This window comes from Lactuca sativa, chromosome 5 (genome assembly GCF_002870075.4).
Source record: "Lactuca sativa cultivar Salinas chromosome 5, Lsat_Salinas_v11, whole genome shotgun sequence".
Lineage (NCBI taxonomy): Eukaryota > Viridiplantae > Streptophyta > Magnoliopsida > Asterales > Asteraceae > Lactuca > Lactuca sativa.
The window spans coordinates 259376772-259448860 of record NC_056627.2 but is presented as its reverse complement, the minus strand read 5'-3'; the positions used below and the strand labels follow the sequence as shown (position 1 = coordinate 259448860).

Below are 72089 nucleotides of genomic sequence, written 5' to 3'. Positions count from 1 at the left end.
TAATAAAGATTCACTTATACTCTTGAAATTTAAATTATTTATAAAAAACTATTATCTTTTTATAAAATAGAACCTATAACGTAAGATATAGTAAGATTATAAGTTACCATGTGCAATTTACGTGTTATAAATTCCAAATGTATATGAAAGTTTTATGGGTATAGAACAAATCTACATCATTTAACTCATCCTACATTTTCTGTTTGAACATTACACATTTGAATTGAGGAAGTGTGTTCGACTTGTAGAATTATCACTTGAACATAATAAGTTACTCCTCCCTCATTTGAACATAACTAAATACCATACCCCACCCCACAAAGACGTATCTTTTCTAATCTCATTTTTCACGTCGTACCACCATCGAAGCCACCGGACCTCCATCGAAGCATCTTGTTTCTGATTTCACCCCGACGAGGAGCTCATCGTTAGCAATCTCTTCCGCAGTCCCAATTGACAACGATGTTGATCTCTACAAACACGATCGATACGAGCTTCCAGGTAGGGTTTTTTTTCGAGTCTATACACTTGCGTTTTTCAACCTAAATTGACATGATTTATCACGAAATTTATGAAATTAAGCTTATAATGAATGAAGAATCGAGTGTCTAATACTTGATCTCACATCATTGAAGACATTCTATCTACAAAATTCCTAAATTATTTCCTATTGTTGGTGAATTTAGAACTTGCTTGCTTTTGCGATGAATTATGCATATAATTGGATCATTTTTGTTGATCATGTAATTAATTGTAGTGTAGCATTTACTTGGTGGATGATTAAATCAACAAACAAAGAAGGAAATTGATACTAATATCAACAAGAAAGTAGCAATAAAAAATATAAATGATATATTTGAATGTGCTTCTATTGTTGTTAGTATCATTCGTTAGATTAAGCTTCTTAGGCTCCTTCTTCACCCATCCATTATGGAAATCAAACACATCTTATTACCACCTTCTAGAAGAAATTTCGAGATATATACTTAGATTTTGAGCTTACGGAATTTGATCTGTATGAGATTATTAAAGCAAACGAATGTGAATCAGATTCACATTCTTGGTGATTTTCTTGGATTTTGAGCTTACACATCTTATTATTAGTTTTGAATGACGTCAAATACATACTTGTTGGATGATTAGTGATTCTTGTTGTTATTGTTTCTTCATTACTCTTTCATTTGGGGTAATTAACTTCTATTTTGTTTCAAACAATCTCATAGACATTGTGACAACTTACATATTTTTTATGAACACCAAGTGTTCGATGAAATGCCTCAATGAAAAAACTTCTACAAATAAATCAAGAATAAGGTGGTGTATTTATTGTTGCAGTATGTAGGTGCTTGTTGATGGTTTTTTTTTGCTGAAACAACATCATTTTCAAGTCTCTGTTTAATTTGCCTCTGTGTTTTTTAATGGACTTCATTTCCCCAAAGTGACATTTTATTTGAAAATCCCTAACTTTGAACCCTCATTAAGCCAAACATTAAGGCCCTTAGGTTAAATTGAATTTCACATCTCTATAGCCTAATAATTAACCAACAATCATTTTAAAAGTGATAAACTTAAGGCATAACCATTAAATCCTTAATAGAACACCAAAAATGATTTAGAAGATATTATGATCAATTTTCTCACATCTGTCCACCAATCATATCCCAGTTATCATAACTATATACTATCATATAGACATAATAATAACATATGTATAATATCTAGCATGCGTTTTCCCCCGAAATATTAGAAAGTAGGGCCGTGAAACTCACCCTAGTAGCGTGATTTTATGTTATCTAAGCAAAAACGGTCAGCGTACGAGGTCGTCGGGGCTCGGGATGCAAGATGGCTTCAGCAAAGGAGAGAAAGAGAAGAAGTTTAGGTGTAAGAATGGCTGAAGTCGGACCTGCTATTTATAGTAAGGTTTTTAGAAACTCACGTCGTGAGTTTCATAAGGCTCACGTCGTGAGCCTTGCATGTTCATCCCATAGACTTGCCATTTGCGTCCCTAGCTTTGGAAGGTGGCCATGTGAGTCCTCATGTCGTGAAAAACTCCTTGTTCACGTCGTGAGTTTGGATTTTATCCCCTCGCAGCCTCGTCACACCTTCTAGATTCCGAAATGTGGCAAAATTGATGGGTTTTGGTCATAAGACATCCTATGTGCTCATACAAACCCTAAAGCTTGGATCTAGGTTTCTCTATTGTACATACTTTGAATCCAAGACTATAAACCCTAATTCTAGCATATGGAAATCAGAATTCACATGTAATTAGGTTTAAGAACATACCTTGATTGTTATATAGCAATAACAATCCAATTCCTCCTTGAATTGACCTTGGAAAGCTGAGAGTCACAAGTGTCACTCCTCTAATGGCTTACAAACACCATAAGCAAGTGGAGAAGGTATATAGAGAGAGGAGGGAGGTAGGAATTCGTCCTTAGATGCTCTAGGGATCAAGTACACGAATTCTAAGGCCTTAGGGGTCTTTATATAGGGTTGGGATTAGGGTTTCAGTCCTTAACCTTATCTAGTTACTTGCCCATCAAGCAACCATAAGATAAGTCTTAGAAAACCCTTATCTCTTGGCCTTGAACGATTTCAAGGATATCCTTATCCTTGAATTCTTCCATCCTTTAACAAGGATAACCATTGCCCTATTTTGCAACTATCACATAATTACAATTCAGCCCCTCTAGTTTAATTAATTACATTTGATCACAAAATTAATTCTTAATTAATTATTGACCAATATTAATTAAACAAATATGATTTCCTCTTTAATATATTATTCTTATAACATATTAATAAATCATAATAACCTCTCTCTCTTTATTTATTTCTCCAATCAAGTTGCTTTGGTGAAGGCAACCCAAAAGGACCATGCACCATCGGGTCAAGTACATACCAAAATAGTTATGGACTTAGACACTAATCCAACAGTCTCCCACTTGGATAACTCTAACCACTATTCTTCGTATGACTTCAGATCCTGATCTGCAATTGTAGCTTTCCAAAGCCGCTGTCAACTCTGATCCTATCAGATACGCGTGTCCTTAGATAAGGGATCATATATTCCTCCATTCTAGATATCATATGAGATATGATTTCAAATCATTCTCTTTGTACTGCTTCTCGATTTCTGATTTATGACGACTGACTAATTGAACAAATCAAATTAGCCCTAGCTCGGCCGAGCATTTACGTTTGTCATCACTAAACCATCGAGGGGCCCAAAGATATCGCTTTTATCCTACTTTGAATAAAAGGAACGGATAAACTTTGATACAATGCTTGCTTGCACTCACTCACCGAATCACACACAACAATATGTTTTATAACACCAAGTTACTAGTGCGTTTACATATTATCAATGTGCCACCGATTCGCAAGATACAACTCACGCATCTCGGTTTCAAGAATATAAGATGTATCGTCTCACCAATCACTCGTGATACAATTCATGGAGTGATCCAAGTGAGCATGGGTTTAATCCAATGCTCAAATCATATTCATAAGCACTCATGAACGTTGCAGCAAACATTTGCTTATGTCTAATACCTTATAGACAATCCACACACCAATTCATGACAGTCTTCATTCATATCTACTTCCAACAAATGAACGACTGTGGCCCGTTCGAATAATTCAATTATTCTTAATAAACTCAATTATTCTGGAAGTCAAAACATGCAAAGGTGAAACACATGAATAATACTAATCTCATATGGCCTCAAACCTTTGAGCATAAATAAAACGCCTTTTATTTATCACCATATTGATTACTCATTATTTGTCGTTTCGGGTAATCAACTTCTTACTTGAATTCCAACACTTGTCCCATGCTCTTAGGATGCACACAATGTTTACCTATGGTTCTTACTTTGTGAAATAGATCAAATTGAACACATTTCCAATCCTTCTCATTTCACAACTCCAAATCCGTTTTTCATAAGTTAAAGAATATCAAATTCTTGTTACTTATAGAATATGCTAGATTCTAACATTCTATGCAACTATCCTTTTGTAATGTCACTGCACCAAAGACACAAAGACTATTGCCAATGATGTTACAAAGTCCTCTATCGGAGATTGTTACAAGACAATTCCTTAGATATGATGTCTCTCTCTCAAAGTACATTCCTTTGAACATCCTTTTAAAAGTTTCTAAGGCTAGGACCCAACACAATATTCTACAACTCGGGAGAGGGATGCCGTAACCCTAATTGCAGAATATTTGAAGGTAAGTGAATGACGATTCACTAATTTCCACCACGAAAAACGAAAAGGAAATTTAAGTTTTAAATCTATGAAAACTCCTAGATCCTTTGAGATTCATTGAACTTTCAATGGCATGTTCAAATCTCAATATGCCCCTCTCGTTTGTGACTGGGATGCCGAGGATCACAAAGCGGGTGTGAATAACCATGCAAACTTACATGGTTCCCTCACATGTTACAGTCACCTATTCGATGTGCCGGTAAACCACACACGCTCCACCGAACTATGACAAACATTGAGTCACCCTTTGCTACCATTGCTTAGAACCATTTAGTGTGCCGGTAAACCACACACGCTCCACTAACGTCTTTGCAAGGGCACAAAGTGTAATTTCATGGAATTGCATCAATTCACTTTTACCTAAGTAACTAAGATTGGGAATTTTATGAAAACATTTAGTTACTTTGATAATTCATTATACTTATAATGGAAGGTTTCGTCCTATCCTACCCGTTCGGCTAACGACCCTCCACTAGTCAAGAGTGCGGTGGGTAAGAGTGGATACCCATTCAATCGTCATTTTATAGGCAATTTCCTTAAACACCCCTTATAGACCAGCTTCGTGAATGAGGCCTAGTAACGGTAAGACTGACTTTTACTCATACATATATATAATGTTAGACTTTTAATGTTATATATAGTATAGGGTGTATTTTATACTTTTAAAATACTAGGTGATCTAATTTAACAATCATACTTTTAATTCAATTAAATTGTAATCCTAAACTTTTATGGATTTATTAAACTTCTTTTAATTATACACCTTAATTAATTAATAAAACCATAAGGGTGTGATTTGAACCTTTTCAAAACTACTTAGAGTTTTAGAATTTAACATTCTAAATTAAACTTTTAATCAACTTTTAAATTCCAAAACTTGAGGGCAAGTTTTGAAACATTTCAACACATTAGGGTTTAGAATTTAAATATGCATCAAAATTAAACTATTTAATCAAAATTTAAATTCCAAAACTTGAGGGCAAGTTTTGAAACCTTTTTCAAAACATTAGGGTCTCAACTATTTAAATTTCAAAACAATAAAACTTTTGGGGTTCAAATTTAAACTATAAAACCTAAAGGGCCAAATATTAAACTTTTCACAACAACAAGGATCAAATAACAAATAATTCAAATTAACATTTAGTCACATAATTATCCATATTTGATGATTTCTTGCAAAATAATTTATCAATTTACTTAAAATAATTAATCAATTATCTTATAAGGAAACAATTATCTTATTAATTGATAAATATCTTCAATTAGATTAAAAATATAGTCAACTATATCATATAATCGGATTAATATTAATCTAACATGATAAGGTAATTATCCCAATGCAAAAACAGCAAGAAATCCCGAGATAAGCACTATCTGACGCACCGACTCGCCGAGTCACCCTCTGGAACTCGCCGAGTAGGGCTGACGCGCCGAGTCCAAGAGTGACTCGCCGAGTCAGGTCGAACAGTGAGGCCAAAACATGATTTTCAGTTACATCAAGCATCAATACAATAGAAACCAATCATGGCTCTGATACCACTGATGGGTTTTGGTCATAAGACATCCAATGATATAAAGTTTTTCAAAATTGGATTTGTATAGCCGAGTTACAATGCTGGAAAGATATGGACTAATTATAAGAAATTGTTCGGAATTTTATCAAATTCGACCAGGTCAAAAATAAAAATCAGATTTCAATTGTTTTTTGTGGGCTCGATCAAATGGTACAAAAAGGGAGAATCAAGTGTGTGTGTGTATGTTTTATCAGATGCAAAGAAATAGAAAAGAAAAGAACATCCTCCATAAATTTAAGGGTAAAATTTATAATTATGACCTTGGATATCCATCATGTCACCCAGTGAATTCAACAACTTCTTTGTTATTTTAGGAAGACTATAGGAATCACTATAAGAACCTAAAGAATCAATAAGACTATGTTACTCCAAAGAAAAAGAATGAAAAATAGTAAAGATTTTAACTTTATTAAAATGGTGTCTGTAAAAAATACATAAACCCCCTGATGTATAAGAAAGATACAGTTTAACTAGGAACAGAAGTCCTACATTTGGATAATCAAGAAGATATGGAGCCTGGCAACGTCCACCACCTAGAACAAAATGTATATGTTTGGTTGCTTAGAAAAGGGGCATATATGTCAATTTATGTTTAATTAGTACAAACATGGGGATGAAATGTTAGTGCTTCTAACCCAAAGCATGAGGATTGCCCATATTTGTGAAGATTGTCTATAAGGGAAGAGTTAAGCTGGTCAGCCATAACAAATGTTAGATGAGGGGCATTTATGTCAATCTTGTTTATGTATGGGTTCCATTCAACTCTTTTTCTATATCTTATTTGGTGTCATGGGTTGCTTTATCACACATTAAACAATAACACACACTTCATATAAAGTATATATCTCGTTCAAAATTCTAAATCCAAATTGATTTAAGGGTTTATATTTTTCTTTTCTTTCCACATCATTTACCACAATGCATGCATATAATAGTCATGTTAGTTTGTCATTATCTATAACATCTTATTGTTTATTTTGATACAGTCCCACATGTGATGTAATAAAGATTCACTTATACTCTTGAAATTTAAATTATTTATAAAAAACTATTATCTTTTTATAAAATAGAACCTATAACGTAAGATATAGTAAGATTATAAGTTACCATGTGCAATTTACGTGTTATAAATTCCAAATGTATATGAAAGTTTTATGGGTATAGAACAAATCTACATCATTTAACTCATCCTACATTTTCTGTTTGAACATTACACATTTGAATTGAGGAAGTGTGTTCGACTTGTAGAATTATCACTTGAACATAATAAGTTACTCCTCCCTCATTTGAACATAACTAAATACCATACCCCACCCCACAAAGACGTATCTTTTCTAATCTCATTTTTCACGTCGTACCACCATCGAAGCCACCGGACCTCCATCGAAGCATCTTGTTTCTGATTTCACCCCGACGAGGAGCTCATCGTTAGCAATCTCTTCCGCAGTCCCAATTGACAACGATGTTGATCTCTACAAACACGATCGATACGAGCTTCCAGGTAGGGTTTTTTTTCGAGTCTATACACTTGCGTTTTTCAACCTAAATTGACATGATTTATCACGAAATTTATGAAATTAAGCTTATAATGAATGAAGAATCGAGTGTCTAATACTTGATCTCACATCATTGAAGACATTCTATCTACAAAATTCCTAAATTATTTCCTATTGTTGGTGAATTTAGAACTTGCTTGCTTTTGCGATGAATTATGCATATAATTGGATCATTTTTGTTGATCATGTAATTAATTGTAGTGTAGCATTTACTTGGTGGATGATTAAATCAACAAACAAAGAAGGAAATTGATACTAATATCAACAAGAAAGTAGCAATAAAAAATATAAATGATATATTTGAATGTGCTTCTATTGTTGTTAGTATCATTCGTTAGATTAAGCTTCTTAGGCTCCTTCTTCACCCATCCATTATGGAAATCAAACACATCTTATTACCACCTTCTAGAAGAAATTTCGAGATATATACTTAGATTTTGAGCTTACGGAATTTGATCTGTATGAGATTATTAAAGCAAACGAATGTGAATCAGATTCACATTCTTGGTGATTTTCTTGGATTTTGAGCTTACACATCTTATTATTAGTTTTGAATGACGTCAAATACATACTTGTTGGATGATTAGTGATTCTTGTTGTTATTGTTTCTTCATTACTCTTTCATTTGGGGTAATTAACTTCTATTTTGTTTCAAACAATCTCATAGACATTGTGACAACTTACATATTTTTTATGAACACCAAGTGTTCGATGAAATGCCTCAATGAAAAAACTTCTACAAATAAATCAAGAATAAGGTGGTGTATTTATTGTTGCAGTATGTAGGTGCTTGTTGATGGTTTTTTTTTGCTGAAACAACATCATTTTCAAGTCTCTGTTTAATTTGCCTCTGTGTTTTTTAATGGACTTCATTTCCCCAAAGTGACATTTTATTTGAAAATCCCTAACTTTGAACCCTCATTAAGCCAAACATTAAGGCCCTTAGGTTAAATTGAATTTCACATCTCTATAGCCTAATAATTAACCAACAATCATTTTAAAAGTGATAAACTTAAGGCATAACCATTAAATCCTTAATAGAACACCAAAAATGATTTAGAAGATATTATGATCAATTTTCTCACATCTGTCCACCAATCATATCCCAGTTATCATAACTATATACTATCATATAGACATAATAATAACATATGTATAATATCTAGCATGCGTTTTCCCCCGAAATATTAGAAAGTAGGGCCGTGAAACTCACCCTAGTAGCGTGATTTTATGTTATCTAAGCAAAAACGGTCAGCGTACGAGGTCGTCGGGGCTCGGGATGCAAGATGGCTTCAGCAAAGGAGAGAAAGAGAAGAAGTTTAGGTGTAAGAATGGCTGAAGTCGGACCTGCTATTTATAGTAAGGTTTTTAGAAACTCACGTCGTGAGTTTCATAAGGCTCACGTCGTGAGCCTTGCATGTTCATCCCATAGACTTGCCATTTGCGTCCCTAGCTTTGGAAGGTGGCCATGTGAGTCCTCATGTCGTGAAAAACTCCTTGTTCACGTCGTGAGTTTGGATTTTATCCCCTCGCAGCCTCGTCACACCTTCTAGATTCCGAAATGTGGCAAAATTGATGGGTTTTGGTCATAAGACATCCTATGTGCTCATACAAACCCTAAAGCTTGGATCTAGGTTTCTCTATTGTACATACTTTGAATCCAAGACTATAAACCCTAATTCTAGCATATGGAAATCAGAATTCACATGTAATTAGGTTTAAGAACATACCTTGATTGTTATATAGCAATAACAATCCAATTCCTCCTTGAATTGACCTTGGAAAGCTGAGAGTCACAAGTGTCACTCCTCTAATGGCTTACAAACACCATAAGCAAGTGGAGAAGGTATATAGAGAGAGGAGGGAGGTAGGAATTCGTCCTTAGATGCTCTAGGGATCAAGTACACGAATTCTAAGGCCTTAGGGGTCTTTATATAGGGTTGGGATTAGGGTTTCAGTCCTTAACCTTATCTAGTTACTTGCCCATCAAGCAACCATAAGATAAGTCTTAGAAAACCCTTATCTCTTGGCCTTGAACGATTTCAAGGATATCCTTATCCTTGAATTCTTCCATCCTTTAACAAGGATAACCATTGCCCTATTTTGCAACTATCACATAATTACAATTCAGCCCCTCTAGTTTAATTAATTACATTTGATCACAAAATTAATTCTTAATTAATTATTGACCAATATTAATTAAACAAATATGATTTCCTCTTTAATATATTATTCTTATAACATATTAATAAATCATAATAACCTCTCTCTCTTTATTTATTTCTCCAATCAAGTTGCTTTGGTGAAGGCAACCCAAAAGGACCATGCACCATCGGGTCAAGTACATACCAAAATAGTTATGGACTTAGACACTAATCCAACAGTCTCCCACTTGGATAACTCTAACCACTATTCTTCGTATGACTTCAGATCCTGATCTGCAATTGTAGCTTTCCAAAGCCGCTGTCAACTCTGATCCTATCAGATACGCGTGTCCTTAGATAAGGGATCATATATTCCTCCATTCTAGATATCATATGAGATATGATTTCAAATCATTCTCTTTGTACTGCTTCTCGATTTCTGATTTATGACGACTGACTAATTGAACAAATCAAATTAGCCCTAGCTCGGCCGAGCATTTACGTTTGTCATCACTAAACCATCGAGGGGCCCAAAGATATCGCTTTTATCCTACTTTGAATAAAAGGAACGGATAAACTTTGATACAATGCTTGCTTGCACTCACTCACCGAATCACACACAACAATATGTTTTATAACACCAAGTTACTAGTGCGTTTACATATTATCAATGTGCCACCGATTCGCAAGATACAACTCACGCATCTCGGTTTCAAGAATATAAGATGTATCGTCTCACCAATCACTCGTGATACAATTCATGGAGTGATCCAAGTGAGCATGGGTTTAATCCAATGCTCAAATCATATTCATAAGCACTCATGAACGTTGCAGCAAACATTTGCTTATGTCTAATACCTTATAGACAATCCACACACCAATTCATGACAGTCTTCATTCATATCTACTTCCAACAAATGAACGACTGTGGCCCGTTCGAATAATTCAATTATTCTTAATAAACTCAATTATTCTGGAAGTCAAAACATGCAAAGGTGAAACACATGAATAATACTAATCTCATATGGCCTCAAACCTTTGAGCATAAATAAAACGCCTTTTATTTATCACCATATTGATTACTCATTATTTGTCGTTTCGGGTAATCAACTTCTTACTTGAATTCCAACACTTGTCCCATGCTCTTAGGATGCACACAATGTTTACCTATGGTTCTTACTTTGTGAAATAGATCAAATTGAACACATTTCCAATCCTTCTCATTTCACAACTCCAAATCCGTTTTTCATAAGTTAAAGAATATCAAATTCTTGTTACTTATAGAATATGCTAGATTCTAACATTCTATGCAACTATCCTTTTGTAATGTCACTGCACCAAAGACACAAAGACTATTGCCAATGATGTTACAAAGTCCTCTATCGGAGATTGTTACAAGACAATTCCTTAGATATGATGTCTCTCTCTCAAAGTACATTCCTTTGAACATCCTTTTAAAAGTTTCTAAGGCTAGGACCCAACACAATATTCTACAACTCGGGAGAGGGATGCCGTAACCCTAATTGCAGAATATTTGAAGGTAAGTGAATGACGATTCACTAATTTCCACCACGAAAAACGAAAAGGAAATTTAAGTTTTAAATCTATGAAAACTCCTAGATCCTTTGAGATTCATTGAACTTTCAATGGCATGTTCAAATCTCAATATGCCCCTCTCGTTTGTGACTGGGATGCCGAGGATCACAAAGCGGGTGTGAATAACCATGCAAACTTACATGGTTCCCTCACATGTTACAGTCACCTATTCGATGTGCCGGTAAACCACACACGCTCCACCGAACTATGACAAACATTGAGTCACCCTTTGCTACCATTGCTTAGAACCATTTAGTGTGCCGGTAAACCACACACGCTCCACTAACGTCTTTGCAAGGGCACAAAGTGTAATTTCATGGAATTGCATCAATTCACTTTTACCTAAGTAACTAAGATTGGGAATTTTATGAAAACATTTAGTTACTTTGATAATTCATTATACTTATAATGGAAGGTTTCGTCCTATCCTACCCGTTCGGCTAACGACCCTCCACTAGTCAAGAGTGCGGTGGGTAAGAGTGGATACCCATTCAATCGTCATTTTATAGGCAATTTCCTTAAACACCCCTTATAGACCAGCTTCGTGAATGAGGCCTAGTAACGGTAAGACTGACTTTTACTCATACATATATATAATGTTAGACTTTTAATGTTATATATAGTATAGGGTGTATTTTATACTTTTAAAATACTAGGTGATCTAATTTAACAATCATACTTTTAATTCAATTAAATTGTAATCCTAAACTTTTATGGATTTATTAAACTTCTTTTAATTATACACCTTAATTAATTAATAAAACCATAAGGGTGTGATTTGAACCTTTTCAAAACTACTTAGAGTTTTAGAATTTAACATTCTAAATTAAACTTTTAATCAACTTTTAAATTCCAAAACTTGAGGGCAAGTTTTGAAACATTTCAACACATTAGGGTTTAGAATTTAAATATGCATCAAAATTAAACTATTTAATCAAAATTTAAATTCCAAAACTTGAGGGCAAGTTTTGAAACCTTTTTCAAAACATTAGGGTCTCAACTATTTAAATTTCAAAACAATAAAACTTTTGGGGTTCAAATTTAAACTATAAAACCTAAAGGGCCAAATATTAAACTTTTCACAACAACAAGGATCAAATAACAAATAATTCAAATTAACATTTAGTCACATAATTATCCATATTTGATGATTTCTTGCAAAATAATTTATCAATTTACTTAAAATAATTAATCAATTATCTTATAAGGAAACAATTATCTTATTAATTGATAAATATCTTCAATTAGATTAAAAATATAGTCAACTATATCATATAATCGGATTAATATTAATCTAACATGATAAGGTAATTATCCCAATGCAAAAACAGCAAGAAATCCCGAGATAAGCACTATCTGACGCACCGACTCGCCGAGTCACCCTCTGGAACTCGCCGAGTAGGGCTGACGCGCCGAGTCCAAGAGTGACTCGCCGAGTCAGGTCGAACAGTGAGGCCAAAACATGATTTTCAGTTACATCAAGCATCAATACAATAGAAACCAATCATGGCTCTGATACCACTGATGGGTTTTGGTCATAAGACATCCTATGTGCTCATACAAACCCTAAAGCTTGGATCTAGGTTTCTCTATTGTACATACTTTGAATCCAAGACTATAAACCCTAATTCTAGCATATGGAAATCAGAATTCACATGTAATTAGGTTTAAGAACATACCTTGATTGTTATATAGCAATAACAATCCAATTCCTCCTTGAATTGACCTTGGAAAGCTGAGAGTCACAAGTGTCACTCCTCTAATGGCTTACAAACACCATAAGCAAGTGGAGAAGGTATATAGAGAGAGGAGGGAGGTAGGAATTCGTCCTTAGATGCTCTAGGTATCAAGTACACGAATTCTAAGGCCTTAGGGGTCTTTATATAGGGTTGGGATTAGGGTTTCAGTCCTTATCCTTATCTAGTTACTTGCCCATCAAGCAACCATAAGATAAGTCTTAGAAAACCCTTATCTCTTGGCCTTGAACGATTTCAAGGATATCCTTATCCTTGAATTCGTCCATCCTTTAACAAGGATAACCATTGCCCTATTTTGCAACTATCACATAATTACAATTCAGCCCCTCTAGTTTAATTAATTACATTTGATCACAAAATTAATTCTTAATTAATTATTGACCAATATTAATTAAACAAATATGATTTCCTCTTTAATATATTATTCTTATAACATATTAATAAATCATAATAACCTCTCTCTATTTATTTATTTCTCCAATCAAGTTGCTTTGGTGAAGGCAACCCAAAAGGACCATGCACCATCGGGTCAAGTACATACCAAAATAGTTATGGACTTAGACACTAATCCTTTAGATTTGAAATGAAGCATAATATTCTCTCCCTTAATTATAGCAAAACAACTATTCCATCCTTACAACTTTGCAAAGAATGACTCTTGTTTTCTATAATTAATATTGCCAACTTTGCAATATGTGCCTTAATAATCATACAATCATAACATTTATGCTCCCACTATCATGATGATTATTATAAAACATAACACTTATGCTCCCACTAGCTTCGACATGTATTCATAAACATCTTAATTTTTCAAAAAATCAATACTTATTAAATTTCTTGAGTTCATGTTTCTAATACTTAATGCTTTGATAATCTTTTATCAAGGCTTCTTGAACTTATACACCTTTGCCTTAGATAGTCATATGTGTGTCTAAACACTTAAGAATAATTTCCAAACCTCACAATACAAATTATGGAAAGGGATACCGTAACCATAAACGAATTCGAGAATGCAATTTTACAATCACTATCTTCTTAAAATCTTTCTTAGTGAAAGCATTTCCTCACAATCATTTTCATGAAGGATGAAATCTTATGACACTTATATTTAAATGGTGTATGTGTTCCTATCCATGTGAATTTATTAAAACCAAAGTTTACGACAAATTCAAACTCTTATGGACCGAACTTTCTTAGTCTGGATTTCTTGCCTTATGGTAGCACAGCTGCCCACCATGTCTTCCAAGTAGTTAAGCAGCTCACCCTTTCCTATCAATGTACCTTTCATTGATTAAGGTGTTTTGCCATTTATGCGTTCAAAATGAGAACTCATAGAACTCTCATGCATAATTAACTCGATTGGATTGGCACAGAATCAAAATAATGTTATCACGATAGGTTGTAAACCTTAACTCGTGTGCTACTGATGATTGATAAGGTTTATTTGATTTGTTCTTGAAACCTTTCAATACCATTAAGACTTCCACTGACTCTTTAACATATAAGATTCTCTTGTCAAAACATTTCTTGACAAACAAATATTCAAGAGTTAGTGTAGCTTTTATCAAAACACTTCATAAATTGGTACTAGTTGGTCTTTGTCTTATCCAAGACATCACAACTTACCACATTTAATGAATGTTATAAACTTCTAATACTTTTCACTCATTGCCACAATCTTAACTTTAAGACTTGTTATTGGAACGAAGTATGATAGACTTCTTGATTTAACCATTTCTTCAATCTTTGATTCCTCTTCTTGGACATACAATTGTACCAAGACTCACTTAGAGGATCAATTGACATATGGTTCTTAATCATTAAGACCTATCATAAAGCATAAAAGGTACTCTCCCTTCTTCTTAGAATGGAGAAACTTTTATCTTTCTGCCTACTTGATTCTTGTTATTCGTTCTACTATTGATTTAAACTTTTTCAATCAATTCAAAGTTACACTTAATCTTATAAGTATAATCATATTTACTAAACCTTTAGTAATTCATGACAAATATCTTGTTACTCTTATGGTGGACTTTGATCAACACGCAACTTTGTGTATTCGATCTCCTAGTCCTTCACTTGACACTTTGTCAATGAATTAGTCTAATTTCCAAATACGAAATTTCTCATTCATCGTGCATCCACGTTGCATGATTCCAAGTTTCTGTCCAATTGAAACTTGGGCGATGAGAAACTCTCCCTATTTGGTAAATTCTCGACTTTCCATATATAACATAATAAGAACCAAATTCATTATTACTAATAATAGAAACATTTTAACATCAATTTTTTCATACACGCCATTGTAAGGATAAATAAATAAAATTTAAAATCAAAATTTATTTTATTGCGGAAAAATTTGTCCTTACAATGCAACTCATTGAAAAACTTATGCTAATACATCTTTCTTAGCAATCTAATTCTAACTCTAAGTAGTAGCTCAAGAATCTAATCTTCGAGAAATGCGATCGAAATCCATTCCTTCACGGTTAGATTTTGCTCACTTCTTCCCTTAAGCTTCCCTTCTTTTCTTCGATCCTACAAAACATCAATTGTAATCTTATCACATTATGTATTAAGAATCTAGAATAGAAGCTTAAAAGAGTTAGTCAATGGATTTTACCTAAAGCAAAGCCATACGTTTTGACTCTCCCATCTCTTAGATCTCTTAGGTAAATAGGGCAGCTTCGTCTCCAATGCCCCTTCTCTTGGCAATAAAAGCAAATCGACTCTTTTGGAACAGGACATGGAACTACTTCAGACATCGCCTTTCTCTTATGATCAATCTTTTCAATCATAGCATGTCTTTCGTTGCCATTGTCTATATCCATAGAGGTCTCGAAGGCAGATTCACCAATCAACTTTGCTTTTCCATTGCGTCAAATCATTGCTGATTCAGCAGCAATAAGCATATAGGTGAGATCTATAAGGGTCACGTCGTAGTTCATCATATAGTACTCTCTTACGAACTCACTATATGAGTTGGGAAGTGACTGAAGAACCCAATCAACAACCATTTCCTCACAGACAACGGATCCCAACATTCTTAACATATCAATGTGTGACTTCATCCCTAGGACGTGTGCACACACGGACTTTCCTTCTTTATGTTTACTTGCCAAAAGGGCTTGAGTGATCTTGAACTTTTCAAGCCTTTGAACTTGTGGGTTAGGGAGAATAATTGGAGGAGGTAGAGGAAGTGAAGCATGATTTCTTGTTCCTCGATCGAATCGTGGAATATCATCTTCATGTGGAATGCTTGTTCCACGGGATTTGAGAAGACCATAGTTGTCGAACTTTGACATTTACAAAACGGGAGAAAAACGAATTCAAGTTAGTTGATAGATTGACTCCTTAGTAAATCACCCAAATGAAATACTAAGGCTAGGACCCAACACAATATTCTACAACTCGGGAGAGGGATGCCGTAACCCTAATTGCAGAATATTTGAAGGTAAGTGAATGACGATTCACTAATTTCCACCACGAAAAACGAAAAGGAAATTTAAGTTTTAAATCTATGAAAACTCCTATATCCTTTGAGATTCATTGAACTTTCAATGGCATGTTTAAATCTCAATATGCCCCTCTCGTTTGTGACTGGGATGCCGAGGATCACAAAGCGGGTGTGAATAACCATGCAAACTTACATGGTTCCCTCACATGTTACAGTCACCTATTCGATGTGCCGGTAAACCACACACGCTCCATCGAACTATGACAAACATTGAGTCACCCTTTGCTACCATTGCTTAGAACCATTTAGTGTGCCGGTAAACCACACACGCTCCACTAACGTCTTTGCAAGGGCACAAAGTGTAATTTCATGGAATTGCATCAATTCACTTTTACCTAAGTAACTAAGATTGGGAATTTTATGAAAACATTTAGTTACTTTGATAATTCATTATACTTATAATGGAAGGTTTCGTCCTATCCTACCCGTTCGGCTAACGACCCTCCACTAGTCAAGAGTGCGGTGGGTAAGAGTGGATACCCATTCAATCGTCATTTTATAGGCAATTTCCTTAAACACCCTTTATAGACCAGCTTCGTGAATGAGGCCTACTAACGGTAAGACTGACTTTTACTCATACATATATATAATGTTAGACTTTTAATGTTATATATAGTATAGGGTGTATTTTATACTTTTAAAATACTAGGTGATCTAATTTAACAATCATACTTTTAATTCAATTAAATTGTAATCCTAAACTTTTATGGATTTATTAAACTTCTTTTAATTATACACCTTAATTAATTAATAAAACCATAAGGGTGTGATTTGAACCTTTTCAAAACTACTTAGAGTTTTAGAATTTAACATTCTAAATTAAACTTTTAATCAACTTTTAAATTCCAAAACTTGAGGGCAGGTTTTGAAACATTTCAACACATTAGGGTTTAGAATTTAAATATGCATCAAAATTAAACTATTTAATCAAAATTTAAATTCCAAAACTTGAGGGCAAGTTTTGAAACCTTTTTCAAAACATTAGGGTTTCAACTATTTAAATTTCAAAACAATAAAACTTTTGGGGTTCAAATTTAAACTATAAAACCTAAAGGGCCAAATATGAAACTTTTCACAACAACAAGGATCAAATAACAAATAATTCAAATTAACATTTAATCACATAATTATCCATATTTGATGATTTCTTGCAAAATAATTTATCAATTTACTTAAAATAATTAATCAATTATCTTATAAGGAAACAATTATCTTATTAATTGATAAATATCTTCAATTAGATTAAAAATATAGTCAACTATATCATATAATCGGATTAATATTAATCTAACATGATAAGGTAATTATCCCAATGCAAAAACAGCAAGAAATCCAGAGATAAGCACTGTCTGACGCACCGACTCGCCGAGTCACCCTCTGGAACTCGCCGAGTAGGGCTGACTCGCCGAGTCCAAGAGTGACTCGCCGAGTCAGGTCGAACAGTGAGGCCAAAACACGATTTTCAGTTACATCAAGCATCAATACAATAGAAACCAATCATGGCTCTGATACCACTGATGGGTTTTGGTCATAAGACATCCTATGTGCTCATACAAACCCTAAAGCTTGGATCTAGGTTTCTCTATTGTACATACTTTGAATCCAAGACTATAAACCCTAATTCTAGCATATGGAAATCAGAATTCACATGTAATTAGGTTTAAGAACATACCTTGATTGTTATATAGCAATAACAATCCAATTCCTCCTTGAATTGACCTTGGAAAGCTGAGAGTCACAAGTGTCACTCCTCTAATGGCTTACAAACACCATAAGCAAGTGGAGAAGGTATATAGAGAGAGGAGGGAGGTAGGAATTCGTCCTTAGATGCTCTAGGTATCAAGTACACGAATTCTAAGGCCTTAGGGGTCTTTATATAGGGTTGGGATTAGGGTTTCAGTCCTTATCCTTATCTAGTTACTTGCCCATCAAGCAACCATAAGATAAGTCTTAGAAAACCCTTATCTCTTGGCCTTGAACGATTTCAAGGATATCCTTATCCTTGAATTCGTCCATCCTTTAACAAGGATAACCATTGCCCTATTTTGCAACTATCACATAATTATAATTCAGCCCCTCTAGTTTAATTAATTACATTTGATCACAAAATTAATTCTTAATTAATTATTGACCAATATTAATTAAACAAATATGATTTCTCCTTTAATATATTATTCTTATAACATATTAATAAATCATAATAACCTCTCTCTCTTTATTTATTTCTCCAATCAAGTTGCTTTGGTGAAGGCAACGCAAAAGGACCATGCACCATCGGGTCAAGTACATACCAAAATAGTTATGGACTTAGACACTAATCCAACAAAAATGACTCCTCACGTCGTGAATAAACCCTTGTTCACGTCGTGAGTTTAGTTAGCTTAGGGTTTTTGAAAGCTGAATCTTCGGAAGGTTGTAACTTTCGCATACGAACTCCGTTTTTGACGTTCTTTATATCCACGCGTAGGTATTTATGAGTACTACAACTCTCTTTTAGACTCCAATAGCTAATTCTAAGTCTATTTTAAATTCCTTTTATTATAGAGATATATAGTGTTCGGTTTATAATAACTTCTTCATGCGAAGTCAGATTCAAACATTCTCAATATTTTTGGGATCGTATGGATGTATATTTTGAGTTGTATTATAAAGAAGATTCATATTTGTATTAGAATTTATCATGAACTACACAACACGCTTACCACATTACTAAGTTAACATAATCACATTACATGATTGGCATAATCACATGTGATTGTCTATTGACCTATTTTGACTAGTGTTACACATGTGATTAAATACGCAAGAACAACTATTGAATCAACACGTGAAAACAAATATTGTCCATGTAAATTATATGTGATTAAATACATATAATCACATGCGACTTAATACACAATGCCAATTATTAAATCAAAAACACAAAAATAAATACGGCCCACGTAAATAATATTTTATAACTTATGATTACAAGTGATTATCTGTATTTAATCACATATGATTACAAGTGATTAAATACAAAAGAACAACTATTGAATCAACATGTGAAAACAAATATTGTCTATGTAAATCATATGTGATTAAATACATATAATCACATATGATTTAATACACGATGCCAATTATTAAATCGAAAACACAAAAATAAATACGGCCCACGTAAATAGTATTTTATTAAATACATATAATCACGTGTAGCTATATGTATCTAATCACATGTGATTTACGTGGACAATATTTGTTTTTGCATTCTCAATTCACTAGTTTTTCACGTGTATTTAATCACATGTGATTATATGTATTTAATCACATGTGATTATATTTATTTAATAACATATAAATCATATATGATTCGATACATATAATCACATGTGACTCGATACATATAATCACATGTGATTATATACAAGAGAAAACCTAATGAGTCAAAAACATAATAACAAATCTTTGTAAGTGGGGGTGGGGGTGGTGGCGGCGGGGTGGTGGTGATTGGTGGTGGTAGTGTGTGGTGATGGGTGGGTGGGTGGTTGTAAGTGGTGGTGATAGTGACGAGTGGTGGTTTTGGTGGGTGGTGGGTGGGTGGTGGGTGGGTGTGGGTGTGGGTGGTGGAGGTAATTCTTTTTTACTTTGTGATTATATGAGTCTAATCACATATAATTAAATACGTATAATCACATGTGATTTTATGAATCTAATCACATACGATTTATGTGGAGATAATTCATTTTTTCTTTGACAATTCAATAGTTGTTCTCATGTATTTTATCACATGTGATTATATGTATAATCGTATGTGATTAAGTACATGAACACAACTATTAAATCGAGAAGTAAAAAATGCATCTTGTCTACCTCAAATCATATATGATTATATACATATAATCACATGTGATTAATTACACAAAAGCAATTATTCAGTCGAAACCGCAATAAAAAATATTGTATACATAAATCATATATGATTAAATACATATAATCACAATCATATATGATTTATGTGGATGAGATTCATTGTCACATTCTCGATTCAATAATTATTATTTATCCACTGTAATCGTATGTGATTAAATACATATAATCATATGTGATTATATCTATCTAATCACATATGACTTATACAGACAAAAAAATAATGACGTTTATATAAATCATATGTGATTAGATACATATAATCACATATGATTATATACACAAGAACAATTATTGAATCGAGAACACAAAGATAAATATTGTCCACATATATCATATGTGATTAAATACATATAATCACATGTGATTATATGTATCTAATCACATATAACTTATGTGGAAAATATTTATTTTCGCGTTCTCGATTCAGTTGTTGTTCTTATGTGCTTAATTACGTGAGATTATATCTATCTAATTAGATATGATTTATATGGACAGTATTTATTTTCATATTCTTGTTCAATAGTTGTTCTTGTACATTTAGCCACGTATGATTTATGTACACAAGATTCATTTTTGCGTTTTTAATTAAATAGTTTTTCTTTTTCCACATTAATCATATGTGATTAATACATACAATCACATATGATTAAATACATAAGAAAAAATATTGACACATGAATATTATCAATATAAATCATATGCAATTTGATACATATAATCACATGTGATTAAGTACATGGGTACAACTATTGAATTGAGAAAGAAATAATGAATATAGTCCACATAAATCATATGTGATTAAATACATATAAGCACATGTGATTAAAAATATTAGAACAATTATTGAATCGACGCAAGAATAAATATTTTCCACACGAATCATATGTGATTATATATATATATATATATATATATATATATATATATATATATATATATATATATAATCACATGTGATTAAATACACAAGAACAACTATTAAATCAACAGGTGAAAAAATATTGCCCATATAAATCATATGTGATTAAATACATATAATCAAATATGATTTAATACACGATGCCAAAAACACGAAAATAAATACGGCCCACGTAAATAATATTTTATTAAATACATATAGTCACATGTAGTTATATGTATCTAATCACATATGATTTACATGGACAATATTCATTTTTGCATTCTCGATTCACTAGTTTTTGACGTGTATGTAATCACATATGATTATATGTATTTAATAACATATAAATCATATATGATTCGATACATATAATCACATGTGACTCGATACATATAATCACATCTGATTATATACAAAAAAAACCTAATAAATCAAACACAAAATAACAAATCTTTGTAGGTGGGGGTGGTGGTGTTTGGTGATGGTGATGGTTGTGGTGGGTGGGTGTTGGGTGGTGGTGGTGGCTGGTGGATAATTATGGGTGGTGGGTGGTGGTTGGTGGTATGGGTAATGATGGGTGGTGGTGGCGGGTGGTGGTTAGGGGTGGTGGTTATGGTGGGGGTGGGGGGTGGTGATGGGTGGTGGTTGTTGGGTGGTGATGGTGGTGGCAGGTAGTGGTTGGTGGTGGTGGTGTTGGGTAGTGATGGGTGGTGGGTGGTGGTAGTGGTTAGTGATGGGTGGTGGTGGTGGGTAGTGGTGGTGATGGATGGTAGGTAGTGGTTGTAGGTGGTGGTGGCACGCGGTGGTGATGGGTGGTGATGGTTGTGGCGGGTGGTTACTGCTGCTGGTGGTGGTGGTGGGTGTCGGGTAGTGATGGGTGGTGGGTGGTGGTTGGTGGTGATGGTGGTGGCTAGTGGTGGGTGGTGGGTAGTGATGGTGGTGGGTGGTGGGTAGTGATGGGTGGTGGGTAGTGGTTGGTGGTGGTGGGTAGTGATGGGTGGTACTGGTTGGTGGTGGTGGTGGTGGGTAGTGATGGGTGGTAGTGGGTGGTGGCGGGTGGTGGTGGTGATGGGTGGTAGGCATTGGTTGTTGGTGGTGGTGGCGGGTGGTGGTGGTTGGGTGGTGATGGTGGTGGCGGAGGTGGTTGGTGGTGGTGGTGGTGGGCAGTGATGGGTGGTGAGTGGTGGTTGGTGGTGGTGGTGGTTAGTGGTGCGTGGTGGTGGCGTGAGGTGGTGGTGGTACGTGGTGGTGCAAGTGGTAGTGATGGGTGGTAGGTAGTGGTTGGTGGTGGTGGTGGCAGGCAGTGGTGATGGGTGGTGGTGGTGGTTGGGTGGTGATGGTAGCGGGTGGTGATGATGGTGGCGGGCGGTGGTTCGTGGTGGTGGTGGGTGGTGGTGGGTAGTAATGATGGTGGTGGGTGGTAGTTGGTGGTGGTGGTTAGTGATGGGTGGTGGTGCCGCATGGTGGTGCTGGGTGGTGTTGGTTGGATGGTGAGTGGTGTTAGTGGGTTTTTTAATTGTTTATAATTATTTTTTGATTTATATGAATATTATTTTATAATTTTAATTAAAAAAATTGTCTCAAATGTTTTCGCGATAAAAAATGTTATCGATTGAACACTCCCCTATAGATGAATAGATACATTAATAATTATCGTAAGTAGTTTAATGGATAATTAGATTGTAATTATCACTATTACACTTTTGATAAATTTTTATTATTTAGTTTTTACGATGCATTAAATCTTATGAAGTTGAAAGGAACACGTTTTTAAAATAGTTTTATTTTGTATTGAATAAAAATCACAGTTTTCCTCATTTCACCGGTCTCTGTTATAATTATTTTTTGTAAAAACATTCAAGAAATAGAACATTACATGATTGAAACTAAATCACAGTTAAAAAGTTTAACATTTCTTTTCGAGGAAGGTGAGGAGAAATTTAAAAATAATATGATTTACCCCAAATGAGTCTTAGTTGGTGACTTCAACGGTGGAAAAACGTTAAATTTACAAAGCATTTGAGTGTTGCGGTGAACATTAATAGTTACAATATTTTGACTTGCATTTACATATGAGACGTTAAATTTACATTAAAATTCAAATTTAACATTGTATTTTTCAATTTGTTAGAATTCTGATTACTTGACCGGTCAATCCAGTTACTTGTTGATGTGACATGATGACGTGTTATTTTTGATGACGTAGTATGTGATATATCAAAATTGATATTTTTTCCATAAAATACACTAAGTTTTTATTTTTTTCGATTTTGACACTAAGTTTTTTTTTCAATTTTGACACGTTTTTTTTTTGTTCTAAATCAAACATTATTTTTTTCAATTTTGTTCAATGTTGACCAATTTACATTTGAAACCGTATAAATATTTTTTTATTACATTTTAAACCATATAAATACACTTTTTTCATTTAAAAATCATATTTTTATATAAATACAAGACTTTTTTACATTCAAAGCATATGTTATATTTAAAATATTTTTATATAAATGAGCTTGTTATGTCATTTTGTCTAATTTAAGACCATTTCAAACCTAAAAAATATATTTATGAGTTATTCAACCATTTGATGATAATATTTATAATTAGTACTTACAAAATTTGTGTATTTCTTATTTTAGAAAAAAAATGATATATATATATATATATATATATATATATATATATATATATATATATGAGAAAAGAGAATATACATTACAGCCCCACCTGAGCTTAGGTACTAAACCTCTTGAAAATACATCGTTTTACTATATAAAGATTACGGTTAATGGATTCACGATTAATACTTTAAAATGTAAATTCAAGATCGACATAATATGGTTTAGGGTTTAGAGTTTAGGGTTTAGGGTTTAGGTTTATGTTTAGGGTTTAGGGTTAAGGTTTAGGGTTTAGGGTTTAGGGTTTAGTGTTTAGATTTAGGGTTTAGGATTTAGCTTTAGTGTTTAGGGTTTAAATTTAGGGTTTAGGTTTAGGTTTAGGGTTTAGTAATGTTCATTTGGATGAAGTAATAAACGATAATTGAGGGAAAAAAACGGAGATGATAAAACGATAATGAAAGAAAGACATGTTATGGAGAATGATATATTTACCAAGTGAAACCAAACCGGATATATTTAGTATGTGAAAACGATATATTTTAGAGGTTTAGTACCTAAGCTTAGGTGGGGCTGTAATGTATATTCACTATCCCCTATATATATATATATATATATATATATATATATATATATATATATATATATATATATATATATATATATATATATATATATATATATATATATATATATATTGCACGTACACAAAAATATATGTCGATAGGATTTATATAGGACCAATTTTTAAACGATCGTGTTTCTATTAAAAAGATTTTTAAATGACAAAGTTAATTTAAAACCAAATTTCAATTTACCAAGTTAAATATCAAATAAAATATTTTGTTTAAAACTTGAATTAAATATATTTAACTTTTTCATAAACATCAATAATAAAAGTCGTAGATTAAACAACACACAGTTGAATGTAACAGTAAGAAAATGTGTTGCTCACATCCGATCATATAATTAATTAATAAGCCTTAATGAATTGCTCTTGTCGAAATATTGGGGTCAATTTTTTATTTTTTTCAAAAATTAAATTTTGGCCCTAAAATGGATTGCTTGAAAAAAAATGTTTGTCATCCACTGCTGTCACATCTTCGCCTGCCGCAGCTCGTTCTGGAGTCCGCCACAGAGAGGGTGGGGCGATGGTGTAGCTGCTTGGACCTTCATATTGGGCTCGTTTGGTTTGGGCCTATAGGAGGTATGGGCTTCGCATGGTGGGCTGCACGTCTTGTTCTTCTTTAGACCATTTGCAACTTGGGCTATTACCTATGTATAACACTATAACATATTACAAAAATATTTATATACCATTTGAGTCACCATTTCCAATTTTCCATCAAACATATCGACAACATAACCAGGCGATATGAACTAGAAAGAATAGATAAGCATAATATAACTATTAAGATTGGCTACAAACAATATTTTAAAAACTGATTTTTATTTGTTGACTCATATGGTGGTAGGTTTTCGGTTCAACTGTTGAATCAAACCGATTAATAGAATTTTCATGTTTTTATTTATTTTTATACGCATATACATACACACCAACACACATACACCAAAAAAAACAAATAAATTATAAACAATATTTAAATGAATACAAATGCATCAAAATTTTCATAATATTTATCATGTGTTTTTATTTAATTTGAAAGATCTTTCCTAATACATGAAAATAATTTTGCTACTTGTTATCTTTTAATGCATTATGTCATATGACTTTTTCTTATTATTTTCATTTTTTTTCACATGTCATTTTATAATTTTTCTATTTTATTAAGTTCCACATAATATTTAAATATAATAATAAATGCATATTAATCTCATTAATAGACTTTCCTTTTAATTTCAAAATTACTAAATTAAAGTCTCATTAGTTTTTTTATCTAAATTATTTGTTTAAACTTAAAAGAAAAAGAAACACTTTAATTTTAATAATTTAATATTATTTTCACTTTTTCTTATAAATTCAAACTTCAAATGTTTAAAATTTCATATTTAATTTTTCTTTTAAATAAACCGTTAATACATAGGTCTTACACCTAGTGTCTAAATAGAAAAGAATACACCACCAAAGTTTGTTGTGCAAAATGTTTCATTTTCATATGTTTTTATTCAACTTAATTGGTTCAACTGATTCAATTTAAACGATTCAACTGGGTTTTTATAAAAATCGACCGGTTGATTCTGATCCATAAATAGACATAAAATCGTTGTTAGTTGAATTGCTTTCTTCCCCAGTTCTCGGTCATGTCTCGGACGTCGGATGAATAGGTTATGAATTTTTAACGGACCAATCATGTCCCGGCCTGTTAAAAATATAATTTTAAAAATAAATTCAAAATTAGCCGATGGAGTCGAAACGAAAGTTGTAGAGTACAGTCCCGCCTATGTGTGGATATAAAGAACGTCGAAAACGGAGCTTGTACGCGGAAGTTACGAATTTTAGAAGACGGACATGGAATTTGCGAAGCTGGTGTGAAGGGCTACGCCCCACGTAGTCCGAGGACTCCCAACGTCCGAGTACGCCTCGCGCACCAAGGCTCGTACGCCCAACGGTCTGCTATCTTGTGCGGTCCGAAGTTGTCCATGATGCACCACCGAAGTTGCGACACACGTCCACTACGCCCAGCGTACTCCGAGGAGTACGCCCAACGTTCCAAGGGGAGGGCGCCTATAAAAGGCATGTGAGGGCAGCCGACAAATGCACACATTTCTCACATCTTTCTCTCACTACTTTCTCTCTCTAAACCCCCTAGCCCCCCCCCCCCCCCCCCTAAAGCCTAGGAAACCCCCTAGCCCCCGAAGGAAGCCCCGGAGAGCCTGAAGGCTCCAAGAAAAAGAGTTTTTCGGTTTGAAACTCTGCTTGCGAGGAGCCCGATTTTCAAGCAAACTTCCCGGTTTCGTCAAAGATGATTATTTTTAGAAGAGAGGTGTTATCCGAATCACTCTGTATCAGGTGAGTGTATAGTCACTTTCATCTTACACATAGATATGAAGTATTTTATATATTTTATGTGCTATGTGTATATATATGTTATCTGTTTACCTGAGATGTTTGCTGGATGAAAGATTTATACTTCTTTCTTTCAGATTTTAAACTTTTTCCTTCAGATCTACACTTTCTCATGTCAGATCTAAACTTTTTATTCAGATCTAAACTATATACTTTGAGATCTATGTTGGACGAAAGATCTGAACTTCTTTCCTTCAGATATGAACTTTTTCGTCAGATCTAGACCGTATATGTATTTTATGCTTTGAAAGTTATGTTGGATGAAAGATGTAAACATTATTTTTCAGATTTAGATTGTATATGTATTTTATGCTTTGAAATTTATGTTGGATGAAAGTTGTAAGCTTTGTTTTACAGATCTGGACCATGTATGTATTTTATATCTACAAATATGTTGGGTAAAACATGGGTAAATGAAATAGATGATGTGTGATAAAATGATGAGAGGCCTCGATGTTTAAGATGATCCATTCATCTAGCGGAGTATAGATGACGACCACAGACTTTTCTAGGCAGTCCAGTGGAACGCTAGCAGACTCGCAACCTGTAGGTGTTTTTATAGATGTACTCCATCCCCCCATGGTTGCCTTACGGACACATATGGTTGAGGAATCCCCTTAGCAGTAGTGCCCATCCCGATGAAATTCCTTAGGATATGTCCCTTATGATAGATGCTTTAGGGACGTACGGTGAGGATAACGGGAACAGGTAATTGGGTTTAGTGATTGATGAAAATAATAAACTTATTTATTGTGGGTTGAAAACCCTATATGCTCATCAGGCTACTCAGCCTGACCCACTCAGTTTCTTGTATTACAGGTAGTGGCAAAAACATAGTTGGATGACTTGACGAGAGATTATGGATTTTAGGCCAGTAGAAAATAAACAGAATGTTGTAAGGCCTATGATGTTTTGTTTATGCTTTTGATATGTATTGACGATGACATCCCAGGTGTTTTAATATAATGAAAATACATTTTCTTTAAGAAATGTTTTGATAAATTTTATCATATTTTGTTTTGGGAACAAATTATGCAACATTTTTCTTAAGAAGTTACTTTGATTTTTATTAAAAATCATAAACAAAATTGGTCTTTTCTGGCCGTAAAAATGGGGATGTCACATTATTTATGTTTGTTCATCGTCATGGGGGTAATTATATTATTTTTTGTGACTTTAATGTTGTTAGGTGTGAAGAAGAGAGATTTGATTTGGTTTTATATCATATTTTGTTTGGATATTTTAATGATTTTATTGATGATATAGAGGTGGTGGATGTCCCAATCACTGGAAACAAGTTTACTAGGGTTGTTTCTATGGTTGTCAAACTTAGTAAACTTGATCGTTTCTTGGTGTCGGAGGTGATTATTCATAGATTTCAGAGCTTGCAAGTGGCAGTGTTGGATATAAAGTGGTCTGATCACTACCCTATTTTGCTTCATGACTACAAGGTTGATTACAGTCCTACTTTTTTAAATCTTACAACTCTTGGATTCTTATGGATGGGTTTGATGAAGTGGTGCATGGGTGTGGTAATGATTTTGTTGTTAATCATATGTAGATTAAGTTTGTTTTGTTAAAAATAAGCTTAAATTCATTAAGAATCGGATCCATGATTGGTATGCTCGTGCTACGATTGTTTGAGAAGAGAATAAGTTAGAACTGATGTCTCAGTTGAGAGATATTGATAGCTCTATATATGATGGTGTTTCTTCGGTGGATTGCTCAATGAATGAAAGCAAATTCTTGGGGAGGTATCGAATATGGAGAACCTAGATTTCTATGATGTGATTCAAAAATCAAAGGTTAAATGGTTCGTTGAAGGGGATGAGAACTGGGGTTTTTCATGTTATGTTGAAAAAAAGACGTCAAATGTTAATTCTTGGTGTTTCTGTTGACAGGGGTTGGGTGACGGATCCAGTGGCTGTTAAAAAAGAATTTTATGATCTTTATTCATCTAGGTTCAAGACCTTATATAATATTCCCATGGCGTCTAGAAGTAATCTGTTTTTTTCTCTCAATCCTGAGGATGTTCAACTTCTAGAAAGTCCTTTTTCAGGTGAAGAGATTAAAGATTCAGTCTGGGATTATGGTGGGGATCGAGCCCCTAGTCCAGATGGGGTTTCTTACAAGTTCCTTAAGCATTATTGTGTTTGAGGGTATAATGTTATTACTTTTGTAACACTGCAAGTTTCAAACCAATTTTTTCATTTTAAAACACATAAAACTCATATATTATATTTCATAAAACCATAAGTATCTCAAATGTCAACATAAATTCCCAGCAAAAGTCAAATCCCAGAATCCTCCACATAATCATGAACAATTGTGTACAATCATGTCGACACCTTCCCGTGATCCTGAGAAGTACGTGAAACACATAACACATAACACGGTAAGCACAAAGCTTAGTGGGTTCCCCAAAATACCACACATAACTCATTAGCCACTCTAGGCCATAACTCAATAAGACCCTCCAGTCGATGTGTCTCAGTGGGACCCTCCAGTCCCAACTCAGTAAACTCATAATAACAATATTCAACATGACTCACAAAGACATAATGCAGAATATTACAATACATAGATAAGCACATAACACAGCTCAATTACATAAATATACCACTCTTGGTAAGAATAGTGAGAAGACTCACCTCGTAAGCTAGCAAGTAAAAGTCATGTACTCGGAAATCCCAAACTAGCCTCCGCCTAACACATTAGATAAGCATCCCTAATCAATACCCCACTCTCTCTCAAATACGCCAAAAGTTTTCTCTAACTCTTGGAGTGGGTAAAAGATCATTTTACCCCTTCATGGTCTCCATTGCTTATGTTGACTAAACCCTAAAGTCAACAAAAATCAAACTCAAGTCAACAGTCCCAGTTTGGCCAGACTCGCCGAGTGCACTTATGTAACTCGTTGAGTCCAGTCGTTACCCAAAGGTCTTCACGAGGCTCCAACTTGTCGAGTTAACCCCTAACTCGCCAAGCAACAACAGAGCCAGCTTATTGGGACAAACCCTAACCGACTCATCGAGTCGGCTCCTCGACTCGGCGAGTCCGTATAGACTCATTTCCCATTTAGACGATTTTAAGGCAGAAAACCTTCCCAAAATCTAGATCTACACTCACAAGGCTCATTTATCACGTAAAGTCACAGGCTTTGCGTCCCATGCATGGCACTTAGGGCTAGAAATGCCAAAACACACCTTAAAAAAGGTTTTTCACTCAATAATCTTATTAGGGCTGAGTAAAGCAAAAGCTTTTGGACTCTAGGGACCTCACATGGTCCAAAGCTGAAGTTCAAACCTCAATATGAACTTACAACACTATAGATCCTCATATTAGATCGAAAAATCCCTAAACTCCCAAAATCATGAGATCTACTTTAACAAATGAGAAAGGTGCAAGCTTTATACCTTTCCTAGAAGCTCTGAGATGAAATAGCCACAGATCTAGCAGCTCCTCCTCATGTCTTGGCTTGGATTCCCTCTCTTCACTTCAAAAGATGCACCAAATGCTCAAAGTTAGCTCAAAATTCTCTCTCTCTCTCTCTCTCTCTCTAAGCACACAGACCAATTAGGGTTTACTCTCAGTGAAGTATAGCCGCAAATGAGGATGTAAGTGCCTTTAAATAGGCTCTAAACCCAAGGATTTAGAGTTTCTCTTCACAACGTTTACTCGGAGAGTTGTACTACTAGAAAAACAGCCTTTTACGACGTGCAATTGTGTGTCGTAAAACGCTCAGACGAGGTGCAAATACGTGTCAAGAAAGGCCCTGTCATAACGAGAGACGACGCGCATTTACGACACACAATGTGTATCAAAGAAGCCCCTGTCATAAAGGAAGACAACACGCATTTGTGTTTCGTAAGCTTACGACGCACGTTTAGGACACGCATTGCGTATCATTAAAACCTCTGTCATAAATGAAGATGACACGCATTTGCGTGTCATAAACTTCAACAACCATTTACGATATACATTTACGACGCGTCTTTACGATACTCATTTACGCATAATACAAAAATATGGAAACAAATATATACCAAAACAATCAATATCATCCATAACATCATGTCAAAAAATTATAATACATTGGTGTTAAGGGGATTTGGTTGTACACTGTTAATAATAGGTTTCCCTAACTATATAACCTAATACTACATTGCTATTAACGGACACCTTGTTTTAGATATCATGTCATTTAAAATCCTTCATGTCAAAAAATTGGCATTTGTCCACCGGGTGTAGATGGCAAGTAATGACTTGAACATTAGCTGAAACAAAAAAGCTTTTATTAATCACACAATCAACATCATTTATAAGTACATCAGAATGCATATGTATACTAACAGATGTGATATAATATATACGATCCTGTAAAAAGAAAAATAGCAAAAAACAATTTAAGGAATAGATTGCCAATGATAATAAATAATAAAGAAAAGCCTCTTACCTTTTTTTTTTAAACGACAAACTAACTAATCTACTCCTAAATAACCACCTATGTCTCCACCGAGACTTGAACCCCTAACCTCTCATATGAGATGGTCACTCCATACCGCTAGGCCATTGTCCCTTTGGTAAAAGCCTCTTACTTGATGAGAGCTAGTCATGTCAATTGACTTCATAACACAAAAAAGATTTAAAAAACTGGCTGTAAAATGGGATTGTACACTCCGACTTGCAGATTTTTATAGTTTCTGCATTTTGATACTCTGATTTGGGTTGATTATATTTGATACATCTGAGTTTTGTTGACTTGGTTTTTATAATACTTGATGTTTTATCTATATTAAAAACGAATAAATTTGTGATAAAAAATGGGATGTTACAATATACACTTAGGTAAATTTTGATTGTTTCCACTACCTTTAGAAAGTGTATTGATGCTAAGAAAAGCCAACATGTATCATTTATCTCATGCTTTATGGGGTTTTTGATTTTTCTCGCTCTTAAAAATAACATTAGGGACCTTACCTTATTATTCGTCTTTACCGAAACATGGCATCACCAAGGAGAAGTGGAATTCGTCCAGATAGGGGAGTCAAAGGCGGGTATGAGAACACTCCATAGACGAAGCCCAATGTTGAGGTCTGGCAATGAAGGTCGTTTTATGGTCAAGTGGCAGTGTTGTGTCGTGTCCTGGCCAACAAGGAATAAGAAGAACGACGCTTTTTTAGGTTGAGTAGCATGTTTTTTTACAAGAAGATCAAAGAAGATATAAAAAAGAGGTAGTCCAATGTATTATCAAATAAGAGGACATGCATGCGTTTTGACGTGTTCAATCTTCTAAAAAACAAACGGTGTGCAAAGTAAATGTATGCTCGCCCACAAACAAAGTGGCCAAAAAACTATTTTTGTAAAGAATAAACAACACCTAAAAGTTCGTAGCCTTCAGATTGCTATGTTCAACACATATGATTTTTTTTATGGTGTTCTCAAAAGTACAATGTTGTTATGATAGCTCAATCAAAGTACATTTCTATTTGGTGCGTAGAAGTCCAAGGCATGTGGCAATTTTTATGATGGGATCCATTGGTTCCATTGCTTGTTTGGTTTTATTGGTTGTTTCCACTTTGGTGAGCTATTGGTGTCAACAAGAATCTACCATTTTAGTGGCTACGTACTTATGTTGTCAACTTTGGTGTTCCTCACAAAGCGAAACATTATAATGGTATGTAAAATTCTAAACAATTAGTTGAAATTAATAACGATGTATAAAGTTATATCTAGATTGTTGCATATTTGTGGTTTGGTTTCATAAAAATTTTGTTGTTTCTTCAAGATTATTTACAAGATGGCCTCCCAAGTACGTTGCCTTGAAATGACTGATGAAGCTTTGGAATCCTTTCTTCCTTTGTTCTTTTAGTAATATGATCTCTCGTGTTGTATCTAGCTCCACCTCACTAGGGGAGAATTTAAGCAACAAAGGTGGGTCCTTTGGACCACCTAAATTTATAAACTCCAGTACACAAAATATAAGACAATATTTTGTGGACTACCTTAACTTTTTTAAAGAACCTAACAGTGTTTGACAACAAATATTATATCTCAATCCTAAATCTCAATAGCCCACAATTTATATCTTAATGGGAAATAACCTACTCCCACTTAAAATCAAGTAAAGCAAAAAAGAAAAAAAAGAAAAAAACTCATCATCGTTCGAGTCCAGTTAATCAAAATCGAAACTTCATATTGAAACCACACTTCTTTCTTTGTGACTACCGACCAATCGACCTCTACGCACACCAAATTAAATGCATGCATGCCAGTTGCCTGGCAGTCGTGTAACGCTAACATCGATTGATTGACCTCCGGCCTGGTGGTCCTCCATTCCATAGTTCCAGAGGCAAAATCTAGACATCCAGGTTTGTGTAATCGTGTTGATTCTTGAATTTAAAATCAAAATTTAAGAATTAATGTTGTGATTGTTATGATTCTTTAACTCATTGATATAATGATTATGTTTGATATATTAAAATTAATTGCGTCAATTGTGATTCTTTAGTTCACTAATAGAATGATAGTTGTGATTGTGATTTTTAGTTCATTAATCGGTCAATTGTTAATTGTGAAGTAGGTAACTGATATACACAACAAATTGATTGACGAGTGCAATGATAGTTTATTATCATATATTAAAAAATTATTTTAGAATGTATTATTAATGAAATTATTATACAAATATTTGATGGTATAGGAATTTGTTGGGTGAAATCCTAAGATATTTTTTTCTCTTGTTTGTTATTATTTCTCATTAAATTTAAGGGAAAATAACATAAAAGACATTAAGTTTATACAAAAATTCTAATTTGACACTGTTTTTTTCTCAAGTTTGACATTGTGTTTTCCAATTTGTTACAATTAGGGATGTGCAAGAACCGACCCGAACCAGATCATACCTGAATAACCCGAAACCCGAATTTGATGAAAAGTTGGAACTGAAACCCGGACTGATTATACGAATATGAGACCGGTTCAGTTTAGGTAAGGACCAAAATAACATGTACACTATGCTTTTGAACCGAAATGATCCAAATAACCTAAATAAAACGAAATGACCTGATTTTCTCGAGGAATCAAACCATAACTCTACAAATTTTGAAATCTTATTCTACAGGGGACACATCATCTCGAACATATATACGATATATTACTGTAAAGCAAGTGTTAGTTCAAAAAAAACACTGCTTTAATATCCCCTGTTTAAGGGATTGTATCTCATTTAATATATAACCAAAAATAACATAAAAATAGTGTAAATAGTATGTTAAATTGTGAACTACATGCTGGAAAATAGTATGTTAAAAATAGTGTAAATAGTATGTTAAAAATAGTGTAAATAGTATCAGGCAAATCAGACGAATAAGGAAGAAGCTATGACACTTCAAGGTTTGCATAAAAATCTAGAAACATGATGAGAAAAAAAAAATTAAACATAATATGGAATCTGGGTCGGTCCTTTTGGACCGATTAAACATTTATTTGGGTAACTTGGACCAAATAACCTGAAAACCAAACTAGGCTAAAATATATACCTAAGAATCGACCCAAATAACTTATTCAGTCCTAATTTGGGTCGATCCGGTTTGGGTGCTCGGTCCAATTGCACATCCCTAGTTACAATTCTGACAACTTAACCGGTCAACCCGTTTACCTGCCGACGTGACATGCAACGTGTCAAAATTGATTTTTTTTCCCACAAAAGACACTAAGTCTTCGATTTTTTCAATTTTGACACTAAGTTTTATTTTTATTTTTTATAGCACTATTTTTTTGTTACAAATTGACCACCATTTTTTTTTTCCAATTTTGTTCAATGTTGATCATTTTCCATTTGAAACCATATAAATATTTTTAATACATTTTAAATCATATAAATATATTTTTTTCATTTAAAAACCATGTTTTTTAACAGCTACAAGTTTTTTCTCATTCAAACCATATTGTTATGTATATAAAACATGTATTTTATATTAAATACACAACTTTACAATGAGTTTGGAGGTTTAGAGACGTGTAGTCAATCAAGGCCTAGAGGCAGGTTTGCAACTCATGGAAATTTTACGTCTCGTATCATATTCATAATATTATTATGATAATATCAAAATTGTTACATCTATTTTAGTATTTCATAAAACTTTGGTATTTTCTTCTATATTTCCTACCTCTTCTTCAATACTTCAAACGAATGTTAAATGCGACATCAATATATACATAACAGAATTATTTAATTATAAATAAAAATATTTGTAAAGTCTATAACAAAAAATAAAATAAATAATATTTTATAAGCAATAAATGATGAAACTTTGTTATTCTTATTTGAGGCTTATGGTTAGTTTGGTTCTCATGATATAACTAATAAATAATTATAAATAACATTTTGCTTTGAATGTAAACAAAAAACCTTGTATTTATATAAAATGTGGTTTTGTAAATGAAAAAAATGTATTCACATGGTTTAAAATGTAATATTTTCTTTACCGTTTCAAATGAAAAATGGTCAACATTGAACAAAACTGAAAAAAATGATTTTCGATTTGGAACAAAAAAATAGTGTCAAAATTGAAAAAAAATTAAATTTAGTGTTAAAGTCGAAAAAAATAAAAGCTTAGTGTCTTTTACGGGAAAAAAAATTCAATTTTGAAATGTCAACATATCATATCAGCATGTCACGTCACTAAAACTGACACATCATCATGTCACGTTAGTATGAAACTGAGTTGACCAATCAAGTCAGAATTGTAACAAATTTAAAAAAAACACAGTGTCAAATTTGAGATAAAAAAACGTAAATGTCAAATTAGAATTCTAATTATAAACTTAATGTCTTTTATGCTATAAAACTAGGGGTGAGCGCGATACGGTTCGATATGGTTATTGACCAAAACCTCACCACACACTGCAAATACGGTTAATCCATTTTCAAAACCGTTTGATGCAGTTATTTTTGCGGTGCATTTTTTTTTTTTCGGTTATTAACCGCATGAATTTGGTGCAGTTATTTTGTATGGTTTTTAACTGCAGTTTACAGTTCAAACTGTTTTAAGAGTTTAAATATATTATTTGTAATAATAAAAAAAGATATGGTATAAGACAATTAACTTAAATTACAAACAACTAATATGTTAAAAACGTCAAATCACTAGTAATTAACAATAAATATCTTTAAATTGTCAAATTTCTCTATTTTTCAAAGTTAAACATAAGAAAAAAACCACCACTTTTGTTTTTTAGAGTTTTATCATTTTTTCATTCATAAAACTTGCTTTATTTTTAATATTTAATATATTAATAATTAATAAAAAATTATATATAATATATGCGGTGCGGTGTGGTTTTTTTGCGGTTTTTTAAAAACTAATAACCACACCGCACAGCTAATTTGTGGTTTTTGAAAAACAGAAAACCTTACCATCTGTTTTTATTTTGATTGCAGTTTATATGGTTAATTTTTATTATGGTGCGGTTTTTACTCACCCCAATATTATGATTATTATCCTAAATTTAATATACCATCCTTTGTGGTTTAAGAAATAGAAAAAAACTAAAAACGCAATACACATATATATGAAATCAAAATTTTAAAATTTAAAGAACAAACGAATATTTATAGCAAGTCAAAAAGAAAACTGTCAAACCGGGTAAACCAAATATTAAAAGTTCACACACCGCGCGGCAATCCACCATTTTTGAACTCTATACATATGGCGGGCGGCAGCGGCATCCAGCCTCTCCTTCCCAGTTCCCCAAACCCTACAATACAATGGACGATACCAAACAAAACTCCATTAACGTCATCCACCATGATTCCCGGAAGCGACCCTTCCCCATCGTCACCGGTGCCAATCACCACCCTGTCAAACCACTTCCATCTACAAAGAGACGAGTGGTTTTGGGTGACCTAACCAATTCGGAAAACCTAACTTCCATTTCCATCCATAGCTCGGATAACAAACACAACCCGAGATCAGTTCAGTGTGTGAATACTGAGGTTTCTGTCTCTTCCAGATCGACTAACACCAAGAAGTTTTCGTTAGCATCTCTTATATATCAGCATCTTCACTCATTAGAGGTACTTTCTCCAATTTTTCATTTGTTAATTTTGGGGTTTTCATTATAGATTCAAATTTATGCAATATATACGACTCTTTATCTACCTGTTCTTAATTTCGTGGTTTAGGTCGAGGAAAAGAGAAGGCCATTGGCTGATTATATGGAAAAAGTTCAATCGGATATCACAATAGGAATGCGAGAGGTGTTAGTGGATTGGTTGGTTGAGGTAACAGAGGAGTATAAACTTGCATCCGATACCTTGTTCTTAACAGTCTCCTACATCGACAGATTCCTATCTTCACATTCTTTAAGCAGAAACAAACTCCAGCTTCTTGGTGTATCTTGCATGCTTGTAGCTTCGTATGCTCACGAACCCCTTTTAAATTCCTTGTTTAATCATCACTTTCCTCATAATTGATTTTGCTTACTTTCTCTTTTATTAGAAAATTTGAAGAGATTAGTCCTCCACAAGCTGAAGATTATTGTTATATAACCGACAATACTTATACTAAAGAAGAGGTTACTTCTTTTAGCTATTTGTTCTCATTTTCTTCCCTTTCTTCATATCATCTAGTATCTCAACAACAAAGGCTGTAAGTATTTTCTTTTTGAAACTTTTAGGTCTTTCAAATGGAAGAAACCTTGCTCCAGTTTTTGAATTCGGATCTTAGCAATCCAATACCAAAAACTTTTCTTAGGTATGTATCTATAATCAGTAATGCTTCTATGCTTATAACTCTTTTTATATTAACTTTCACATATTTGGGTTGGTAGAATTCTCATTAGAGCTGCCCAAGGAGAAATGCAGCCATCATCTTCTTCATTTGAGTTTTTGAGTTGGTTTCTTGTGGAGCTAAGCTTGTTAGATTACAGTTGTTTAAGATTCTTGCCATCAATGGTGGCAGCCTCAGCCATTTTTGTTGCAAGATTTACACTTGAACCAGAAAAGCATCCATGGGTGAGAAAGATCTTCATTTACAACAATTCCTTGTAGACTATGAAATTATGAATTATTGGGATAGTTAATCTATTTTTTTTTTTTTTTGAAAAGTTTAAGATGCAATCTTTTTTGTTTCAGGGATTGAAAATGCAATGTTATTCTGGATATAAACCATCTGAATTAAAGGATTGTGTGCTTGCAATTCATGACTTACAGTTGGGTAGAAGAGCACCATCTTCTCGAGCAGTAAGAGAGAAATATACACAACATAAGGTAATTAAATCTTTAATTTATATATATATATATATATATATATATATATATATATATATATATATATATTATATAATATTAGATGTATTGCATAAAGATATTTGATATGATTATTTTTTGTTTTTGTGAAAACAGCTCAAGTGTGTTGCAGCATTGGCATGCCCTTTAGAAATTCCAGATTCTTACTTGGAAGAATGAAACAATAAATGGAATCACAAGTGTTTGGGAGCTTAATTTCTTGATGGATACAAAATTCATCTTTAGTTTGCAGCCTAACTGGTTTGAAGCTGAAATTTTCTGTTAAATATTGGGAAGAATTTGCTTATCAGAAGAGTTTTGGTGTTAATTCTTGGTACATATGTCAAGATCCAAAGATAAAATTTTGTTGATTTAATGGATACTTTTGAGTTTTTTATGTTAGCTTCTTTTTGCTTTGATCAAGCGAATGTTGTATCAAACCAAAGAGCTTTCATTCGTTGATTTGTCTCATCTTCCTTTTTTTTTCTTGTTAAAATGAATTCATATCAAACCAGAGTTTTTATTCGTAGCTTTGATTCTAATTTTAATATTTTTTCAATAAAAATGAATATGAAAATCTTTAAACCTTTATTTTTATACTGTGTAATTGTTATTGTATTGTTTTATATGTTTACTTTCATTTATATTCAAAATATGATTGTTTTAACTTTTATGCATTCAACTCAAACTCGAACACCTTGTATATGCATGGTTAAGGTCTTAAGGATTTGGCGATTGGGCCTAAGACATGATCATAACCGGTTAAAGGCCCAATGGAGTATTTTTTATGCAAATAAGACCGAATGATTAAGATAAAATTGCAAGAATGGTCTTTGTGATATGTCAAAAATAGCAACTTTGGTCCAAAATGGGTTTGGCCTGCAAGGATGGTCAATAGTTTTGTTTTGTTGTGAGTTTAGTCCAAAAATTTTAAAACTTTTTATAATGATGGATTTGCCCTTGGTATTTTCCATTTTTTAATTTTTTTTATTACAAAAATAAAAAAGAAAAAGAAAATCTCTCTCTCTCTCTCTCTCTCTCTCTCTCTCTCTCTCTCTCTCTCTCTCTCTCTCTCTCTCTCTCTCTCTCTCTCTCTCTCTCTCTCTCTCTCTCTCTCTCTCTCTCAAAGACAATCCACAAAACATCATCATCATCCTTTTTACATATCTTCATCTTCTTTAAAAATCAAAATCATGCCCCTGAAACATTTTAGGGTTTTTTTTTTTTCTTTTTTTTTTCTTTTTTTTTTTTTTTATCAAGAACTCCACATACAAACAAATACACACTTAAGAATACTCTTTATAATCGATCAAGAAATCATCAATAGTGGATTCACCACTTGTAATGTCATCGACACCCCTTTACTTCCATTCGTCCTTCAAGCTTGATAACAATCATAGCTCCAAAGGGTTTGTGATGTCGAGATCTTATGAGACCCTAGTTACTGTGCTAAGCCATCAACTGCCATGCCTCTTGTGATATGCTAATGAAGTCATCGATTCCACCATCATCACAGATAGGCTAAACTAATGTCATTACCACCTCCGCTTAGGTATCTGACCCAAATCACCCAAATCTGGAAGGTTTGTTCCCTCCGACAATACCTCTAAAATACATGAGAGATAGAGAAATCTGATTTTGTTGTGTGTGTATGTTCATCTTATTATGTGTGTGTGTTAGATATGATTTTGTGTGTGTTCATCAAATATGGGCGAACTCAAGAACAAACCACAGTCGATGCCGTCAGAATTCCTTCCTCGACCTCCCCTTCATCTCCAACTCGTTTATCTCCCTTGTTTCTCACTTCTTCGCGAAGAGAGCCACTACAGTCGATTGTGGCAACTCCTTCGCCTCCCTTTGTCGTGACCCACCACCATCCAACATCCCAAATCCAAATCCACAATGGGTGTTCTTCGTTCTTGTTTTGGATCTGAAATAAAACCTGTCACACCCCCAAACCTGAACGACGGAAACGTTCGGGGGCGGATGACTTCATGTGGTAACGTAACAAATGAATACATAGTAAAGAAAGCAATACAACCATCATATATATAATTGAAAGTTTACACTTGTCAAAAGTTACATGTTCAAAACCAATTACAATATGATGTCAAAATGTGAGATTTAAGTGGCGCCGCAGCGTCCCTTCTTCAAAAGTGTATTGTTACCTGTAGTTACTGAATCTCTGGGACATACAAGTAAATTTTGAAAGAGTAGATCAACATTTAAGCTGGTGAGTTTCATAAGTATTTAAATGACAATGTTGGTATGTAATGAAATGTTTTGTCCTTGTTTGTTTGTTTTTAGAAAATCCTATATTTTCTACTAGTATAAAAGTAGTCTTCTCTCAAGACCAAAGTTTGTTTCCAAAAATGTATGTAAGTGTAAAAATAACCAATATGTTTGAAAACCTCGTAAATCAATGTATTTTTAATACCCCATGTGAGTTTTATAACCATACTATTGACTCGGAATGCCTATACACAACGTTCTTCAGGCGTTGGAATGTTATGACGTTTGTCACCCCAAATGGTGGATTGTAGCTAACAGTCAGGGCGCGGGTTGTCAAGCCCGTATAGATCTATACACAAACACCATGCTCCCCCTCCAAGGGATTCTGGTATATAATACAGGACTTGAAATGTGTACTCGAACGTACGTGAAGTTAGTGTCTCACAAAAACCGTGGTATAAAAACAGATCTACTTGTTAAAATGTTTCGTTTGTTCTTGTATATGAAAGTGACTTCTTGAAATTCGTGTTTCTAGTACGTAAGAGTTAGAAATTTGTTCGTAAAACTATACCTATTATAGTTTTAAAAATGTGTCTCGTTTGTTTAGAAATACCTAGAAAAGGAATCATTTGTTATGAAAGCATAGATTTTTGTAGAGTTAAAGATAGACAAATATACATATAATCTAAGAAAATGTTTAGTTTATACATGCATTAGAACAATTTATATTTCAAAAGATAGAATGCTATTGTAGCATATTTTATATACGAAAGTTCCCTATAAAGTTTATAAATCACATGTGATTTGGATATAGAAAAGCATATAAAATAATTCTTTATGTAACACACGATGATACTCGTGTGTTTTACTTGTATTCCCCCCCTTGAAAGCATATAAAAGCATTTATAGAACATTTAAAAGGTTAATTAAGGGGTATGAACTCACTTGAATGTTTTGAAGATAGCGAGATGGAAAACCGGGCAGAGTTTCGTCTCCGGAAACGGATTTTTCTCGGGAGTAAAATCGACCTTCGGGACTTGAGCAAAATGACCAGGGCTTCGGGTTAGAACGGGCACGGAAATCGAGGCACTATCATGAGAGAAATGAGAGAAATGGGGGTGAATTTCCCGGAACCCTCGCAGCTCTATTTATAGTGGTCTGAGAAGCCTCGGTACGCGGGGCGTACGCTCGTACGCAGCGCGTACTCGTGCGTCACCTGTGACCGAGTCCTCGACTGCTTCGCTTCGGATGGGATGGGTCGGGTAGGTTCGTATAGGGGCGACGTGGACGGACCGAGACCAAGGCCCTCGGGTACGCGGGGCGTACGGGGTTACGCGACGTGTAACTCGGATGAGGACGCTGACTCCTCCTTCGGATATTACCGGATTTTTGATTTATTTTTATATATAATTTATTTAATAAACTTCAAAAAATCATATCTTCTTCATACGAACTCCATTTTCGATGGTCTTTATATCCACGCGTAGGTGAGACTACGCTCTACAACTTTCATTTAGACTCCGTTGGCAAATTCCAAAATTATTTTCATTATTTATTTATAAAATGTCGTGATTAAGGAATTTCTTTAAAAATTCATAACTTCTTTATCTGACGTCGGTTTTTGCCAGACTTTTTACTGCTGAAATACCATTGTCGAGACCTTCGATTCTCGTTTAGGTCATTCCGGCCAAAAGTTGCTCGATCTCCGATTCGAGTTTTTAGTTGTCTGTTGCTAAGCCGAACTTGGAAAAATCATAACTTCAATATACGAAGTCGGATTTGGGCATTCTTTTTACGTACGATCATGGTTTTATGACATTTAAACATAGAAGGAATTTAAATAGAAACTTTTTGGACATTTTATTATCAAAGTTAATTTTATTAACTCAAAAGTGGTTACAATACTTGACTTTTTAGGTTATTACAAAAAGTTGAAATATCGGGTTGTCACAAAACCCCAATCCAAAAATTGAAGGTAGGTATGTTCTTGGCTCCAAATTTGAAACGAAGATGAAGCAGGGTAGACCTGAAGCAAAATCCACACACAAAACCATACCTGAAACGAAAACCCACCATTGATTTGAACGAAAGGCAGATCGACGGGAGCTCCGATGCGGCTGGGAAACCGCGGGAAGGGAGTCGATCTCCGACGAACTCCCACTAACTCTCCTCTCGTTGTCGGTGGCCACAAATCAAGGGGAAAGGGAAACGACTGGATCGAAGGGAAAAGGAAGAAGAATGGATGCAAAATAGAGGTGGTCCTTGGCTGTTCAGAGAGAGAGAGAGAGAGAGAGAGAGAGAGAGAGAGAGAGAGAGAAGAGAGAGAGAGAGAGAGAGAGAGAGAGAGAGAGAGAGAGAGAGAGAGAGAGAGAGAGAGAAATTTTATTTTTAATTGTTTAATAAAAGAAAAATGAAAAATAAAATAATAAGGGTCAAATCCGTCATTATAAAAAAATTCATAGGTAATTGGACTAAACTCGCAACAAAACGCAACTATTAGACTATCTTTGCGAGCCAAACCCATTTTGGACCAAAGTTGCTAGTTTTAACATACCACAAGGACCATTCTTGCAAATTTGTCATGATTTAACTTTAACTTGTTAATTAAAATTGTAGTTTATTTTCCAAAAACACTAGATTATACTATTTATATAAATTTCTTGAAGTTTTAGAATAGTTTCGTTATGTTAGATTCCTTGGTAATCAAAGTGACATTCGGACCTTTATGTTCGCGAGATCAAATTAGCATATGTGACTTTACATTCCACACTTCTAAACTCATTTTAAAGTTGTGTTTTTAATGTAAAATATGGTTATAATATAATTAATATATATTTATACATAACATTATGGTTTGAATGTAAAAAAAATCTTGTATATATATAAAAATATAGTTTTTAAATGAAAAAACTGTATTTATATGGTTTAAATGTATGACAAATTATTTAATATCAAAATTTAAAAAAGAGTAAAAACTTCGGGGGTGTTTGGCTTAGCTTTTGAGAAGCCAAAAGATCTTTTAGAAAAAGATAGAAACCAAAAGATGTTTGGCAAAACAATTTTAAAACCTACTGTTGGATTTTTGATAGAAGGAAAATCAACCTTTTGAAAAAATCAGGAAAACCTGACTTTTAATGACTTTTGACCCTTAAAAAGCTAAGCCAAACATCTCCTTCATGTTTTTTGCAAAATAAATTTAATTTTGACACGTCTAACATATCAAATCATACCACATCAATGAAAAATCATTTTGAAAAAAAAAAAAAAAATACAATATCGGTATTAAAATGTTGATATCAATTTAATGACTTTTATCCTGTTTATCCTTACATTAACTAAAATAGTAAAGTCTGAATTCAAACCTAGATGCTATAGTTGGCGTGGGTTGAGTGCAAATCTCAATTTTTCAGCAAACACCACCTATGACTCCGACTCACATACAAGGATGGAGTGGGATGCGGACGAGAAAGAGGTAAAAGCCGCCGGAGCTGAGCTTCTACCGGACGGACGTAGAGGTCTCCGCATTCATGGCTGGGAGATCGAGTCTAGCAACCGTTCAATCCTCACCTCCCTCAACCTACAATCGTACTCTCTCTCTCTCTCTCTCTCTCTCTCACTCAATCTCTCTGTCTTACTTCAATTATTGTCCAATAAGCCAATTGACTTAGGTATTTATATCGGATTGGTGTTGAAGTTGTTAAACAATCGATATTTTTGTTTAAAGCACATTGGATAAGAGTTGAATTCTGCGTATTAAGTTATCGTTATAATATGTAATTTTTTCGGCGATGTTCCAGAGGCTCTTGGTATAATCTGTTTAGTAAAGCTTGGAATTCTTAGGAATTGGGAGAGCGATCGAGTAATGCTGTTGTTTTGATCTTACATGAGGTCGCAAGGAGCTGTTTTCTGAATTATGATTGAGTTTGGAAAAATCGAAATGTTATGAACATGGATTGACTAGCTATTTCGGGAGATTTGGACCAATGGAAATATAAACCTGGTTTGGTATACAAAACTTGGGTACTTATCCAATAATTTGGATTCACGGGTTGGCATCTGGCTGTCATGTTTAACAGCAGAGATTCTTGATAATTAGCATGCTATGATTTTGATTAAGAAGGAGACGTAATCCCCAATACCAGCCCCCTCCTCCCTCCCTCCTTCCCCCAAAAAATGGAAAAAGGAAATAAATGAAAACCTAGATTTGCGTCTACATATCTATTTAATTTTAAACAGGGTGACACAAGTTATAGATATTAAGTAATTTTGAATTGATAGATTTTCAATAAAATACATTGTATGTAGCCTCTTGCAAATTTCGAAGAACACTATATTTATGAACTTATATCTTCATTCCTGATAAGTTGGGTGCTGTTTTCCAAAACCTTTTGCAGGTGGGAAGAAAAGCTTGAGCAGTGGCACAAAAATCCACTTCAATGCTTTTGATGCTTTACTTGGCTGGAAGAAGGAAGCCCTACCACCAGTTGAAGTCCCTGCAGCTGCACACTGGAAATTCAGAAGGTTATACACTCTTCTTCTTAATTTGTAGTTATTTAGTCAGTACATGAAGCAATTGAAAACATTGTGTTTGTGTACAAGAGAAGCAGGACAATATATAAAATTTGAGGAGCAGATAAAAAAAACTAGAACTCTAGTACCATGTGTGAGAAATTTACATGAATATACATTGGAATTATAAGTTTGTGTTCGTTTATAGAGTATAATTACAATTAGTGCTTGATTAGTTTTTGAAGAAGAACTAAACATACCAATGTACCCTATTGTCATTACTAGCCTACCTAGCAATACTAGGTTCCCCATTTTCTCTATGTCCAAAGATTTTGTTCTTTAACAATTGAGTATATATTTTTTTATGTAATGATTGTTTGCATATTTTATGATCATGATTAATTTTGAGGACCACATTAAAGACTAGACCTCTAGTACCATGTGGGGTTTCGTTTTTAACTGTGAAAGTGGTAAAAATAAAAAAATCTTAAATTTATATCCTGTTTCTTGCTTATCCTTTTTAACCTTCATTCATTTAATTTGAGGTGGGTTTTCATTTTTCTTGCTGTTTGTAGAGAGGGATGCCTAGTTGTTGGTTTCTTCTCTTATGTTTCTGGATGAGCTGAAAACTCTTTAAATAATAATAATTTAATATGCTGGTGCAAATTTTTTTTATAATAATAATATTCATGTATGTGTATCTGTTGTTACAGCTTAGAGTTGATGGTGCCCTGATGAGATTGAGGGATACTCGTGTCTTTTGCACTTTTAATCAGAATTCAAAGCTACTCATCATTCGAGAGATTTGCTGGAGGGAAACATCATTTTTAAGGCACTTGCTTCTGTAAGCCCCTTTTCACTCTCTTCAAACTTTTGCTTCAATGCTCCATGTTTTTTTAAGAGAATCTTAATAATTTAAAATGCAAAGAAAGCATCGCATATTTGCTGATTTGTAAATAATTGCAAAGTCAGCAATATAATATATCATCTTGTAAATGGCAAGTAAATTCAAAATTTTGGTCCATGTCCTTGGGTTGTCAAATTTAACAGCCTAGCTGTTAAAATTGTCAAAATGACCATTTTTCCCTTGTGTTTTTCATCTCCCCTCTGAAGAACCCTAAATCAAAAAATTTCAACCAAAATCCCAAAAATCAAATCTGAACTTAATACAAAATAAATTTAGATTCATAATCAAAACCCTTAGTAGATGCAATAACTCTCTTAAGCTGGAAGACGAAATTCATAAAACAGAGAGTCAGAGACAAAAATGATAAAACCTCATTTACAAACTGATAGAAATAGAAGATCAGAATATACAAATTTGAGTTCAAATCAGAGACATAAATGATAAAACCTCGTTCGCTCCCACTCCACTACCTCAAATAAGATAAGGTTCCCTTTTAGCAAAAGAGTGGCAAAGTTTAAGTTTATGATTTTTTTTATTGAATTTAGTTTTAAGATAATCAATAAAATGTGCAGAAAGGATATCCTTCTGATTCTGCCTCATACAACGATCCAAACATCATCAGTCAAAGGCTTCCCATTGTCTTCCATAACACCCAAAAGCTTAAAATCCCTTCCTGATACCCTGTTAACTGTAAGCTTTACTTTATTTATTTTCAGTAATCTCAACTTTTATAAAATCAATTGCTTTTATATATATATATATATATATATATATATATATATATATATATATATATATATATATATATATATATATATATATATATATATATATATATATATATATATGCTTTTTGGACGAGTAAGTGATTATCGTAAACCTGTGGATGTATTTTATGATATATCCACTTCCTTTTTCATTTAAATTCATCATTACCTATATACAAACTTAAAGAACCCATACACACACACTCACAACAAAATCATCAGAAGAAGCACATACACAATTTAAATAAACCTAATCAACAAAGTTTATACATACATAAAGTAGATTACCAAAATCACAACTTGAGGGTTAAATCAAGTGAGAGTTGATCCGACGGCTGAGGAGCCGCCATTTGTGAATCCAAATAAAAACTTCCACTCCACATTGAACCCACTCCCTCTTCACCATTCGCCCATGTAGCTCCAGACCCACCCATTATCATTTTCCCTTCGTTTGTGGTTGGTTTATATGGAAGCGAGTGTGTATGCACACCAAGTGTTCGATGAGTTGGGAACATAGTGTCCATGTTAAGGGAGTGGTATCTTCTTGCTGCATCTCTCTCCCTTTTATGAGCATTTTGATGACCCCCAAGTGCTTGTGGGCTGTAGAACTTCCTCTTGCAGAAACGGCATTTCTTCCCTGAAATTGTTTTTGATCTTGAACAAGAATCTTGAAGCTTTTGGCCCACGTTAAGATTCAGCCAATTCTTTTCTTCATCTACTACGGGATTCATCTCGGATAGAATATTCAAATTTAGGCTTCTTTTTGGGAGATAAGATGTGTGTAGAGTAGTAGGCCTTAGATCATATGGAGGAAATAAAATACTTGAGAACAACCTATTTTAATAGGGGCATCACAAACCCCCCTCTCTTTCTCTCTCACATACACACACACCAAGTATAATTATAACGTTGTAAGTTGGTGTTTGAGAAGTGATATTTTTGTGTCCTCATCCTATTAAATTTCTTGCCACTACGAAAATAACAGTTTACATGATTATTGTAATCATGCCATCTTGCCTACCATGTATCGGTAAAATTGACCTAGGCAGTAGTTTTGGACATATTGTGCAATCTTTTCATTCAATGTCCTGTCTTTACTTTATATGGTTATTTTTTTGTGGGTTGCCATAACTGTGGATAGCTGATATTCAGACACATAGATGTTTCCAATTAAAGTCATGTCAAATATGATGAAAGTTATTTGGATTGTTGCCATTATTATTTTTTACTTGGTACTATTATTGTCTTGTTACTCCAGCTCAGCTATACCTATTGTATGGTCTTGTTAAATAATATTGATGATTCTAAAAATACATATATGGAACCCACCATGTCCATGACATGGGGATCTCTAGATCTCGAGTATCATCGGATGGACCAGGGGTATGGTAATGACACGTGCTTGTTATTATCGGGAATATTATTATAAGGCAAATAGTTCTCCACTATAAATTGTTTTGAGATAGATATGTGGAGTTTATGAAAACATTTTTTACAGTAATATACATAATATTTTGTTTAAAAGGTTATGATTAGATATAGTAAAATTCCATTATACTATATATTAGTCAACTTGGAAAAAGCATATCTCAACCCATAGGCGATGTTTCTTTTATTAGTGGTGTATTCTTTATTAAAAAAAGGGAATGATTTAACCTTTTTGTTCTCTCGTAAAAGACTAATAGTACCCATATACAAGTCTTAACAACTTGTGTGAGGGATTAATTTTCTTGTTGTGAATATACCATTCTTCTTACAAAAGCGTTTCTTTCAATAACTTTTTTTATAAGGTTGATGCTGGATGTGGATCCATCCAGCACATAGAAAGATAGGGGGGTGTTTGGCTTAGTTTTTCAAAGGCCAAAAGTTCTTTTAAGAAAAGATCAAAGCTAAAAGATGTTTGACAAAAGACTTTTAAAAGCTACTTTTGGAGTTTGGATAGAAGGAAAATCAACTTTTTGGAAAAGTCAGGAGAACCTGACTTTTTGCAACTTTTCCAAAAAATTCTTTTGACCTTTAAAAAGCTAAGCCAAACACCCCCTAGATTTAGGTATGTGAAAAACTGTCAATGGTTTAACTTGTTAATTATATTATAGTTTATTTTCCAAAACCACTAAATTATATATATTGTTTTATATAAATTTCTTGAAGTTTTTAGAATAGTTTCATTTTGTTAGCTATATTTTTAAATAAATTAAAGATGTATAATGGTCATTTTAACATAAGGACAAAATCCAAAATTCTCCCCCCAAAAAAAAATTCTCATTTTAAACTTGTGGTGCATTTTATTATTTTTTTAAAAAAAAAATTAGAAACTATAGGGACTAATTTTGCAATTTTCTGTAATATCAGGGAATCATATGAAAATTAATTTGATCACTCGTACTCGGTACATGACATTAACTAAAATAGTAAAATCGGAAGAAGGTATCGTTCAAACCTAGATGCTCCAGTTGGCGTTGTTGTTGAGTGCAAATCTCAATTTTCAGCAAACACCGCCTACGACTCCGATTCGACTCACATACAAAGATGGAGTGGGAAGCAGACGAGAAAGAGGTAAAAGCCGCCGGAGCAGAGCTTCTACCGGACGGACGTAGAGGACTCCGCATTCATGGCTGGGAGATCGAGTCTAGCAACCGTTCAATTCTCACCTCCTAAGATTTGACTCAGAAGAAATTGTAATCCCCAATACCAGCCCCCTCTCCCCTCCCTCCTTCCCCCAAAAAAATCGTAAAAAGAAATAAATGAAAACCTAGATTTGTATCTACATTCCACATATCTATTTAATTTTAAGTAGGGTGACAAACAAGTTATAGATATTAAGCTCACGCATGAATTGTAATTCTGAATTGGTATATTTGCAATTAAATAATTTGTCTGTAGCCTCTTGCAAGTTATGAAGAGCACTATATTATGAAAATATATCTTTAAGAACTAGAAATAGATCATAATTTATCATTCACATCATGTTTTTTCCTTTTTGTTACAATTGTTTTCACAACTTACATTTCTAAGAGTTACCATGTCACATTTCTTCCAAAAATCCCTTCTTCATTCCTGATAAGTTGGATACTGTTTTCCAAAACCTTTTGCAGGTGGGAAGAAAAGCTTGAGCAGTGGCATAAAAGTTCACTTTAATGCTTTTGATGCTTTACTTGGCTGGAAGAAGGAAGCCTTACCACCAGTTGAAGTCCCTGGAAATTCAGAAGGTTATACACTCCATCTTCAGTCTTCTTCTTAATTTGTAGATAATTAGTCAGTATGTTACTGGAATAATGCCATAATCACATAAAGCAATCGAAAACATTATGTACAAGGGAACCAGGACGAAATATTAAATTTGAGGACCAGATAAAAAAACTAGAACTCTAGTACCATGTGAGAGATAAATTCACATGGAAATGGATTGGAGTTATAAGTTTGTGTTCCTTTATAACTTATAACTACAATTAGTGCTTGATTAGTTTTGTTATTGTTTTTGAGGAATAACTAGACGTGCCAATGTTGTTGTATGTAAATAGGAGAAGGGAAAAAGGATAATATTTCACTGCCATAGCCTAAATAGGAAACAAAACATGAACTGAAAGAAAGATAAAAAAGACAGACCATGACTCTTGACTTTTATAACTGAAAGACAACTTTTAAGACTCAACTAATGCAGTAATTATTAAAGACACATGGCAGTGATTATTTGAATCAACTAACCAACAAATGTACCCTATTTTCATTACTAGCCTACCTAACAATACTAGGCCCCCCCTTTTCTTTATGTCCAAAGATTTTTTCTTTAACAATTGAGTATATATTCTTTTTAATGTCATGATTGATTGCATATTTTATGATCATGATTAATTGATTATTTAAGTTGCTATACACCCATCTAAGGGAGTAAAAGGAGTACTCTCTTTGATCCTTTTCTAATAGTTAGGCTATGTTTGGCACTTGGCACAACTAGCTTATTTAGGTTTTCATTTTTGGCAAGCTTAAAAGTAGCTAATAAGTCTTTTTAAAAAGCTACTTACACTATCGTTTCAATGAGCTTATGGAGCTTTTTTTGAATTCTCCCAAATATACCCTTTATTAATTATGAAAAACCCATTCTCTACATTCATTTCCCAATTCCACTGTTCTCTCCTATCAACCCTACCTCTCATATTAATTTTGTAGAATTGATTTTTAATTAAATGAAATAAGTATAAAAATTAATGTTTGAATTTTGAAAACATCAGGATTAGTTTTTTTAGAAGTATGCTAATTACGTTATATCACGTTATTACTAATGTGTAACTCAGACATCCATTTGAACAAATATAAAAAATTATTATACATAAGTCCTTGTTTTCATATAAATTCATCGCTAGAACCGACTTTCTTTGTGATTTTTCTGTCTAGGTAGTTTGGTTTAATTAATGTGTTTGTTAATTGTCTAATACAAATAATCATGTAATTTTTTTATAATAATAATATTCATGTATGTGTATCTGTTGTTACAGCTTAGAGTTGATGGTGCCTTAATGAGATTGAGGGATACTCGTGTCTTTTGCACTTTTAATCAGAATTCAAAGCCACTCATCATTCGAGAGATTTGCTGGAGGGAAACTACATTTAAGGCTCTTGCTTCTGTAAGCCCATTTTCACTCTCTCAAACTTAATGGTCAATGTTTTTTTTTTAAGAGAATCTTAATAATTTAAAATGGAAAGAAAGCAAAGCATCACACGTTTGCTTGTTTCTAAATAAATGCAAATTCAGCCGTTAAATGTCTAAGTAAATTGAAAATTTTGGTCCATGTCCTTGGATCGTCAAATTTAACAGCCTAGCTGTTAAAATTGTCAAAATGACCATTTTTCCCTTGTGTTTTTCATCTCCCCTCTGAAGAACCCTAAATCAAACAATTTCAACCAAAATCCCAAAAATCAAAATCTGAACTTATTACAAAATAAATTTAGATTCATAATCAAAACCCACTTTTATAAATCTTTATCCTTGGAAACAAACATTATAAAACAGAGAGTTGGAGATGTAAATGATAAAACCTCGTTCACTCCCACTCCACTACCTCAAATAAGATAAGGTTCCCTTTTAGCAAAAGAGTGGCAAAGTTTAAGTTTATGATTTTTTTATTGAATTTGGTTTTAAGATAATCAATACACTGCACAGAAAGGATATCCTTCTGATTCTGCCTCATACAACGATCCAAACATCATCAGTCAAAGGCTTCCCATTGTCTTCCACAACACCCAAAAGCTTAAAATCCCTTCCTGATACCCTGTTAACTGTAAGCTTTACTTTATTTATTTTCAGTAATCTCAACTTTTATTAAATCAATTGCTGTGTGATAATCATAATACATATATCTATGCTTTCTGGACAAGTAAGTGATTATCATAAATCTGTTGATGTATTATGTATATGATATATGATATATCCACTTCCTTTTTCATTTAACTTCCGCATTACCTATATATATAAACTTAAAAAAACCCATACACACTTGCAACAAAATCATCACAAGAAGCACATACACAATTTAAATAAACCTAATCAACAAAGTTTATACATAAAATAGATTTACCAAAGTCACAACTTGAGGGTTAAATCAAGTGAGAGTTGATCCGAAGGCTGAGGAGCCGCCATTTGTGAATCCAAATAAAAACTTCCACTCCACATTAAACCCACTCCCTCTTCACCATTCGCCCATGTAGCTCCAGACCCACTTATGGTCATTTTCCCTTCATTTGTGGTTGGTTTATATGGAAGCGAGTGGGTATGCACACCAAGTGTTCGATGAATTGGGAACTTAGTGTCCATGTTAAGAGAGTGGTATCTTCTTGCTGCATCTCTCTCCCTTTTGTGAGCATTTTGATGACCCCCAAGTGCTTGTGGGCTGTAGAACTTCCTCTTGCAGAAGTGGCATATCTTCACTGAGATTGGTTTTGATCTTGGATAAGAATCTTCAAAGTTTTGTCCCACGTTAAGATTCAGCCAATTCTTTTCTTCATCTATGGGATTCATATTCTAATTTAGGCTTCTTTTTGGGAGATAAGATTTGTGTAGAGTAGTGTAGGCCTTAGATCATGGAGGAAATAAAATACAAGGGAAACAACCAATTTTAATAGGCGCAACACAAACCCTCTCTCTCTCTCTCTCACACACACACCAAGTATTATTATAACATTGTAAGTTTAGGTTTAAGATGTGACATGTTCGTGTCATCATCCTATTAAGTTGTTTGCCACTACAAGAATAACAATTACACGATTATTGTAATCATGTCATCTTGCCAACACCAAAGGGCCTTTGGCCTAGCGGTAAGGAGTGACTCTCTCAAATGAGAGGTCATGGGTTCAAGTCTCATTAGGAGACATAGGTGGTGTTTATGATTAGATTAGGAGTAAGGATAGTTTGCCGTATCAAAAAAAAAATATCATCTTGCCAAACAGACACACATTAATGTATTGGTAAAGTGGCTGAATGTTTGTTTATATAAAATGTTTTTTTATAAAAATGAATAAAAACCATTTGAATTAGACTTTTTACCTTGGGTCTAACATTAAGCAGTAAAATATTAAAAAAACAACAATATCCATGTATATATTTGGTTTTTTGTACGAGGGTAGGAAAGATGTGACGACAAAATTGTCCTAGGTAATAGTTTCGGACATATTGTGCAATCTTGTCATACAGTGTCCTGTCCTACTCCTGCTTTACTTTATATGGTTCTCTTTTTGTGGGTTGCCATTTGCCAAAATTGTGTATAGTTGATATTCCACACACAGATGTTTCCAGTTAAATTCATGCCAAATATGATGAAAATTATTTGGATTGTTGCCATTACTATTTTTTACTTGGTACTATTATTGTCTTGTTACTCCAGCTCAGTTATACCTATGGTATGGTCTTGTTAAATAATATTGATAGATTCTAAAAATACATATATGGAACCCACCATGTCCATGACATGGGGATCTATTATTGGGATCTCTAGATCTTGAGTATCATCAGGGTGGGGTAATGATAAGTGTTTGTTATTACAAGGCATATTATATAGTTTGTCCACTATCATGTGTTTGCAATAATGTTAAGTGTATCCGGCCATAAATTGTTTTGAGATAGATATGTGGTGGGGTTTATGAAAAGATTTTTTTACTGTAATATACATAATATTTTGTTTAAAAGGTTATGACTAGATATAGTAAAATTCCATTATACTATATATTAGTCAACTTGGAAAAAGCATATCTCAACTAATAGTCGGTATATAAACCATAAAATATAGAAATTAAGAAAAGTTGCGTGCAATTTGTATGCTATTATATGTTATGTATTAGTATCACAGTGCATCTTATATATGTAGCTTAAATTCTTATATATGTAGCTTAAATTGGTAGCTTGGATAAGGGTAAAAAAGTAACCTAATGAAAATCAAAGAAACAATCCATGATATAGTGGAAAAGAGAGACATATCAAAGTCCCATAATACATTATAGAAAAGAGAAATAATAAATTTCATGACGAGGGTTCATAATTAGTTTAATTTAATAAGAGATTTCACTTTTGATGATTGAACTCCACTTTCATATCAGGCTTGCAATGTAATTCGCATTTACATAGCAATATTATTTTTGTTGAGTTTAAAAAATTTAGTTTAATATTTAATTTTTCATGTGAATTTTTATTCGGTTTAACTGGTAAATCGAATTGTATAAAATGTAATTGAATAAACCAAAATCGATGAACTTGAACCTTATTTGGTTTGGTTAAGTCTAAAAATATTAAAAAACTAATTTAACCGAAAACCGATAAAACCGGACCGGCCGAATAACACTCCTTACTACATGTGCATGGCTGCAATCGTTGCTTCCTGACTTAAACTCCAATAGTAAGTTGAATGAGCCCTGCGAGTCGTACGGAAATAGAACAAAGAATAACAACGGGGTGAGACATATAACCAATTTTAAAGTTGATTTTATTTAAAAAAAAAACATTTTAGTTCTAAACTGGAAAAAAGACAAAATGTATGGTATTTTGTGAAACAAAAATACTTAATTTACGTGTCGATGACATGCTAGGGTCCGAATTAACAAGTAACAAGTAAAAATTAAGTTTTTTTTTTTTCCAAAAAAGGATAATAACTTAAAAAGGTAATATATAATTTTCGATTTGTACACATTTGATCATCGAGTTTTTTCGTTCACATTTACTCTTTCAACTTGTTAAATTATACACATTCAGTACTTATGATCTGTTACTCCAGGTTAGCCGAGAAAAAAGACTTAATAGGGTAATATATTTCTCATTTTGTATTTTGTTTCAAATTAAGTCATTTTTATTTTTTTTACTCATTGAGTACTTATGAATGATTATTTTAGGTTTTTCTCACACTATCGTACGTGGGACAATCATTGATAAGGTGTTTGAGGTTGTTGATGTTTATGTCCATCGCGATCTCGATTGTTTGGTTGCGTAGATCTTGTTGTTTAGCTTAGGTCTTGTGTTATGAACGTCATAACTTCTTCATATGATATCAGATATTAACGATCTTTGTATCCACGTGTTTGTTTTTTGAGTTTATTACAACTTTCGTTAAAATTATTCCCGTTAAAATGTAATATATTTTTTTATTTATGATTTTATAAAAAAAACATTCATACATGCATTCATAAAAAACGTATGAATATAAAGATCATAAGTAAAAATATATTACTTTTTAACAGGAGTAATCTAAATGAAAGTTGTAGTAGAGTAAAATACAAACACATGAATATAAACATCGTTAAAATCTGAGATTGTATTAAGCCTTTTTTATCGGGCTAATCTGGAGTAGCCGGTTATAAAGAATGAATATGTACAGTTTAACAAGTTGAAGGGGTAAATATAGACAAAAAAACTTAGTGACCAAATGTGTACAAATCGAAAAATATATTCCTTAAAAAGTTTTTAGGTTTAAAAAGAAAAAAAAAACAATTCAAAATATAGTGTTCTTTTTTTATTGAAACTAACCCTTTATGAAACCAATGAGTTGAATATCTAACTTTCAAATAGATAAGGGTATAATATGGAATTCCAAAAATATGAAATACATACTGTAAATTAGCTGTCCGTAATGTGAAATCTCTCTCTAAGAAACACACAGTCGCACACCCTAAATTAAATTCTTCATCCCTACACAACCAGACGACCACCACAACCGCCATCTTCATTCAGCCCCCCATCATCACAACTGTAAACCCTCGTCAACATCATCTTCACAGGCATATGTCAGACCTGCAATCCTTCCTAAACACGTTCAATAAAATCATCAATTGAACATAGGAAATACACGCAAATCATCGATTGAAGAGAGAATCATCAATCCTGTGGTTGCTTCCCACAGATAGGTACATAATCAGGCTTCCATTTTAGACTTTCCTGAACATTATTTTTTTAATAGATTTCCTAGGACGAATTTACTTGTATGAAAGAATTTAAATAGACACCCCTTGGACAAGGGATCAAAATCATAGATGAATAGTATTAGAGCAAAAAAATGTTTTTTTTTTTTTTTCAGATTTGTAAAGAACAAAAAAATATATAGTTATTAGGCTGTAAATAAAGCAAAAAACATAAGATATTCCAGTTTGCCTCTTCGTCGCACTTGTGGGCATACCCTCACCTGGTCACCTTCAATCCAAGTAACTCAAGTTGAAATTCTCTGTCACTCCTATTTTGAAACTTTAAGACCTCAAGTTAACTTCTATCAGTCCCTAAGAAAATTACAAAAATGGATATTAAAATGTATTGGAACTCAAAACAAGTGCATAGTAGAAAATAAATGTCAATGAAAAAGCCACACTGCAAACTAATGTAGTGCTCTAGGACCTAATTTATTATGTATTTGACAAAAGGATTATTATTAATCATTATGTTATAGATATTTGATTACATAAATTATATGTTGACGTTGTCTTTTAATTAGTTTAAATGGTAATTACTAATTGAGTTAACTTCATATATGTATTAGAAATTTGGAATAATCTGATTTTGATTGTTTGTTGATAATTGTTACGGTTATATAACAAATTAATCTATAGTTTTGATAACTAAGTTTGTAATTATTATTAAAAATGTCATCAGAATTTTATTTTGTATTATGAAGTAGTGATTGTAGTTGTAATGCCAAACAATCCGATTAGAGAAGGCAATAACCAAAATTTTAGACCCATGTATTTGTTACCCTAGACCCATGTATTTGTTATCCTATCTTGTTTATGTGGTATGGTCCGTTGATTAACAGATCATACCATGTAGATGGGCCATAGTTTGGGCATTTATGATTATGTGATATTAGGCCATCAGAATGTCGAATGTTAGAATGTCGAATGTTGGATCGGACTAAATGGTTGGGACTTATGGTAAGACTTTATAAAGGTTTGGGCCTAATTTGGAAAATTGGGCCATATGTTGGGCTTTAGCCCATTACTTGACGTTTGGGCTTTTGGTGTGTGAGTTGGACCTTGGACTTGGAACCAAATTATTAATTGGGTATTGTTTGATGTTGATAGTTCGTAGCTGGAGTTTTATATGTGGGACTTCAGCAGTGCCAGGTGAGTTATCCTCACTATACTCAAGGGTCTAAGGCATTAAGGCTGACCCTTTAGATTTTTATCTGGTTATGTTATGCTAGTATGATCTATTAAATCGGTATCCTAGAGGGTAGGATAATATTATGTGGTATGTGGTATGATCTGTTAGATCGGTATCCTGGTAGATAGGATAATATTATGTGGTATGTGGTATGATCTATTAGATCAGTATCCTGGTAGATAGGATGATATTATATGTTATGTGTTATGATCCGTCAGATCAGTTATTGTCTATAGACTGTTATGTGAATATCTGTTATATGTGCACATGTTTGTTTGGCGGTTGAGGCTTATCTGCTTTGTGCGAAAGCCAATAGACCTTGACATTCCAACCTGTTGGTTGTGGGTAGTGAGTATTCCATCCCGAGGATGACTAGACTCATATTATGTAGGCATTCCAACCTGTTGGTTGTGGGCCTGTGGTATTCCATCTCGATGATGATTGGACCATAGTATGTTGGCATTCCAACCTGATGGTTGAGGGTCTGGGGTATTCCAACCCGATGGTTGACTGGACCCATACTATGCTGTTTATGATTACATGTGTATTGTTGCGGGTATGAGTATTTTGAGGGAAACTCACTAAGCTTTCGGGCTTACAGTTTCAATTTATTGTTTCAGGTACATAAGGGGATCGCGACAAGGCGAAGACGTGATCGTACAACTCCTCATGTCTTGTTTATGTTGCTGGGAAAACTCTGATATTATATATTTTGAAAACAAGTTGTAATGAATTAATGGTTTTGAAATGTTTTTAAAAGTTCAAATTTGGCACAATTTTTATGGATGTTACACACACTAACCTTTTTTTAGTATGTTATTTATTTTGAATTTTATGAGATTATATTGTAGTTTATGAGATTATATTGTAGTTTATTTTCTACTAGGCGAATGTCCGCATGTTTTGCAGAAACATCTATATAGCTGAAATCTTTACACATATATGTTTTTTTTTTAAATATAACAATAATGTTGCTGTTAAATTTGATATAATAATTCGTATACTAAGTTGATATAATATATTGATTATTTTGAATTATATGATAATATATACATCTATTAAAATTGTATAATCTCAATCTTTTGAATGACCTTTACCTACGAGTTACTCATGAATAAAATTAAATATAATATATGGTTTAATGTTATTTATGATTGTTGTTATTGTTAATTCATTTTTTAAAATTTATTTGTTTAACGTTTTAATTTCTATCATTGTAATTATTTAAAACATCAAACATTTTTTTTTATTGATTTTAAAGGTAACAACATAATAATTTATATAGAGTTATTTTTAACTATTGTTATTTTAAGTTATTTTTAACAACTTATTTGAAAACTTTTAATGATTATAAAAATATCATTATGAAATATTTTAGTAAAATTGATATTACAATTTAATTTTTGCATTTAACACTATAATTTATCACTTTTAACTATTCATAAAATACTTTTTGGGTTTTTTTAAGTGAAACTGAAATTTATATTGAAGTTAACTCTCTAATGTTATATTTAAATTAACAATTTAAGTATTTTGTCAAAACTATTCAAAAGTTGTAGCTTTAAACTGATAATGATTTACATACAACAACATATTAAATCTAATAAATTAAGTATAATATGTTAAAAGTTAAAGACATAACTTTATAAGTAGAAGTAAAAAATTATTTTAATATTGAATTTAGTTTATTTATGATTACACTTTAGGTTTGATACTTATTTAACCTTATTAACCAACTTATAATGTAACAACCCAAAAATCGAGGGTAAAAATTTCATTTTTTTATAGTCAAAACACAGATATCTTTAAATCTAAGTATTCCAAAACATTGCTAATTAAAACACATTTATCAGAGTTCATCCCAGAATCACATAATGCGAAAAATACGGGTGTGTGCGCTGCGATAAAGCTGAGCCCTTCCTTTCCGAAACAATGATACCTGAAACCATAAACAAAACAGTAAACACGAAGCTTTGTGAGTTCCCCAGAGCATACCCCACACAGTCCACACAATTACACAGTCCATATTAGCTATAAAAGCTACATAAACCATATAACCCATGCATACAACATATAAGGATGTCGTGGGCTCGTCCCCAGGGTCTTACTCCAGGATGTCATGGGCTCCCCACGTGGTCTTACACCTAAGCGCCATGCGCTCTCCCATGGTCTTTAATAGTAAAGCCATAAGCTCTCCACATGGTCTTATATCCGGGTGCCATGGGCTCTCCCATGGTCTTTAATAGAAAAGCCATGGGCTCTCCACATGGTCTTACATCCAGGTGCCATGGGCTCCCTCCATGGTCTTCCATACAAGTATCACAAAGACAACTAGCATAACACATAATCACTACCATACCACCTATACATGCATACCATACATATCAGTAGCGAATCTACAATAAGCACTACAACATAATAAGAAAGCCATGGGCTCTCCACATGGTCTTACATCCAGGTGCCATGGGCTCTCCCATGGTCTTTCATACAAGCATACCACATATACCACTAGCATACTTCTTAGCACATAACCAACTATCATGCCACATAATACAACTTCAGCTAGTGTACCACATATCATAAAATGGTTCGACCTTGGTGCCTTAGACCCATTGGTATGGTGAGGAGACTCGCCTCGAATGTAGAAGCTTCCTGAAAAAAATCCTTAGTTGCTGCCCTATCCACTTCCTGAGCTATCAATACCGATCAATATACCCAATTAGCAGTTGGGTCCCATACCATAATCCTTAATCCATGTATGGGGTAAAATGACCATTCTACTCCTAGCCTAGTATGATCCAAAACTAAGGCTCAAAACCAAAACAATAGCCCAACTCTATAATGTCCATAAATCCATCAATGGCCTAATTTTCCAAATTGGACCCAAACCTCCCAAATCCTTCTTTTCAGTTCAACACACTTAGCATCCCGATGGTCCAATAATAATCCGAACACTTAAGCCCAAAATGCTAAAAACACCCGTGGCCAAACCATGGCCCAAGTTTCCAACTTGGGCCTAAATCCTTCCGGGGCCTTTTCCAACATCACTAACAGCCCACAACCTGATGGTCTGATGGGCCCAAGATAAACAAGCCCAACAGTTGGCCCATACTGAAGCCTAATATACGAAACCCATTCTGACTGAGTACGTAGGGCGTACTAGGTTCGTGACTTGTACGTTGTGTGTACCAACTGATACGCCCAACGTACTCCTCTGTCAAGTCCTTTTTGCTATTAAGCACTTAATGCTTCAAACCAAGGGACCAAATTACAAATTTGAGCTCTACTTAATGTCTTAATACATAAAGTCACTGACTTGGTGACTTTATATGACCCACATGAACCCAAACTCAAAGTATAGCAATCTACTTCCATGAAAATGACCATAACTCTTGCATGAACCCATTAAGACCTCCACGATGGCAACTTTCTACCTTAGGGATTCAGTTAGCACCAAGGGTGGCAACCCTAAGCCTAAAAACGGATTTGGAACCATAAAGCTTCATCATTAGGACCAAAATGAACTAAAACTCACAAATGAGAGATCTAAGATATCAATGGTAAAGTTCAGAGCTTTATACCTTCATCCAGCGGACAATGAGTCACAAAATCCGAATCTATAAGCTTCTCCTTGATCCCCATCTTTGCATCAAACTCCACCTTCTTGAAATGGGCCAAACACTCCAAAAATGGACTCCATAAGCTCAAAATGCCACCATGAATGATTAAGGACGATTTCTAGGGTTTTAGAGGGTGGAGGCTGAAGATATCAGGGTTAGGTTATGAGATAAGGAGCTTAAATATGGTCCAAAACCCTAAAATAGGGTTCTGATCTGACTGGCGTACTCTGGGGAACATTCACGACCATCTTGGTTAGTACGCAAGGTACGCCTCGTGTACGCTTTGTGTACTTGGATAATCCTGAAAACCACGAAACTTCTGAAGGCCATAACTTCTTCGTTTTAATCCCGATTTTGACGATCCTTATATCAACGGAAAGGTAACAAGAAGCCTTACACTTCTATCAACTCATACCTTTCTTAATACCTTCCAAACAAAAATCCATTTTCCACAAAAGCCCAACTGACACTTTACCGAATTACCTCTAGGCTCCAAAACACGAACCGAACACCCGTATCACTTCTAATACGTTACCTGCACCCAAAGCTCCTAGAATGAAATCAAGACCACTATATCTCATACTTAGGACCAAAATGAACAAAAACCCATAAATGGTAGATCTAAGACACCAATGATCAAGTTCAAAGCTTTATACATTCATCAAGCTGAAAATGAGTCACAAAAGCCAGAACCATAAGCTTCTCCTTGATCCCCATCTTTGCATCAAGCTCCATCTTCTTGGAAATGGATCAAACACTCCAAAAATGGACTTCATAAGCTCAAAATGCCACCATGAATGATTAGAGACGAGTTCTAGGGTTTTAGAGGGTGGAGGCTGAAGATATTAGGGCTAGGTTATGAGATAAGGAGCTTAAATAGGTTCCAAGACCCTAAAATAGGGTTCTGATCTGACTAGCGTACGCCCAACGTACATATGGTACGCCCAACATACTCCGGGGAACATTCGTGACCATCTTGGTCAGTACGCCCAACGTACTCCAAGGTAATCCCCGCATACTACCTTCTTAACTAGTACGCCCTGCATACGCCTTGTATACGGCCCGTGTACTCGGCTAAGCCTGAAAACCACGCAACTTCCAAAGGCCATAACTTGTTCGTTATAAGCCTGATTTCGACGATCCTTATATCAACAAAAAGGTAATGAGAAGCCCTACACTCTTATCAACTTATACCTTTCTTAATGCCTTCCAAACAAAAATCCATTTTCCACAAAAGCCCAACTGACACATTACCGAAATACCCCTAGGCTCCAAAACACGAACCTAACACCCGGATCACCTCCAATACATCAACCACACCCAAATGAGCCTAGATCCTACCTTTTCAAAAGCCCTAATCCTTATGATAACCAACCTTCGAGCCACAGCCTCAGACTAGGAATCGATTCAGAACAGGATGTCACAACTCTTCTTGCTGCTATCCGCTGCTTCTCAGACGTAGCCGAGACCCCCTGGTCCTAACTTTTCTGCCCACTACCAGAAACACTGAACACCTCACTGATTGTTGATCCAAAAGACACACACACACATAATAATCCCACACGTCTCCCAAAAAGTAAACCGATTGGCCGGAATTGCTTCCACGCCTTGCCATCAAACTTATGCTAACAGAATGAATGCTACATGACCCACTGCAGACTCACCTCCTACCCGGTCTTCAACAACCTATCTTCTCCTCACTTCAGAAACGCTATGGCTTTTTAACGGATAAAACCAACCCAACACACATCACAATAACTCAAACTGCCGTCAACTAAACCCATCCAATACCTTTGAACCTCACGATTAGTGCCCTCAGCGCGTAAATATCTCAATCTGTATTCTGCTGGAATGAAAAATCATGCTCTAAACATGTGCGATACCCAACTCGAGATCTTACCCAAAACCGATTCGATATTATAACATCCTGTTCTGAATCGATTCCTAGTCTAAGGTTGCGGCCTAAAGATCGGTCATCATAAGGATTAGGTCTTTTTAAAAGGTAGGATCTAGGCCCATTTGGGTGTGGGTGATGTATTGGAAGTGATCAGGGTGTTAGGTTTGTGTTTTGGAGCCTAGGGGTATTTCGGTAAAGTGTCAGTTGTGCTTTTGTGGAAAATGGATTTTTGTTTGGAAGGCCTTAAGAAAGGTATGAGTTAATATGAGTGTAGGGCTTATCGTTACCTTTTTGTTGATATAAGGATCGTCAGAATCGGGCTTATAACGAAGAAGTTATGGCCTTCGGAAGTTGCATGGTTTTCAGGCTTAGCCGAGTACACGGGGCGCACGTACCTTGGAGTACGTTGGGCGTACTGACCAGGATGGTCGCGAATGTTCCCCGGAGTACGCTGGGCGTACGCTAGTCAGATCAGAACCCTATTTTAGGGTCTTGGATCCTATTTAAGCTCCTTATCTCATAACCTAACCTTAATATCTTCAACCTGCACCCTCTAAAACCCTAGAACTCGTCTCTAATCATTCGTGGTGGCATTTTGAGCTTATGAAGTCCATTTTTGGAGTGTTTGGTCCATTTCCAAAAGGGTGGAGCTTGATGCAAAGATGGGGATCAAGGAGAAGCTTATAGTTCTGGCTTTTATGACTCATTTTCAGCTTGATGAAGGTATAAAGCTTTGAACTTGATCATTGGCGTCTTAAATCTACCATTTATGGGTTTTTGTTCATTTTGGTCTCAAGTATGAGATATAGTGGTCTTGATTTCATTCCAAGAGCTTTGAGTTGCCCCTATTAGTGTTTATGAGGTTCAAGGTCCATAAAGTTGGCACCTTTAGAGTTTAAGACCATCTATGTTGGAGTTTGAGCCATTTCCTTGAAAGCAGAATGCTATTTGGTCTTATGGGGGCATGCAAAGTCACCAAGTCAGTGACTTTATCGGTTTAGACATTATGTGGGACTCAAATATGTGGTTTGGACTTATAACTTAAAACATTAAGTGTTTAATGGCAGAAGTGAGGCTAGAGGGTAGTATGATGGGCGTACAAGACAGTACGCGCAGCGTAGAAGCCATTACGCGAGTACGTGAAGCGTAATTCTGAGTACACCCTGCGCACTCAGCCAAGTTGGGTTTCGGACTTTTTGCTTCGGGTTTAGGCCATCTGTTTGGGACTTAGATTCTTGGGCCCTAATGGACCATCAGAGTGATTGTGTTCTAGAATAAATGAATGATTGGTTCTTAGGTTAAGGCCCAATAAGCAGCATGGGCCCAATTTGGAAAATTGGGCCATTCATGGGCCTTTATGGATCTTATGGTTTTGGACTTTGTGTTTTGGGTCCTATTGGGCCATCAGGTTTTGCGGTTAATATTTATTTATAGAGGCCCATTATGGTTTTGAGCCCCAATTGGAAAATTGGGCCATGGATTGGGTCTTAGGGAATTTTTGGTATTTAGGCCTTGTGGACTATTAGGTTTGGGCCCAATTTCCCAAATTGGGCCATTAAAGGACTTATGGACATTATAGTGTTGGGATTTTGTTTTGGGATTGGGTCTTGGTTTTGGATCATACTGAGCCAAGGGTAGAATAGTCATTTTACCCTATGCATGGATTAAGGATTATGGTATGGGACCTAGTTGTTAATTGGGTATATTGATCGGTATTGATAGCTCAGGAAGTGGACATGACAGCAACTAAGGATTTCATTCGGGAAGCGTCTGCATTCAAGGTGAGTTTTCTCACCATACCAATGGGTCTAAGGCACCAAGGCCGGCCCATTTAATGTTATATGGAATGATAGTTGGTTATGTGATATGTCATTAGGACATTTGTATGGAAGTCCCCGGGGGGGTTCCCGTGGCAATATATTAAGACCATGAGGAGGTTCCCATGGCATTCGGTATAAGTCCTTGGAGGGTTTCCATGGCTTCCTAGTATGTTTCCTTGTTTAGCTCATATGATATTTCCATGATTAGTGTAGACTATGTGGAGGTTCCCGCGACAATTAGCCAAGACCACGTGGGGGTTCCAGTGGCGGCTAGTAAAGACCACGTGGGGGTTTCTCGTGGCACTTGGTGTAAGACATTGGAAGGTTTCCAAGGTTTCCTTATATGTTTATATGCATGGTTTGTGTAGTTGATATGATTTATATGATTATGTGTATAAGACCTTGGAGGGTTTCCATGGCTCCCTTATATGATTGTTATGGCCTATGCGATTGATATAGTTTATGCGGTTATGTGGATTATGTGGGGTATGCTCTGGGAAACTCACTAAGCTTCGTGCTTACAATTTTGTTTGCTTACAATTTTGTTTACTGTTTCAGGTATCATCGATTTGGAAATGAAGGGCTCAGATTAATCGCAGTGCACACACTTATGATTTCCGCAATAAATGATTTTGGGATGAACTATGATAAATGTTTTACTAACGATGTTTTGGAATGTTTGAAATAAATGGTATCAATGTTTTGGATATATTAAAAATAAAAAATTTACCCTTGATTTTTGGGTGGTTACAGATACTCACTCATGACCCAACATCATTGAATCTGCACCTGCATCTCACACCACATCCTCCTGATTACCAACCCCTTTGCCTAACTGATGGGTTGGTATACCCAATCTATCTTCGAGACTTCCAATCTCGCACTTGGTCCAACCACCAAGTTCCCACTAGTCAACCACCAGGCTACCTAGCCTGAACCCCTCTGCATTACACACTGGTTACCCGCATGTCCTGCAACTCAAGATCCAACCCTTGACTCAACAGTCTCTATCAGTTCCAACTTGAATTTCCATAATCACCCGAGCTCGCCCACAGACACCGAAGATCCTCATTCCCAAAACATAAAATAATTCCCTGACGATCCTGGCCGACGTGCCCAAAGAACGAGCTAATTCCCCTTCCATGCTCGTGACCATCTCATAAATAGTCTACTTCGAATCGACGAATACTACAATCCTATAACAGCCTAACACTACTTCCCTCCAATCATGCTTACCACCCATGTCCATTCCATACTCCACTATCACATCGTCGCACCTCTCGAGTCGAATCCTATATCCCATCAGGAGTTTGGGTCGCACCTATGGATTCCCACTGCTCACTATGCATAATCAAGGCGATGCTAACCGGCGATTGGGAGTTTCCTGAACTCCCACCAACACAACCTAGGCCTAAACAGCCACTTGTTCCCCCTCCCCCACTTGGACTTGACGATGCTTTTTCACCTCTTATGCCTTATGGATCTCCGATCCATTTTCATCAATATGCCTGACCCGCCCAAATCCTGTGCTGACAACACAAGCGCCCCATAGTTATCCCAACACAATGATCACTCAGCTTTGGAAATCCTGAAGAATACTCTTGTATTCTTAACCAATCGGATGATCTAATCACCCCCCTAAGGCGCCCTTTTACCAAAGAATTCCGAAGGAAAATGTAAATTTACTACCATCTTTCCGCTGCCTATGGATCAGTAAATGTTATGGGCTACCCCGCAATCTCACAACACTCTCGCCTCATGAAAACAATCCAAAACCTCACATCCGATCCATCGGATCAGAAACACCCTAAATCGACCACCCATTCGTAATGTCACCTGCTGACACGATAAATCCTGCTACGGTTGTAGCGACCCATATTCGTGGAGTCGCGCTGCATTGTATCCGACCCTACTGGCCTCTTGAAAGTTGTTCCGAAATCATGGGTCTCTTCCCGGGACCCTCCAATATATGCACTTGATCTGGTCCCCTCTTCCCAATGTGCTCCAAATCAGTCCCTCACTCTCGAGCTCTAGAAATCATATCATTTAGTGTCTCGCACCATGATACATTCACCAGCCCAATCGTTCACAGCCGAACTGCAATAGCTGAAGCAACCTCTGCCCAAATCCGGGCTACAAACTACTCCCAAGACATAATCTCCAATCCCGAAAGTGCAATAGATCGCACAAATCAATCATTTCCGGCTAATACAAGAGATCCAAAGAGGATTCAAAATTCTAACAGTCCTTCCATTAACTGGCTCACCACCAGAGACGAGACTAACCCTGGTCTTTCCCATACGTGCTCATCCTCATTCTACATAGCAGTTATTCCCTCGGTCCAAGCATAACCAAGACCTTCCTATAAGCTTCTTAGATTCTCCAAGATTATCACCGATTTGAGTATGGATCCTATGCTTTTAGTAGTACGGATCTACACCTATCCATAATTTCCTATGCAATCCTCCTGAATCCTCTAATTCACCTACTCCACTGATGCACCAAATATCCACTAAAAAGCAACACAATACCCATCGAAGCAACTCCTAGGTTTTCCTAGGTTCCAAACCCACCCAGTCCTCAGCTGCTGAAGGATTCCCAGTAATGTCAACTAGCTACCTCATGAATATAGCCACGTGTAGTAGATATCTGATAATCCTTCGAGTAAAAGACTCACCCCTAGAACAGTCAGACTCATACAAGAGTTGCGCAATAGGGTCAAGTCCATCACTATGAGATTATCCATCCTGTGCTACATGTGAATTAGCATATTCACTTTGTAGCTAACTCACATTGCTAAGAGTCCTACAAAGCACAGAGCAAGCAGCATCCGGACAACGGAAAACTAACCAACATACTCCAATCAAGAAATTCTATCCACGCATATAATTCACACTCAGGTAACTCCTGTCACCAATCTCATCTTAGGCTTACCCTAGGGAAATCTCCGACCCATGAACTATCATAAAAGATTCGGCCCACATATCACACCTCATGTTGTCCACATCCATCCATCCTCGCTGTCGGCTGCCTTATGCATGCAAATTATACACATAACAAGATCTAATAGAATTTCGAATAATAGACTCTACCCTAGGACCACAAGAAATAATGCTAAATCAGCTATTCTAAGGCTATAAGATCCTAACCGTATACAATTTTCAAAACATACACTTAGCAGTTACCAATACCAATAATCGTTCTCATTCTAGCATGACATCCAATATCTCCAAGGCTACAAGCATCACATATCAGGCCAATCTGTCGCTGACTATGCAACACTAGCATGCAAGTCTACCAACTCATACAGCATATAAAGGCATCTCTCCTAGCCCTAACTAGCATGCGATTCACAGATCCATACATCAGGTCATAACAGATAACATATATGGGTATTATGGGAAACTTACTTGAGCTCGACTGATTGCATCACCACACCCTTTCTTTTCTTAGAAAAAATTTCCTTGAAAACATTTTTCTTTTGGAAAACTTTACAAATCCTCAGTTTGAGTTCAGACACACCCAAAAGTATGTCTAAATCCCTCAAACCAAGGCTCTGATACCAACTTGTAACGACCCAAAAATCGAGGGTAAAATTTTTATTTTTATTATAGTCAAAACACAGATATCTTTAAATCCAAGTATTCCAAAACATTGCCAATTTAAACACATTTATTAGAGTTCATCCCAAAATCACATAATGCGGAAAACACGGGTGTGTGTGCTGCGATCAAGTGGAGCCCTTCCTTTCCAAAACAATGATACCTGAAACCATAAACAAAACTGTAAGCATGAAGCTTTGTGAGTTCCCCAGAGCATACCCAACACAGTCCATATAATCACATAGTCCATATTAGCTATAAAAGCTACATAAACCATATAAGCCATGCATACAACATATAAGGATGTCATGGGCTCGTCCCCAGGGTCTTACTCTAGGATGTCATGGGCTTCCCACGTGGTCTTACACCTAAGTGTCATGGGCTCTCCCATGGTCTTTAATTGTAAAGCCATGGGTTCTCCACATGGTCTTACATCCGGGTGCCATGGGCTCTCCTATGGTCTTTAATAGGAAATCCATGGGCTCTCCACATGGTCTTACATCCAGGTGTCATGGGCTCCCCCCATGGTTTTCCATACAAGTATCACAAAGACAAATAGCATACCACCTATACATGCATACCACACATATCAGTAGCTAATATACAATAAACACTACAACATAATAGGAGAGCCATGGGCTCGCCACATGGTCTTACATCTAGGTGCAATGGGCTCTCCCATGATCTTTCATACAAGCATACCACATATACCATTAGCATACTTCCTAGCACATAACTAACTAACATGCCACATAATACAACTTCAGCTAGTGTACCACATATCATAAAATGGGTCGGCCTTGGTGGCTTAGACCTATTGGTATGGTGAGGAGACTCACCTCGAATGCAAAAGCTTCCTGAAAGAAATCCTTAGCTGCTGCCCTGTCCACTTCCCGAGCTATCAATACCGATCAATATACCCAAAACACTTAGCACCCCGATGGTCCAATAATAATCCAAACACTTAAGCCCAAAATGCTAAAAACACTCATGGCCCAAGTTTCCAAATTGGGCCCAAATCCTTTCGGGGCCTTTTCCAACATCACTAACAGCCCACAACCTTATGGCCCAATGAGCCCAAGATAAACAAGCCCAACAGTTGGCCCATGCTGAAGCCCAATATGTGAAACCCATTCTGACTGAGTACGCATGGTGTACTCAGCTTTACGCAGCGCGCACTAGGTTCGTGACTTGTACGCTGAACGTACCAACTTGTACACCCAACACACTCCTCTGTTAAGTCCTTTTTGCTATTAAGCACTTAATGCTTCAAACCAAGGGACCAAATTATAGATTTGAGCTCTACTTAACGTCTTAATCCATAAAGTCACTGAGTTGGTGACTTTATATGACCCACATGAACCCAAACTCAAAGTATAGCAATCTACTTCCATGAAAATGACCATAACTCTTGCATGAACCCATTAAGACCTCCACGATGGCAACTTTCTACCTTAGGGATTCAGTTAGCACCAAGGGTGGAAACCCTAAGCCTAAAAACGGATTTGGAACCATAAAGCTTCATCATTAGGACCAAAATGAACTAAAACTCACAAATGAGAGATCTAAGATATCAATGGTAAAGTTCAGAGCTTTATACCTTCATCCAGCTGACAATGAGTCACAAAAGCCGAATCTATAAGCTTCTCCTTGATCCCCATCTTTGCATCAAACTCCACCTTCTTGAAATGGGCCAAACACTCCAAAAATGGACTCCATAAGCTCAAAATGCCACCATGAATGATTAAGGACGATTTCTAGGGTTTTAGAGGGTGGAGGTTGAAGATATCAGGGTTAGGTTATGAGATAAGGAGCTTAAATATGGTCCAAGACCTTAAAATAGGGTTCTAATCTGACTGTCGTACGCCCATCGTACTCCGGGGAACATTTGCAACCATCCTAGTTAGTACGCCCAACGTACTCCTAGGTACACCCCGCGTACTACCTTCTTCACTTGTACGCCCCACGTACGCTTTGTGTACACCCCGTGTACTTGGCTAAGCCTGAAAACCACAAAACTTCTGAAGGCCATAACTTCTTCGTTATAAGCCCGATCCCGACGATCCTTATATCAACGGAAAGGTAACGAGAAGCCATACACTTTTATCAACTCATACCTTTCTTAAGACCTTCCAAAAAAAATCCATTTTCCACAAAAGCCCAACTGACACTTTACCGAAATACATCTAGGCTCCAAAACACGAATCGAACACCCGGATCACTTCGAATACATCACCCGCACCCAAATGGGCCTAGATCCTACCTTTTCAAAAGCCCTAATCCTTATGATGACCGATCTTCGGGCTACAGCCTCGGACTAGGAATCGATTCGGAACAGGATGGTACATATAATCATTATTAGAAAGACACTACAATTTATCAATTTTAACTATTTACAAAATATTCTTTAGGTTGTTTAAGTTGAGCTAAATTTTATATTTAAGTTGATCCTTTAAGGTTATATTTAAATTAACAGTTTAAGTATTTAATACAAATTGTTCAAAAGTTGTAGCTTTAAAATGATAGTGGTTTACATACAACAACATATTAGAACTAATAAATTAAGCATGTTATGTTAAAAGTTAAAAACATAACTTTATAAGTAGAAGAAAATATGTGTTCTTTTTATATTGAAATTTAGTTTATATATGATTACTCTTTAGGTTTTATATTTATTTAACCTTATTAACCAACTTATAATCATTATTAGAAAGAAACTGGAAAGTCATGGGAGTTTCAAATGAATGTGGTGAAAGGAAAAATGAATGAGAGTTTCAAATGAATGTGATGAAAGGAAAAATGCTTCCTTTATAAGTATACTAGGCGAATCCCCGCACGTTGCACGAGAATAGAATTATATAGTTAAAATAATAACTTTTACCAAATTATTATTTAATATTTCTACTTTGAAACAAAATGTTAGTAGTAAAGCAAACATATAGTTACCATAGTAGTTTTATTAAACATTATAGTTTAATTTTTAAGTTATTGTGATATATACAACTATTCGATAATTTTATAAACCGTTTAAAATTGTGTAAATTATATATTAAATGAATGATAATATAACGGGTAATAAAATGTATGAACAAAAATATGAACTGCAACTTTTAAAAACACAAAAATAGAAAAACATGTATTATAATGTTTGTATTAAAAAATATATATATACAACGAATAATAAAAAATATGCAAAATAAATACTATAACTTTTAATAACATAAAAACACTAAAACATCTATTATAACATTTATATTAACTCTTCATATAAATCACAAATCTCTTCAAATACATTAATGTTTTTAATGCAAAACTTTACAAAACCTTATAAAAGAACGGAAAATAAAAAGTTATTAGTGATTAGTAATTAATAATCATAAGTTGAAAACTTTTGAGTTGTAACTAATAAATATACATAAATTAGAAAACTCTTGAGTTGTAGTGTGAGTTTCAAATGAATGCGGTACTTTGAAATGTGTATTTATTATTATTATTATTATTATTATTATTATTATTATTATTATTATTATTATTATTATTATTATTATTATTATTATTATTATTATTATTATATTCGTCTAAATAATTTGTTTTGATGTATCATTTTAATCCCTTCAATTATTAAACATAAAGATATTTAATTATAAATTTATAACATACATAGGTGCATATACATGTTAAACAAATCACATATAATATATATATATATATATATATATATATATATATATATATATATATATATATATATATATATATATATATATATATATATATATATATATATATATATATATATATATATATATATATATTCGTAAATGTCATATGTAATTCTTGTCGTAGTAATATGGATAAATTACTTTCATATGAAGAACGTATTATGATAAGTCTATCATAGTTACATATCCAATGTTAAAAGTTATGTTATCTTTTA

General features: G+C 34.5%; 2 protein-coding genes and 1 pseudogene across 2 annotated transcripts; 2 read left to right on the top strand and 1 right to left on the bottom strand.

Annotated features, from left to right (window-relative positions):
• The first annotated feature begins 36550 nt into the window (after positions 1–36550).
• Positions 36551–38771, top strand: LOC111877127 (cyclin-A3-2). The gene is made up of 7 exons (XM_023873663.3): positions 36551–36962; positions 37071–37303; positions 37387–37462; positions 37565–37641; positions 37718–37901; positions 38022–38156; positions 38292–38771. The coding sequence occupies exons 1-7, from the start codon at positions 36654–36656 to the stop codon at positions 38352–38354; spliced, it is 1077 nt and encodes a 358-aa protein (XP_023729431.1). The 5' UTR covers positions 36551–36653; the 3' UTR covers positions 38355–38771.
• Positions 38772–43744: 4973 nt separating this feature from the next.
• LOC111878664 (TIP41-like protein) lies at positions 43745–46561 on the top strand (annotated as a pseudogene).
• Positions 46562–46691: 130 nt separating this feature from the next.
• On the bottom strand, positions 46692–47627 carry LOC111877138 (zinc finger protein 3). Its single transcript, XM_023873671.3, has one exon. It carries the CDS (start codon positions 47318–47320, stop codon positions 46883–46885), a length of 438 nt encoding a protein of 145 aa, XP_023729439.1. The 5' UTR covers positions 47321–47627; the 3' UTR covers positions 46692–46882.
• Positions 47628–72089: the final 24462 nt, after the last annotated feature.

What these genes read in the sequence shown, in the direction of transcription:
- LOC111877127 (XM_023873663.3), top strand. Translation starts at nt 36,654, where the DNA reads ATGGACGATACCAAACAAAACTCCATTAACGTCATCCACCATGATTCC. An exon ending in ATACCAAAAACTTTTCTTAG is followed by an intron (nt 37,642 to 37,717) that starts GTATGTATCTAT and finishes TTGGGTTGGTAG; the next exon opens with AATTCTCATTAGAGCTGCCC. An exon ending in AACCAGAAAAGCATCCATGG is followed by an intron (nt 37,902 to 38,021) that starts GTGAGAAAGATC and finishes TTTTTGTTTCAG; the next exon opens with GGATTGAAAATGCAATGTTA.
- LOC111877138 (XM_023873671.3), bottom strand. Translation starts at nt 47,320, where the DNA reads ATGAATCCCGTAGTAGATGAAGAAAAGAATTGGCTGAATCTTAACGTG.